The 72,089-nt window shown below is 36.5% G+C and overlaps 2 protein-coding genes across 15 annotated transcripts in view; one reads left to right on the top strand and one right to left on the bottom strand.

Annotated features, from left to right (window-relative positions):
• The first annotated feature begins 19,468 nt into the window (after nucleotides 1-19,468).
• On the top strand, nucleotides 19,469-62,530 carry LOC306859154 (regulator of G-protein signaling 20-like). Of its 13 annotated transcripts, XR_013783269.1 has the most exons (9): nucleotides 19,469-19,633; nucleotides 29,734-29,844; nucleotides 50,714-50,853; nucleotides 54,472-54,543; nucleotides 54,680-54,914; nucleotides 57,563-58,013; nucleotides 58,110-58,300; nucleotides 61,777-61,870; nucleotides 61,998-62,530. XR_013783269.1 is itself a non-coding variant. In XM_079400046.1 (6 exons), the coding sequence occupies exons 2-6, from the start codon at nucleotides 29,830-29,832 to the stop codon at nucleotides 57,749-57,751; spliced, it is 651 nt and encodes a 216-aa protein (XP_079256172.1). In that variant the 5' UTR covers nucleotides 19,503-19,633; nucleotides 29,734-29,829; the 3' UTR covers nucleotides 57,752-58,791. The 13 variants fall into 13 exon arrangements, 9 of the variants coding, with proteins under 9 accessions (XP_079256168.1, XP_079256172.1, XP_079256164.1 ...); XR_013783270.1 differs by having other exon boundaries at nucleotides 19,581-19,633; nucleotides 54,460-54,543; nucleotides 61,777-62,530; XR_013783272.1 differs by lacking the exon at nucleotides 19,469-19,633 and adding an exon at nucleotides 27,775-27,859 and having other exon boundaries at nucleotides 61,777-62,530.
• A 5,177-nt stretch (nucleotides 62,531-67,707) lies between these two features.
• LOC306859153 (transcription elongation factor A protein 2-like) overlaps nucleotides 67,708-72,089 on the bottom strand; it is an 8,542-nt gene continuing 4,160 nt past the window's right edge. The window contains exons 6-11 of one of the 2 annotated variants that reach the window (XR_013783268.1): nucleotides 71,361-71,417; nucleotides 70,054-70,208; nucleotides 69,814-69,960; nucleotides 69,450-69,521; nucleotides 68,332-68,392; nucleotides 67,776-67,984 (exon numbers count right to left, since the gene is read on the bottom strand). Coding sequence is in view for 1 of the 2 variants with exons in the window: in XM_079400037.1 (XP_079256163.1) it covers nucleotides 68,384-68,392; nucleotides 69,450-69,521; nucleotides 69,814-69,960; nucleotides 70,054-70,208; nucleotides 71,361-71,417 (440 nt within the window). In the remaining variant the exon portion in view is untranslated. Of the gene's footprint in view, nucleotides 68,393-69,449; nucleotides 69,522-69,813; nucleotides 69,961-70,053; nucleotides 70,209-71,360; nucleotides 71,418-72,089 lie in introns of both variants that reach the window. The other variant, XM_079400037.1, reaches the window with a different exon arrangement.

Raw genomic sequence — 72,089 nt, 5'->3', positions numbered from 1 at the left:
ATTAGAAATTTGCTTGTTATTTTTTCTCACAAATCTATATGCACATTTTTATATCTTAATGTTAAAAGCCTGTCAATAGAATAAAATAATCATGATTAATTTTCTTGATTTCCAACCATTCTTTAAAAATTATTATTTTTTAATTATTATTTTAAATTTTGGGGGGAAACAAACTTGATAGCAATGTGTTAAAAACCAATCAGAACCATACAGCAACACCCTGGTATCATGCTAACAAAATCAACACAAATTTTCTTCACAAAACAATACAGAAGCGTGAGGAATTGACATTACTTTGAGCGATTGATTGAGTCACTGTCTCCATTAATTAGAGAAAGTGGAGAGGGTGAGAGCAAGAGAGAGGCCCAAGGCTGACAGTTATTGTGTGTGGTGTGTCTGCACTCCGTCGAGTAACTGCAGACCTTGTCTGTCCTTATATTTATCATCACTTGCATTCAGCAGCAAATGAAAAGGGAAAACTGGACACCTTCTAGCTTTTGACTGTCAAGGCCAAAAAGCAGTTGGCTATGGCTTTAATTGTGTCTTGTCCACTCCATTTTTCCACCCTCCTTTTTTTCCATCTTTGGCAGGCTTGTCGTTTGGAGTCTACAGCCTGCGAGAATAAGCAAGAGAACAGAGTTACTGTGGTAAAGCCACTCGTCGCTTCTATCAGCTGAGTTTCCTGTTACAAAATCAACACAATTTCTCTCATCTACAAATGCTCAGAGGTAGGAACTCCTTTTCAGGGTCACATTTCACCTTGAGGGGATCAATTTGCACATTTTACATTTACATTTTACATCAGCTTACTGTCATGCTGCTGCTTGAAAGATAAGTGAAGTAAAAAGAAAATTAAATAAGACCTCATTTTGAGTAAACTCTGCTTCTCTCAAATATGGCAGACAACTGAACAAGTTAAAAATGCTTGTCTTCCTCCTCCACCATTTCATATTTTCTGCACCCTACAGTCTGTAGATCATTACCTATCTCTGTTCTCTTCCTGAAGGTTAATGGTCTACTCTGGAGGCAGCCCATTAAATCCTTGTTCTACTGCCGTCATCTGCTTCTCCTACATACACATCAAATTATCTCTTTATTCCAAGAGGTCGTAAGGACGCAAAAGTGGCAATGTGTAAATGTGAATTCACAGTATCAGGACCTGATAACCCTTACGGCTCTGAATTTCACTGGTGGTGTTAACTGGTTAACTGTCTTGGTCAGGGGTGTAGGCATTGTGTGAGTAATCTCCTGTCTTAAAGACCCATTTCAACAAAATTGGAGTTTGACATTTAGTCCATGTTCAGCTGACACATGCCATTTTTGTTTTTGTGTTTTTTGGTGTATAAGAAACATTTATAACATTAACATATTGTGTATACTGTGATATATAAATTTGGAGCCCTATTACAGTTTTTTTCAGTCGCTTTGGTGCAAATCTCAGATCAGAAATGAAACCTAGTCATCTAGTCACTTGTGCACATCATAAAAGCAGTTTGTCATTCTTTTGAACAAGTTGCAATTGCTTTGGTAAATTCACGCAACTGATTATGTACACTTGTCTGCAGTTTCTTACATTATCAGTTGCTAATGTCATGTTGCTCAAAATGTATTATCGATGTGCAATAGTCTTACCCCTCAAAACCTCAAGCCATTTGTTCATCGTATAAGTCATTAGATGCAAAATCTAGATGTCATAAACTGTCAAGCATATTTTCTAAACATCTCTTTTAGACATTTTGTAAATTTGCCATGAATTGTGCAAGTGAATCTTGACTTTCACTAATGAAGAGAATATAGATTAACCAATTATAAACCAGTTCTCTGAAATAGCTCAAAGGTGCATCTCAGGAAAGCATATATAGACAGAGGACAAAACAAGAGTTACAAATTCTGACGATAGATGAACATCCAGGAAACAATCAGGGTCAACAGCCGAGAGGAAGATGAGGAGTAAGGATGCATGGTGGAAGTGTACAGAGGCAAAACAGAGGAAGAGGCAGATGAGGCCAAGGACAGAGGCGCATATCAGATGAAATTAGGGCCACTGTTGTGGACCATGCTGTCAATCATCTTAACCAAACAGTTCAACTTTACTGCAAAATGAAGCACTGCTATTTTTTCTAGTAATGCATTTATTAAAAGTAAATCTTAACATCAACTCTATAGGTTTGTTCTCTAATGATTATAAAGCATAGTCAGCTGTAGATGCACAAATACACGAATGAAAATACGTTTATTGCAATTCTTCAACAGGGAGTTTTGTTTTATATATACTGTGTATTTCTAAAAACAAAACAAAACAAAAGAATAGGTTTAAAAAAGGTATCTATCTATCTATCTATCTATCTATCTATCTATCTATCTATCTATCTATCTATCTATCTATCTATCTATCTATATCTATCTATCTATCTATCTATCTATCTATCTCCTAAGACAAGAATGGATATTGTTTTGGTTTTAGGACAACTTCGATGAAAGGTTTTGATCCACTTCAAATGTTGACTAATATATATATATATATATATATATATATATACAGTGCTCTCCAAACGTATTGGAACAGTAAAGACAAAATTGCTCTGTTGAGTCAAGACATTTACAAATATGATTAAAAGATGAATATGAGACAAACCTTCAGAATGTCACATTTTATTATTGGGGGATTCAACACAGATGTTTTACCAGCTAAGAAGTTCAGCACTTTTAGAGTTTCATCCCCCTATCTGATGTGAGCATAAGTATTGGAACAGTTGCCTCACAGGTCTTTCTAAGTGATCAGCTGTGTCCTGTTGCATTAATTCTTCAGATATTAAAAGCAGGGAATGTGTCGTATCAGTTATATCCATTACTTCTGCATTCTGAATCTTGCATTCGATGATGACACACACAAACCAGGATGAAGATGAGGGAGCTGACTTTGAGAGAAAAGCAAGCAATTTGGATGCTAAAAGAAAAGAGGAAGTCAATTAGAGCTATAGCAAAAACAAGTTTGGACACCAGCAACACCAGCAACCAACAACGACCTGATCGGCTGAGAAAACAACAGTAGTTGATGACAGACAAATCATAAAAGCTGTGAAAATGAACCCTAAAAGACGTGTCTGTAAAATTACCAACAACTTCCAGAAAGCTGGGGTGATGCTCTGACAATTTACTGTCCTCAGGAGACTTTGATACAGAATTACAGATGCTACACAGCAAGATGCAAACCTCTGACCAGCACCAAAAATAGAAAGACAAGATTAGAGTTTGCAAAAAAGCACAAAGGTGAGCCAGAAGAGTTTTGGAACTGTGTTTATGGACCGATGAGACGAAGATGAACCTTTATCTAAGTGATGGGAAAGCAAAAATGTGGAGAAAAAAAGGGAACTGCAATGATCCCAAACATACAGCCTCATCTGTAAAGCATGGTGGAGGTGGTGTCATGGCATGGGCATGCATGTGCCCCTGGAACAGGCCCTCTCAACTTTACTGATGACTTAATGTATGATGACAGTAGCAGAATGTGGAAGTGCTTCATATTGCATCAGGACAATGAACCAAAACACCCTGCCAGTTCAGTCAAGGAATTTATAAGGGCAAAGAAATGGAAAATCTTAGGCTGCCCAAGTCAATCTCCAGATTTAAATCCGATTGAACATGAATTTCACCAGCTGAAGAGGAGAGTAAAGGCAGAAACTCCCCAAAACAAGCAACAATTGGAATTGGCTGCATTAAAGGCTGGGAAAAGTATTTCAAAGGATGAGACCAAGAGTCTGGTGATGTCTATGGGTCACAGACTCACTGCTGTGATTGTGTGCAAGAGATCTGCAACTAAATAATAGCTTTTAATCTTTTATATCTGCCTTATGTTCAACTGTCCCAATACTTATGATCACTTCAATGAGTGGGATGAACTCTAAAAGTGCTGCTCTTTTTATTTGTAAAATATGTATGTGTTGAAACGGCTAATAATAAAATGTGACATTCTGTAGTTTTATCTATTCATCTTTTAATCATATTTGAAAATGTCTTGACTCCACAGCCAACAGAGCAATTTTGTCTTTACTGTTCCAGTACTTATGGAGGGCACTGTATATATATATATCCCATAGGCGTAATGGTTTTTATACTGTACAAACTGCATGTGCTATTGCCCTACACCTACCCTACACCTAAACTTAGCACTCACAGGAAACTGCATTTTTACTTTCTCAAAAAAAAAAAATAAATAAACTCACTCTGTATGATTTGTACACACACACACACACACACACGTTTGTTTTTGTGAAAAGTGGGGACATCCCATAGGCGTAATGGTTTTTATACTGTACAAACTGTATGTGCTATTGCCCTACACTAACCCTACACCTAAACTTAGCCCTCACAGGAAACTGTGCATTTTCTACTTTCCCCCCAAAAAAACTCACTCTGTATGATTTATAAGCGTTTTGAAAAGTGGGGACATGGGTCAATGTCCTCAATAGTCCCCTTCATCTTGTAATACCGGTCGTACCTGTGTCATTATTCAAATTTATGTCCTCATTTTTCACAAACACACACACACACACACACAAAATTGTGTGTTTGCTGTATACATGAATTATCCTGAATTATTGATCTTCCTTTACATCTGGAAGAGAATTTCATTGCATTTTATCTAGATTTTATCTCTGTAAGAAGGTTGAATCCATGCTTGACAAGCTCTTGTCTCAACATCTCCACATGCCTCTTCCTTTGTGTCTGATGATGTTGTTCTGGACCACCATGTCAACAATGCTGCTGTTCTATTCAAAATCATCCTGATTGTCCACCTGAATTGTCTCAAACTATACAGTAAATTTGAAAAAATGTTTAGACATTTACTGTAAATAACTGAAGTTGTCCCAGGAGGACTAAAAATCTGTACTAACAACAATCCTAGTACAACACTTCAAAGTCTACCCCATGGTCAATTCTGATTTCATTTGAAATTCATCTTCTCCTTCCACCCTGTTGTCCACTTCCTCTCTGTCCATGTCTTCTTACAGTTTCTCATCTTGCTCTTTCCACTCCTCTCTGCACATCTCTTCTCCCTCTCTTTCTCCTCTCCTCTTTTCTCTCATCTTCCTCTCTGCTCACCTCTTTCTACCTGATCCTCTCTTCTTTTCTCTCATTACAGTCCTTTCTCTGCCCACTCCACCACCTTATAGACTTACGCCTCTTTCTTTACCATTACCCCCACACAGTTTTTTTTTTTTTTTTTTTTTTAGTTTTAATTTATCATTATTATTATCATTACTATTATGCAAATTCGTTCTTGCTCTTTGTATACTTTCCCTTTTATTATTGCTCTAAAGCAATTATGATCAATGTGTAAACAATTAGGAAAACTTAATTTCCTGTGTTGAGGGTATGATTAACTGAATATTTATCAGTTTAGGGCCAATCGAAAATACACCATGTTCATTTGATAGAATGAAAAATTACAGTTTTGTTTGTTGTGTTTGGACAAATGGTACATAAATGTTTGTGATTTGTGCAAAACATTTTTTCAGATATGTTAAAGTATTGGTTGGTTAAAGTATTAACTATTGTGAAAACATTTGAGAGTTTTGTGCACATCGTTTTGAGAATTTTTTGTATGATTTGTAATTTGTATGAAATGAATGAAAAATCTGTTTAGGAAAATTACAGAGTATTCCGATCACTGTGTTAACTGATTTAGTACAGTGACCTGAGTTTACAGAAATGTGTCAAATCGATTGAGAAAAACTGTAATTCAAACATTTCGAAACAATCTCTTACAATCAATACCCCATGTACAGTAAAGTGCAGCCTTTCTGCATTTCAGTACAGTAACTTTCATCTAAACTGTTTCCATAGTTTACATCAGGTGATACTAACAGAGTGCACTGTTATATTGATAACATGACTAAGCATTTTGATTGTCTTGTCTGTGAACAATGACACAAGGACTTTTCATTCTGATGCTACTAATATGTTCATTGACATAAATACTTACCTTTGAGAGGTGAACTAAAGATTTTGAGTAAGTTACAGGCTTTTGCAGGAAATCTATTGTGTGCTGCTGTTTCTACAAATTGTTTTGAGAAATGCACATACTTTGCAAATATTATTCGAGATTCGAGAAATGCACCAAATCGGCTGAGAAAAACTCTAACCATTTTGACATCATAAAAAGGAAAGAAAACTTCTTTTGGAAACTTTTTTTCTTGGCTACTTAATGTTCATGTTAATTTAATGTTTACTGGTAGAAAATTACACAATCTTACAAAATCAAAAATGACCTAACAAAATGAATAATAAAAACAAAAATATAGCTGCAAGCAGTGATGCTGGGCCCAAGCCACCCACACCAACTGTGGCATCAGACAATTTGACGATGATAGACAGATAGACAGACAGACAGACAGACAGACAGACCGATCGCTCGGCAGATAGATAGATAGATAGACAGACAGACAGACAGACAGACAGACAGACCGATCGCTCGGCAGATAGATAGATAGATAGATAGATAGATAGATAGATAGATAGATAGATAGATAGATAGATAGATAGATAGATAGATAGATAGATAGATAGATAGATAGATAGATAGATAGATAGATAGATAGATAGATAGATAGATAGATTATTGTACAGAATATATCTGTTGTTTAAGATTGTATAAAAAATTCATTTCATATTCCACAGGAAAAAAGAATTATACTTTTTAAGGAAAAATACTGATGATGTCATCTTTACCACATGGCATAAACAAAGTTTTGTTCAGTAAAATGCTCTGCTCCCTCATGTTTAAACATAGTCCTAATTACCACCAATAACACAGTTACTCACATACATGAAATAAGCAAATAATCCTATCTTCTGTCACATGATCATCCTCCTATATTGTTGACAGTGAAACTCTTCTTCAGAACCGTCACCCTTAGACTCAGGTTCAAATAATGCCAGGTTAATTTTCTTCTTCATCACTCTCTGAATCTGGCATGTCTGCAAGACGAAGGTTGTGGTGAGAAATCCTACACAGCTGAATGTGAAATATCTTCTTTGCTTTTCAGGGTACAAACTTGCCCAGCTGTGATGTTAAGTAAAGGCTAATGGCTACGTTTTTTTCTTCTTCTTCTTCTTTTTAAAGGACAAAAACTTCAATATTTCCCATTCTAAATGTTCAAGACACGCTCGGTGGGGCATAAATAAATGTTCTGCTGCTAAAGAGAAATATATAGTATTTTCACTCTCTCTTATACACACGTTTAATAGATATACTGAAGTGCTAAGCAACCTGAATTACAATCAAAGAGTGAGCGTGTCAGATATTATTGCTGGAAACCTATACACACACACACAAACAACTTAGCATTTCTACAGTTTATACTGAAAGTTAACTTTTTTCCTTTTCCAGCGTGGTGTGGTGGGTTTCCAAAGATTAATAAAAGCACCCTCAGAGGGACGGTGAATCATTCCTTTCAAGAGCTTTCAGTGCCTTTATGGGCTCGGAGCCAAACAGAGAGAGCTCTTATAAACACATTTTCCAAAAATGAAATTCTGGAAGAGATAGACCATTTTTCCTCCATGTACAAACAAAGCATGTGATCGTTTCATAAGGTTGGTAAACAAATACTCTGGTTCTAGTTAAATTCGGTTCGGTTTAAATTGATGAAGCATGCAATAAATAGGGCCATTTTTTTAAATAAAGAAAAAATGATGTAAAACATGAATGATACCATGATAGATTTTTTGACTATTGAAACTATACTATTGCATTATCTGAGCTGTAAAGTTTTTACATAATTTTTACAGTCGTTTCAGGGTTTTGTCCATTGTATTGCTATGGAAACTAAGTTGTAAAATGGTATATAATGTTTCACAGAGTGTTTTTGCTGTTTTTTCCACATCATATAGTTCACAGATCACAGCCGGAGTTAAGTGTGCTACTGTAGGATGCATAGTGATGCAGAACATTGAACTTTGCACAGCACTCAGAGATCAATGTTAGTCGCGTGCTGACATGAGCAGCCAGTCCAATTTCCCTCCATCAGTGCCTGCGGTGCACCAATTATAATCCAACAGAAGGAGATGAGAAAAAAAGAGGTGCAGGTGTGTGTACAGATGTTCGTTTTCAGGAAGTGTGTTTCAATTCCTGTCCTCATTTGTTTACTCATTGCAGAACAGGATGCGAACAGACAGCATGGATCTCTTCTCTCTTCTTCTCTGCACCTGTCATGAGGAGGAGCTGGGACTGGTGCCAGTCGCCTGCTCCTCCCTTTACAGGAACATGTTAACCAGCCAAATATCTAACGCACATGCAATATTCTTTTATTGTAATGCTTTGATGCAGTTATCGCTCACTTTATCTGTTTCATAACTCAAAACATGCCATAAGATCACTTAAAATGTATTACTTTGATAATGTAGAATCAAATTGCAGTAGGCTACTATGATACAAAATAACATTGTATTGAATGATTGCTTGTATATAGGCTATGTACCCCAAGGTGCCTTAAAGAATACCATTATATTACCATTGTAATGGGATAGGAACACTGCAGAACTGGTTCATTGGTTTTGTCTACAGAGACGAAGATCATGTCACCATGACGACTTTAGTAAACAGCTCATGTTTACATCCTTGGTGACAGAAGGGAGGAACTCATTTGGATTTTTTGAGGTAATATTTTGTTAAGTCTTAAATACGTTTCACGTATAGTAAGCTAGCTCATAGTTTTATGTTTGACCTGAGATGTTTATAATGCTAGAGAAATGAGCTGAGATGCATCTGAAAATGTTTGCTTAGATGTTACGATGAGGTTTTTATTGATCTTAGTTACTGAATCATCTGAAAAAGTTCACCAAAACGATTCAGTCAGATTCGTTCACTGACCCTTTGTGCAAGTATTCGTTTCACCAGAAGGTGGCAACAAGAGTATCTTTTGTGCGTTATATGAATGACTGACTCATTGAATCGCTTCCTTGTTCAACCAAATTATTCATTTTTAATAATTAAACATTTAAAACTTAATACATTTTACATTTTAGATATGTATCTACATATCTAGTCTCCAGGAACAGTGTTTAAAGTGTGCAAAAGAGAAGTGAAGGGAAAGTACACCAAAGTATACACTGAAAAAAAAAATATCCGGAGGATTTACCCTACTTTAAAACAGTTTTCACTCAAAAATGTTTCATAAATAATTACAAAGAAACGTCAAGTAACAAACTGAACTAAATGTGACATTTTGAAGAAGAAAGACTAAAATTGTAGGCATATTTCCTTGTAAAATGTACTTCAATAAACTTAAGCCCGAAACATACTGCATGATTTTTGGCTGTCCCAGGTGAAAGATTGGCATTGCGAAACAATTGTGGTGATTTCTGTGGTCGTGGCTCCTAATTGTTGGTCCTACGTCGTACAGTGAGAGAGGTTCAAAGATAGCCATTGTCACAGACTTGCAACCAAAGCATCTGCTGTACAAACATCTGACAGACGTCTGTAAGATGTCAGTTTTACATACATTCTAAATCATAAACATCTTAAAGACATCTAATAAGAAACGTCATATAGATGTATTGCAGATGAGCAAACACAAGCGAACATTCTCAGAATTTTGACTAACATTCTCTCAAAGATATGAACAAACATTCGTTAATGTTAAACGTTAACAGTTTGGTGTGTATGAAAAATCTGTGTATGAAAAATAAAACAAACTTTAGGCTATGTTCTAGTCAATTTGAAAAGCAAATAAAAAAAATAATAATAATTATTAGTATTTGTTGTTGTGCAGGTCATGATTGCACCCAATTGTAGAAGTGAAAGATGGCAGGACGAGAATCTCGGAGCAGTGCTTGTGTGAAGATGTGCCCTCAGCAGAGAGCTCGTCATGAAGCCTACAGCGAGCCGTCTAAAGAAGCTCAGAGCTGGATGGCAGTGGCGAGACAGCGCGCATGCACACACCTGAATAATCAAAAATCCCACCAAGTCTGCAAACTCACCACTGCTGCTGAGCGTCAAAATCAACTCACAGCACAATTAAAAGCCGCCGAGGCGAGGAATCGTGTTATACAGCAGAGACAACACTATCAAAACCTGAAGGCAGGGGATTTCCTTAAAATAATAGTTTATTTTATTATGTGCATAGTCAGCCATGATTGATTGATTGATTTCGCATGCAAGAGTAATATTTAGCTGATAATGTGATTTTAACATTTCTACTCCAATGAGGTCATACGCATGCAAAATAAAACTGCTTTGTTGGATTAGCTACTTGTATGACACTTCAGAGTATTTAAAAAAAAAAGAGCAGGCCTATGTTACATATTACAGAAATAATATAAAAGATTTTTAAGTGCAACTGAATGTAATGTAACTTTTATGTCACGTGTGTAAATATAGGCCTATTTGTAATTACATATGTGACCCTGGACCACAAAACCAGTCTTAAGTCGCTGGGGGATATTTGTAGCAATAGCCAAAAATATATTGTATGGGTCAAAATTATAGATTTTTCTTTTATGGCAAAAATCATTAGGGTATTAAGTAAAGATCATATTCTATGAGGATATTTTGTGCATTTCCTACAGTAAATATATCAAAAATATGCATTGCTAAGAACTTCATTTGGACAACTTATTTAGATGTTTGTTTTTTTGCACCTTTAGATTCCAGACTTTCAAATAGTTGTATCTCTGCCAAATATTGTCCTATCCTTTATTCAGCTTCCAGATGATATATAAATCTCAATTTCGAAAACTTGACACTTAAGGTTTTGTGGTCCAGGGTCACATATTGATTAGGTTAGGACATTTAAAATATAATATTCCAAAGTACACTTTTTAAAAGTGTACTAAAGTGTGTAAAAAAGCATAGTCATGCAAGTGTACTCTAAGTATGTTTAAGTGGCCCCTTATTTAATTAATATTACATTATCTTCAAGTTCAGGTTTTATTCATCAATGCATTTTGACCTCGCTCAAAATGTATATATGACGTCTTCAAAATGATAATGACGTCTCTCAGGCGTCTTCAAAGATGACAGACTTCTCTCAGGAACAATCAATGAACTGAATGAAGTCCCCGTCTAAATCTATTTCTTTAGGATAAAACTTTAACAGTGAATAAAATAAATAATACTAAGTGAACCTTTAATCACAAAAACACAAGACTCCCCAATAGTTACCCCAGTGTGAACATGTTAATGATATAAATCTCACCTAGCTCTTTGGAAGGAAACTCAATACAGTATTTGCCTCTTTGAAGCTTGCCTAAAAGTCTAATCTCTCTCTTCACAAATGTTCAGGAGCAGGAAATTAACTTAATGATTTCATGCCAGTCTAACGCGCAGAGGGCTGTACGCCTGGAGCAGCTACTCCCTGTGAGAGAGAGGAAGATAAACCACATAGATTGCATGGATCTATTACAGGTGGATATATTTGCCTAAAACAATTTTTTTTTTCTTTTATTATAAATATAAAATACTGCAAGGGAAATGTCAAGTCAGGACCTAAAATGTTTTTCGACAATGGCAGGAAGAGCATTGCTGTAATGTCGTAATAACGTTAAGCAGCTCCCAGTTGACAATTTCTCATCGACCATCACAGTCCTGATGGTAACTCCTAAATAAGCATGACCAGAGAATCAGAGAGAGAGGAGAGAAAGTGAAAGAGAGGATCTCCTCCAGATCTCCACATATTGTAACAGGTGGAGGAATGCATTCTCATTATCTCCCTTCAGCAGGCGGATATTTAAGTGACTGCCCCTGTTTTGTCTCAGCCTTTATTTTACCCTAAAGTGTTCTTCAATGAAAAAAAAAAAAAAGCATTTATAAGAATCATGACAACAGGGGTCCTATCTGACTGTCCTTTCAAAGTCATGTTATCTTTAGATGGAAAATGTCAATGCGGTGCCAAATGTCATCTGTGTAACATCGACAGACTTGGTTCAACTGCTGCCATGCGAGACCCTACAGTGATGGGACTAGCATCGTGACATTTAGAGTGTTCAGCGATTCAGATTGATCTGTTATTGTGTGAGGGGCTCAAAAAGTGCACACTTACATCAAACCTTCATGAGATCAGTCCTTTGGGGCTTCATCAGCTGTTGGTTTTATATTAATGACAAGTGACAGGTAAATATAAAATTTGGAACTGCATGTTCAGCTGACCAAGTCTGAGTTTGTGTGTATTTTTTGATGTTAAAGGCCTCTGGAAGAACATACAATTTTTATTTTATCTATCTATCTATCTATCTATCTATCTATCTATCTATCTATCTATCTATCTATCTATCTATCTATCTATCTATCTATCTATTTTATTATTTTATTGTTTCATTTTATTTCAGCTTTGTTGTTAACAAACATGCTTTTAATAATGTTTGTTTTTGTTCATGATAATAGTGCTAAATGCAAGTGTTTTGGACCCCATTGACTTTCATTGTATATACAAAACCATTCTTCAAAATATAATTTATGCTGTTCAGAAGAAAGAAAGTTATAAAGGTTTGGAAAGATATGAGGGAAGTAAATGGTGACAGAATTTTCATTTTGGGGTGAAATGTCCCTTTAATTTGACTGCACATTAAATGTTTATGTTGTTCCTCATTTGTAAGTCACTTTGGATAAAAGCAATAGAAGGGCATTTTTAAGAAAATGAACTTTTCAAATAAAATTTTTAGCACCTTCTGTTCCTTATTTTTTCTTCTGTTTTCTTCTGCTCTGTTTTAGAGACGAAGAGTTGAGGAGATCCTAGAGGATGAGAAGGGCCTGTCCATCAGTCGTAGATGACTGAAGATGAAAAGGAATATATTTTCTGAATGATCTAAGACTGAAAATGCAGAGTATATTGTGGCCTTGCATGCCATATCTTTATGCGTATGTTTGCATTGTACTTTCTTAGTTTACATTTCAAGATATATTATAACCACAGACCAGTGAAGCAATTAGGTTTAGGGATTCTGGCTGATTATGATTTCAATAATTATTATTTTTATATTGTCTGGTAACTGATAGATGGGCAATATTAAAATTGTGTGCTATTTTGTATAGATAAAGAAAGAATAAAATATTAAATGCAAAAATTAAACATTTAATGCTAAATGTGAATCATACATTTAACTGTGTTATTGTTTTTATTAGTAGTATTATTAGTGTTAACTTCAAGTGTGATGTTATTTTTATATTAGTATAAATAGTGTGTGTGTGTGTGTGTGTGTGTGTGTATGTGTGTGTGTGTGTGCGTGTGTGTGTGTGTGTGTGTGTGTGTGCGCGTAGTAATATTTCTATATAGCTTTTTATTTCAGTTTTAATCATTTTAGTCCTTCAATTTATGTCAGTATGCCAAGGCAAGATTTCAAACTTTCATTCAAGTTTTAAGTTCCTTTTTCAATGCATTCAATGTAAACTATATTGAAAGTACATTGACCAGTAACCAATATGGTACTGGTATGCAGTATCATGCATCCTCAATTCTGTTCATTTTTAGAAATATTCATTCATATTTAAGCAATATCAGATTAAGACTAGGACTTCTATATAAAATCCATTGTGCTGAAGTTCCAATAACCAGAGGTCTAAACCTCTGATTTTATTAAATCATATTTCATAGTTTCTCCTATGTCTCCAAACCTGCTTTTCTTTCATGTGGAAACCAAAGGGGGATGACAAAGTGGAGACTGGATGTTCAGTAATCCCATCTCAACAGATTATGATCGAGAGCAAAAACCTATCTAGACTAAATGAAAGTCTTCAGATGAGGCACAGAGGTTTCCAGGGTGGAAAAAAGCCCAGAATGACATTACTGGCAAATAGAAGAGAGAGTAAAGAACAGGGCAGCTTGCCATGTCAGTAGCAGTCAAACACAGATTGCTGGCAGCAAGGTTTTTTTGTGTGTGAAGTGTCTGTGATGCATCAGGGGGTGAATCTGGCAGCGGGAGGTTGGACTGTGAGCGGATTATCAACTTGTAAAGTGTGAGTGTCCAAGTAATAGAACTGCCCTCTAATCACCTTGCAGATTTCTGACGTTATGATAGAAAGTGAGCTCATAGTTATCCCTCTTTGTGTGAATGGGCCTTTATTGCTATAGTTGTGTTGTGGACTCTGCTATTCTTTTAACTTTGGATCGATTTTTTAAAAATATGCCCATTTACATCTTGAACAATAAGTATAACGATAACTATTTTAGCATCCACAACGACACACAAGGGCTCCTGCCTGCCGTTCTGCTGAGAGGTTTGCGATTGTAGCTCCGTGTAGCTTCGCTTTCTTCTGAATTTTACTATCACTTTCTGTTGTTTAAAGTGATAAAATATAACTTAATTGCCTCCATATTTCTGATATTATCTATCAAACTAATCTGACTAATTTGATTGTTCGCTTTTAATCTAAAACCGCGAGTTCAACGCGTGTGCCATGCGTTAGCATTCGTTAGCCTGTTAGCTTGTCATTCTCATTTCTATTCGAGCCTATTATTGTTTTATTTTGTCTTGCGCCGTTTCATCTCTCTCTCGCTCCGTTTGAACTCACGAGTTCATCAAACAGGTAAGTTCCTCTATCACGTGAGTAATGGCTGGATGTGTCCAGATGGTGTCCGCAGAATATCATAGGTTTTATAGACAATTGTACAAGTTTTTGGGGCAGACCTGACCTGTTGAAAATGTGTTCATCCCTCCTGGGTTGGTGCCGCTCTTCTCTCTAGAAATATGGCACATAGTCTTAGAGTTCGTACTTGACTAACTGGGGCCTAGGTCAGGAAGCAGACAGACTGGCAAAACCGACCGTCTGCTAGCCGCCTCACGTCACAGAAGTCAGTTATAGAGACTGTGTCTGTTCCCCTAACTAGAAAATACAGAAAACGTCCAAACCAAATTAAGAGTAACAATTTAATTGATGTTCAACAAATAAAAAATGTTTACAATACAGAGAAACAATCGATAAAGCCTGGCTTACTGAATATCAGGTCCCTTTCTACAAAAGCACTTTTTGTAAATGATTTGATCAATGATAATAATCTAGATTCGCTCTGTTTGACAGAAACATGGCTAAAACCAGATGAATACATTACTTTAAATGAGTCTATCCCCCAAGATCACTGCTATAAAAATGAGCCACGTCCAAAAGGTAAAGGGGGAGGTGTTGCTACAACTTATAGCAATATTCTCAGTGTTTCTCAGAGGGCAGGCTTTAAGTATAACTCATTTGAAGTTATGGTGCTGCGTATAACATTATCTAAAGAAACACGTGTTAGTGATAAATCCCCTGTGATGTTTGTACTGGCTATACTGTATACAGGTCACCAGGGCACCATACAGACTTTATTAAAGAATTTGCTGATTTTCTATCTGAGTTAGTGCGTAGATTATGAGTGGCTGTCATTGTTTTTATCGTTCGTGACGTTATAGTTATTTTGTAGATTCTCCCAGCAAACACTAAATGTTCCCCCAAAGTTCCTGTTTTGTTATTTTTTTGTTATGTTCTCCACTGGTTTTGTTTTTGTAGACAAAAGCTAACGATACATTTTTCTATTAAAGGAACCTAAATAATTGGCTGGGCTGCTATTCTTAGAACGATTATTAAAACTATCTTTAGCTTTATAGTTAAGGGATTGTTCATCTGCTGGAACGCCACTCTCTCGAGAGCACACATATGACTGTAAGCGGAAGCTATGATAGTTTATGAAGTTTTAAATATGGATATTTTTCTTACAAAAACACATTGATTCACTTCAGGGGGTCTTCTATTGGACGATTGAATATCACTGCCATTATAAAGCTTGGAAGAGCCAGGACTTTTTTAATATAACTTAGATTGTCTAAAAGAAGAATAAAGTTATATATGCCTAGGATGGCTTGAGGGTGCGCAAATCATGGTGTAATTAAAATTTTTGGGTGAACTATTCCTTTAAGGCCCATTTATGCCAAGAACAATAATGAAATATAACTATATTAGTATTTATACTGTTATTTATACTGTTATTGTAAGTGCGCACTGCAGTTATTATTGTCTGACACATTAAATGCTCAAACACTTTAAATCAGGATGGATTCTAAATGGCTGTCAATGAAAAAATCGTTCTGAAAGTGATTCCAAAGATATCGTTCTCGTGTGTCATTATCATAACAGTTGTGATTTAGACTCTCCTATCAAACACAGAACATTCCACTAATGTTCTCAGTTGGATACCGTTCGGCAGTTTTTTCCATTATCTATTGGTTCTTTTTTGTAGCCAAAACTAAGCTTCCCAGAGTGGAGTTCGCTAGAATGTTCTCTAATGGTTGTTTTTAGGTTTTGTTTATTTATTTATTTTTAGAACCAAAAAATTTTATAAAATAATAATAAAAATTGTTAGCTGTGCTGCTATTCTCTTAAATTTAGAACAGTGTTTAAAGGGGTCAAATGATGTTGCTAAAAAGAACATTATTTTGTGTATTTGGAGTGATGCAATGTGTTTATGCGGTTTGAGGTTCAAAAACACATTATTTTCCACATACTGTACATTATTGTATGCTCCGCCTTTCTGAAACGCATCGATGTTTACAAAGCTCATCGTTCTGAGAAGCGAGGCGTGCTCTGATTGGCCAGCTATCCAGTGCACTGTGATTGGCCTACTACCTCAAGCGTGTGACAGAAATGTTACGCCCCTTACCATGTCCAGGCGAGACGAGACTAAAACAGCAATAAAACCCACTTCCTGAGACCCCCACAAAAAACGTTTTGTGAATTTTATATTTTTTCATGTCATTACATTGTTTAGAGCATAAGAAAATTTTGGAAAAAAATATTCTTTATTCATATTTTTTCTATGTCCTCTGTAGACTAAATAAAATGGCATGAATAGACATCAAAAAGGCAAAAACAATGGGATTTATTTTAAATCACCAATCAGTTTTTAGGTTTCAGGATTGTTTTATACTAAACTTTGCTTAAGGATGATTCTCAACTATGATATAAAATATATAACAAAATGATTTGATATACCATTTTGTTTTATGCAATATATGTGTAAAAATGTCCATAAACTGGTTTTCCCATTAAACACAGTGTAGCTATACACTGTATCTAATTTGCATATTGATGTGTTGCTGTTGGGACAGCATGTTGAAAAAATAATTGTCATAAGGGGAGTAATAAATGGCCAGATTTTCATAATAATATCTAATATTTCATAAGACAATTGATAAATAATTAATTTTCCAATTCAATTGTTATGTCTCCCAAAATGCACAAAAAAACATGCTTTTAGTCCTGGTATCCTCTACAGTGGACATGAATGAAATGATTCAAATTATTTAAATATCAAAACGTACTTACAGGCTGTGAGTCAGAAGCGCCAGACTGTCCTTGCGACATTGGAATTGCCCCACTTTATAGAAACAAACTTTGTGCAAGCCAGCATTGTAGGCTACTCTCCCAGGTTCAGCAAATAGTCCTCCGTAAAATGCGCTGCACACACTCTAATATTTGGGTTGAACTATTCTGGAACAGTGTTGTAAATATAACTTAACCACTGATTTCTAGTTGTATCCTCTTTTGGAAGTCCAAACAAAGTACTTTCTCTTTCACAATGAAACACAGTGTCTCCACAACATTTCGCCAGCGACAACAACAATACTACAGCGAAAATAAAAGTTACGCCTTCTTTCATTGCGTATACATTTTGGGCAGTGTTATGCAAATCTTCCCACACTGTGATGTAGACATTTGGGGGCGTGTTTGAATGAGCCGTTTTAGGGGGACGTGGCAGAGTCTTAACTTTTATAAAGAATATCTCTTTGGGTTTGAGACTTTAATCTATGCAACTTTACCAATCTTATACATGCACGAACAGCTTGTAAGACTCCAAAGACAAAGGAAAACATGAAACCACATCATATGACCCCTTTAAAACTATAGTTAAAGCCAGTTCACACCAAGAACGATAACTATAAAGGTAGTCAAGTATATTAGCATTAACACCAAAGCACGATAATGTTCTTTTATTATAAGTGCACAGCAGTGTTGTCTCCTGTTGCTTTAAATGCTCAAGCACTTTAAAAGCAAGATAGATTGTTAATGGCTGTCAATGAAACAAACAAAAACAAAAATTGAAAGTGATTCCAACATTATCGTTCCTATGTGGCATTGTCATTATCGTTGTGTTGTGGATTCTTTTAAATGATAGGATGATTAAAAAGAAAATATATATATTTTTATCATTAAGCTGTAGTTATCATCCTTGGTGTAAACAGCCTTTACACTCATATTTTGTTCAACCTGAGGTAACATTATGGTTCTCCTCATCAGAGGCAGGTAAACAAAGTCAGAATTCAACCTAATTATGGCTTGAAGTCATTATGTCAGCATTATAATTAGAAAGGAAGGAGGGTGAAAGATTGGTCAATTTCATGTCTCGTAGATTAAAGATGGGGGTGAAGCCGAAGATGACAGGAAGCAGACGACACAATTAGCTGAGCTGCTACTTAAAGGTGGGGAGAGAAAATTGCCTGTAGCTTTAACAACATAGACTATCGTTAATTATACCTAAAATACCAAATGTTTTTTAAAGACATTGTTATTGCTCCCACTAACTAAATGCTCAGCAAAGTAGGTGCTTTTAGGAGGGATAAGCATTTAATCATATGATAAATCAAACTGCGGGCTTCCTAATAGTGTACATGGGAGGGGTTTCAGCCATACAATGAGGCAGAGAGCTTTACTGACACCAAGTGGTCATCACAAGATGTCCCCTCGTAACCCTCAACCACCTCCTATAGTCAGTCTCACCCTGTAACTGCTGAAGTAACAGTGGAGTTTATCAACAGAGATGCAGCACTTCAGATCAGGTCACAATATCTGGTGTAGCAATGCTGTAGGCTACTCTATCAGTAAAACCATGTGGAATCTTGGAATGAAACTGATCTGGATCATTTAAAGTAATCAAACTTATATATTAACACATTTTTTTATACTGAATATTTTTATCTTCAATAATCTTGCAGAAATGCTGTTGAGGGATTTTTGTGACGCGTTGTTCTCCTTAGTGTTTGGCGCCCCCTGCTGGATATTTACACGATTTGTATAAAGACATGATTATAATCTATTAAATAATTATGGTCAGATTAATTCTGTGTAATTTAAAACATCCTATGTCTGATTTGCCGTCAATAAAGTGTTATGTACCTGTAAAAATATCATACATACATTTAAGTTGAGTAGAAGTTATATGAATGCTAGTGTTATTCACATATATTAGAGAGAATACAAAAGGGAAATAATTGATGGCTGCATAAAAGTCAAGTAATGCAAGGCTTAGTCAGGCTTATTCTACGTTTTTGTGACCCCCAAAGTGCTGTTTATGCAAACAGTTGTATTGTTTTAATCAACACATTGTGTACTATATTTCAGCTGCATGATTATAGGAAGATCAACTTGAAAAGTTCCGCTGGAAACGACAATTACTGAGGAAGTCCTTCGTCAATCGACTGAGCAGAACTGTCTAAATCAGCGCATGCGCAATTCATCCCCAGCCTGCCTCCGTAAGGGTGTCGATTCTCAAGCTGGAACATTGGAGGAAAAAAAGACTGTATTTTACCCACAAAACAGCCAAAAAACAAACGGATGTGCTTCAGAAAACGAAACGGCTACCGCCCACCAGATCATTTTAATGCCAAGATTGTAAGTATTGTTATCCTTAGCGTTTTTTAACAGCATAAACGTTGAGTTTGTCAGAGGATGGTGGGTTCTTTCCCGTTTTTTCCCCGAAGAAAGGGTCGTCCTCCGTGAATCCCTATCTTCTGTTTCTGCATTTGTTTTTTGTGCAGTCTAATGGGCAGGAACTTTCTTCTATGGCTTTCCTAGAAACAGAGCTTGAATGTATTCGAGAGAGACTACAGCGAGGAGGTCTCTGCTCGTTTCGCTTCATCAGGATGGGATAGATATGTGTTTGGAAAGCTAAACTGAGTTGGCATCTGTTGTAAGATGTATTTTGTGAGCCCCATGCAGCAGTCGTGCTCCGTGAGTGATGTGTTTTCAGTGTACAGTTATTACAGGAAGACCGGTGTGTGCGCGCGTGTGTGTGTGTCACGGGCATTACAGGTTTGATTTTTCAAATAAAACATTTGCATTCCGGTTTCACCTCAGTCGGTGTTTTAAACCGCTATGCGTTAAGCAGTATGGGCTGATTCGGTTGGTTTGGGGCATTTCGGTGCAACGGAGAGTGAAAGCTAATGCACGGATTATAGCGTTGTATGGGGGGAATATTTTCAAATCAAACATCTAGGAAGTAGCTCAGGTTATCATCTGTCACTGCCTTTGATTTATGCATTTCTATAAATTAACCGCCTATTTTAGGTAAGCAATGAGAATAAAGCCCGAACGTTTTTTTGTGTGTGTATTCGCGTATCGTTTTCGTCTCGAAAGATGTTGTTCTTTGATTTTAGCTGGCCGTGTAGTAAAGCGCGTTCGCGAGGCGCGCGCGGGACCTTCGGGTGAATGAAGTGCGCGTGCTCGCCGCCGCGGTGTCGCGTGGCGGCGCTTTGAACGCGTTCGCGCGTGTCGCTGCGGTACCGGAGGGGAGACACAGCGCGCGTGCAGCTCTGACGTCAGAGCCAGAATTCCCGAGGTAAAGAGATATTTATGTCCAATCGATGACTTTTCTCTGAAGAAGTCGCGCCTGGGTTATTTATGCATGTCTGTTACTCGACGAAATTAAATTGGTCATAGTGGACGCATGTAGCCTTCTTAGTTTGTGGTGACAACAACTAGGACTATATTTAGCCAAAAGAATGACATGTTTTGAAACACCAAGTAAGCTTCCACGTGGGCATGCCAGTCAAACTTTGATATCTGCAGCATCTCTGCTGTACCAGGAATCAGATTTAGTGAGCTTACTTCATTTGTTCCGCGAAGTCACGCTCTTAAGTTCACAGAGAGGGTTGTGTGTGCATGGTCTTTCTTGTAGTAGTGCGTTCTTCTCTGAAAATGTGAGCAGAGATAGAGTGCCCATGACCAGCACATTTGCTTTTCTGAGAAAAACCTGGCTTGTCAGGGAATAAAACCTTGAAATGTAGCTAAACTAAAGTCAGCAACTGAGACCTATTAGTAATGCTATAGTAAGAACCATGTGACATTTTCTTCTTTCTTGTGTTGATGTGTTTCCGATTAAAAAAGCAAGTTTGAGCAAGATAATTACATGGGCTTTTATTTATTTATGTATTTTTAAACGTGTTATTATTTTTAAAATTGTCAGTAGACCTCACAGTCAGACAGTTGTAGTCTGTTTTGGGGGGTGGGACCATAGATATATATATATATATACGTAGATGCCTCATTAGCTACTGTTTCTATGGGCCGCTATACGTAAGCCGTCCGCCATATTGCAGCGGTGAACTTGATGTCATTCACCATAGTAATCACTGAATATTAGAAAGATGCCACAATCCTGCACAGAACTGCTCAACGAACCTACAGTATGGTGAATAACGTCAAAAATACCGTTCCAAGATGACAGCCGCATCTACGTGCATGGAGCGGTCGAATAGGGCATCTATATATGTCTATGGGTGGGACATTCTCGTTCTATACAGTATTTGATTGGACAAAAATCTGTGTAGTGCAGGATGATTCATCATCACCCCCCTCCCCCACATAATGGTCAAAAGAAAAAAGTTTTAAAGGCACAATACGTAAGATTTTTGTTATAAAATATCCAAAAACGACTTGCACAGTGTGATATATTTCACGCAGTTGTGCACTTACGTACATTATCCCAAAAGTTCCCATAAATCCAGAGAAATTCCAATTTTATGTGGTTCGTTTCTGAAAAAAAACATATATAGTATGATTTAATTCCTCATGGAATTATGATTTAGATTATGAAAGTACAATTCACCTCGTAATGTTTAATCAAAATGTCATATATGGATATAATTTAATTCATTTAAACTACAAACTCACATTAATCTGGTTCCACTTTTGAGTGCAATGGCCACATCGCAACATCCAATCAACAACTGATGTTACCGATAATCTTTTACACGTTGATTTATATCAAAATACAAAATTAAAGATATGTTGCTACTTCCATTTCATTGTGACTTCAAAAGAATATGCTCATAAGAGTCAATTATTTTTATCATGAATCACACAACTCCGGTCGTGTTGTATGTTTGTTTTTGCATGCAACTGACGAACAAATAAAAAGACAGGTTTTCTTGATACTATTTCATGGTTCATTGTATTTTATTTAATCAAATTCAATGTAGACTGTAGGCATAAAATTGCTGGAAACATTGTGCTGGTTAATTATTTTTTATCAACTTTTAAAAGTGCACTTATTGATAGCTTGTGAAAGCCTCTAAACGTAAGTTTTGATTACACGGGATTGTTGCACTTTTCCTGTTCAGTGGGTGTAGTGCTTCCGACTGTATGTTTAGGATGTTTAATGTAGACAGGAAATCATACTCTGAGATGTTTTCTCTTTCTGTTTACTCACAAGTACGTATTAAGTACTTTGATATTGAGTTCATCTCTGGATTAAAAATAGATGTCCAATAATATTTAGACAAGCCAATTTAGTCTAATTTTAAATTTACCGACCTCTAAAGACAGAGTTTTATGATATAAAAATGAGCATTGTTTTTGCATATTTTTGCAAAAAAAAAAAAAAAAGAGTTCCAGTAAGGTTTGCAGAGATAGATATCTTTAACCACATCCTATTGCAAGAAAAAGACCAAACTCATTCTGTCTGCTGTATAGGCATTATTCAACAGCAGTTCCTGAATGAACAAAACCAGAGAAAACAGAAAAGCAATGTGACCAGTCACTGGAGCAGAATCCTGAATAAATGATTCCCTTATTCAGGGCCTTCAGGGTTGTGCAGGGTTCATAAGGGGCCAGTCGTTCTCTCTGAAGCCCTAATTCAATCAGAACACCGCTTAGCAAAAACAGCTCCGTTTAAAACAAAAGTGAGTTGCCACTGCAAGTTGCAACCGTGACATTTTTAAGAAGCTGAAGTTAAACGGCTGACGTTATGTTACGGTAGCGTTGTTACGGTGAGTTGTTGTTGCAATAGCTTATTGCTTGATCAGAGACCTGAAACTGTTATTTATTTATTTATTTATTTAGAATAATTACTTTACTTACTTACTTTTGTCATTTAGCAGACGCTTTTGTCCAAAGCGACTTACAAATAAGAAAAAGTAACTAAAACTAAAAAGTTACAACTCTATAAATACTATCTACCCACATATTTAAGAAAATGAAGAAATTAAATAAAATTAACACATGCATATAACAACAACATTTCAATAATAAACATATCAATGAAAAAATTAAATAAAAAGCTACTACTATCCCTTGCCGGTGTCCCTGCCCGGTCGAGTCGCACGGTAGAGTCGATGGTCTTTACACTCTTTGGTCTTCACACTAGGAGGGCTTCACACGACGACTGCCGCGACCGCTGCCGCGGTATAATAACCTTTATTATACCAAACCAACAAATGATCATTTCAATTCAGCTGGACCCACTTTCCTGTTTATCAACTACAAATGGCCAAGCAAGTGCACACACTGACAAGATACACGATACAGTACGAGACCAAACGCGATTTCAGCAACTCTCATCCTAGTAAACAAAATAAGCGTTTCCTAGCAACGGCAAATGCGCTAAACACTGAGACAAGTAAATACACTTACGAGCTGATTTTAAACTTCCGCTGATAGACTGCTTCTCTTAAAGACCACTTCATTACACTGCCTTCTGCTGGCGCTTGAACCCACTTTCCTGTTTATCAACTACAAATGGCCAAGCAAGTGCACACACTGACAAGATACACGATACAGTACGAGACCAAACGCGATTTTTTAGGGTTGGGACATTCTAATTCTAGAGAACATTTGATTGGATGAAAATTTGTGTAGTTCAGTCATGACCTGAATGTGTTTTTTTTTTTTTTCTTTTTGCGTTGATTTTGAAATCAAATGTGTTGCTCAGAATACTAATATGAAAAAGATAGTGAACACGTGTTTCTATTATCTGGCTGAATGCAAACACAAACATACAGAGTGAGCAGTGTAGTTGATTCGTCAATGAATGACTCTTCTGATGTGTTGAACTTTGTGAATGTCGGGGGTGCCGATGTGTTGTAGTTTCAAATTGCACACGAATCACCATCGGTTTTTTGGCTTCTATAGGGAGACTGTTAGATGTAGGCTATTTGTTTGTTTTTTATAAAAATGTTAACTAGTTATAGCAAACGTATTTTATTGGTATTTTTGACAAACTTTGTGTGTAAAGTTGTGATTATTGACCAATAAAGATAAAAAGGGAAGGACTGAGTTGTTAAATTGTCAGAACATTGTCAAAGGGACAAATGCTGTCCAGGAACAACCAAGATTGTTTTTCATGATGCTGCTTGTTTCATGATGAAATACAATGCCGGTATCATTCCTCTGTAAAACCAAGCCTCGACATGAACGTCTTGCTTGTCAAAATAATTCTGAGAAGCATTGTATTCACATTATATGCTGGAGTACAACTTGTTGTTGATAAAATTACGTCAATTTGCAGAGAAGCCAAAAGAACATCTGTGAAACAAACTTTTACATTTTTTAACAAAATTTAAATCCGGACCCATCCTTGATAAAGACAGGCATCATGCACGGTTTTATTGATGGTTTTCAAGGATGAACCAAGTGAAAAATGAAAATGAGACAAAATACTGTCAGGTTTTATTGAATGCGAAGCTTTTGCAACAAACACATCTAATTATATTCCTGTAATCAAATGTCTGGTGTTACAAAAGGTGTTTATATCCTAGCTGTCCATAACCATGTCAGAACAGAACTCAGTTTTGGGTCATGACCCTTCAGTTTACAACCTAAGAATTCAAGTGTACACATAAACAACTTGTGTGAACAAGAGTTTATTGCGCCATTGTTGTTTTGTGGGTTGATGGGAAAGGTTGGATTGCAAGTCCCCAATAGATTAGCATGGTGTCGCTGTAAAAAAAACGGATTTTAAGGAGGAACCATGAGTCACTTGTGTCATTCTTGAGCCATTTCTCTCTCTCTTTCTTTCATCACTCTACTCTTTCATCCTCTTGTCTTCTCTCTCTTTCACAATCCTCATTTCTTTCACTCTTCTCTGTCTGTCACATACCTCTGTACTTCCTGTTTCTATTTGTTTCTATTTCTCTCTTTAAGGAGTCATCAGATTCCCATTTTCCACAAGTTTATATGATTCTTTAGGGTCTTAATGAAAAGTCTACAACATACTTTGGTTAACATTTCTCAATGGTAGTGTAAAACAACACCCTGTTTACCCTGTCAAAAACAGCTCTTTTCACAGCAAGCCGTTTCAATGCATTTTCCTTTAAATGCTAATGAGCTCTGATCATCCCGCCCTCTCCCTCCGGGGGGTGACGCGCAGTTCTCTGAGAGACTGTAAACTTTAGCTGCATTCATCGTGAAACTTGCTAACTAGCACATTATTAGGAAAGGCGATTTGCAAAATTCATTAAAGACCCTTATACTCACTTGTTCTGTAGGAGAGGATCACAAATGATTCGCGCGAACATAAACGCATTTCAGTAGATTGGGGGATGCATTCCCTTCAAAAACAAACAGATGTCGGGAGTAAATGACGACCACTATGTCCATTATTACATCTAACAACAAAACACCTCAATCGCTTAGGAGCCATTCTTGTCTACAACTGCTTCAAAACAATGGCGGATAGCTCACTCGGGGCAGGTCTAAGACGGCCATGTCAATCAACAATCGTGGGAGGGGCCTGGGTACGTGTGACGGCTTGATTTGAAAAAGGGGGTATTATTTATCTGGATTTAAAATAAACACTGGGTGGATTTTTATCATTATAGGGTGTTTGTGTACACACACTTCCAACACGCATTTCAGTTCAAACAACATGTAAAAGTGAATTTTGCATCCGATGACCCCTTTTACACTAAATGTATTTATTAATTTACATTTGCATTCTACGTTCCAATACATCATGTCTTGCAACATTATTTACTCACCCATCTCATGTCTTTCGAAAGCAGTATGACTTCATGGTCACTATTTTCCATAAACAGGCTTCTTCCAAGCTCCAGAAAAAAAATGCAAACAGTGTCATAAAGTGGTGCATACAAGTTTTTTTTTGTAATATTCCAAGCCTTCTGAAGTCATGATTCCTTTGCGTGAGAAATAGATTGAAATTTAAGTCATTACTAACTGGAAATCCCACTCTGTTCTTCAGTCCAAACAGTTTGAGCCATTTCAATGAATCATTGATTCCGTTTATAAAATCAGTTTGAATTATTAATTTATGATTTGGACATGATTTCTGTTTTAGTATTCAACTTACTGACTTGGTGATTCAGTTACAGTGATTCTCAAATTAACAGCTGACTGGTGGGAAGATTATGATGTTAATTACCTCAAGTAGTGATTCAGTCTGTTCCTTTTACAATTCTGTTGTATGTCTTCATATGATCAATTCATGAGTGGAGTCCTATGAACCACTTTTGATTTTAAGAGATAGTTCACCAAAAAATTACAATTCTGTCATTAATTAGTCACCCTCATGTCGTTCCAAACCTTCGATCATCTTTGGAACACAAATTAAGATATTTTTGATGAAATCCGAATCGTTGAAAAAAAAAAAAGTTGTTGTTTTTGTTTTCTTTGCAAACAAAAAGTATTCTCGTAGCTTCATAAAATTATGGTTGAACCACTAAAGTCATTTTAACAATGCCCTTACTATTAATGACATAATTTTCATTTTTTTGGTGAATTATCCCTTTAGATGTTTATAGCAGTTTTGTTGTTTCTGAAACTTGAAAGCTCTATTCTCCATTCTATAAATGCATGGAAAACAGCAACCAGCACAGTCTTCTGAATATATATTTACTTTACTTACTTTACTTTTGTCATTTAGCAGACGCTTTTGTCCAAAGCGACTTACAAATAAGAAAAAGTAACTAAAACTAAAAAGTTACAACTCTATAAATACTATCTACCCACATATTTAAGAAAATAAAGAAATTAAATAAAATTAACACATGCATATAACAACAACATTTCAATAATAAACATATCAATGAAAAAATTAAATAAAAAGCTACTACTATCCCTTGCCGGTGTCCCTGCCCGGTCGAGTCGCACGGTAGAGTCGATGGTCTTTACACTCTTTGGTCTTCACACTAGGAGGGCTTCACACGACGACTGCCGCGACCGCTGCCGCGGTATAATAACCTTTATTATACCAATCTAACAAATGATCGTTTCAATTCAGCTGGACCCACTTTCCTGTTTATCAACTACAAATGGCCAAACAAGTGCACACACTGACAAGATACACGATACAGTACGAGACCAAACGCGATTATTTGTTATGTTCTATAGAGGAAAGAAAGTCATAGAGGAACAGCATAAATGATGACAAAGTATTCATTTTGGGCCAAAAAAATCTTAACTCTGTGTTATTGAAAACCAGTTTGATTATGCCATTTTTCAAGTTTCCAAATACAATTTCATAATATATACATCAGTGAAACATCTCATAGTGTCGGTGGAGAGGCTGGCTAACAAAGACCACTCCCTCTTACTTTGAGCGCTCGTGTTTTTGCCTTCTGTCTCTGCTTTTTCTTACGCATGTCCTCGCCAATGTCCGCTTTTCTTCCCCAGTCTTCTGTTGACCGTTTCCTCTTTTCAAGTGTAGCTCCCCTTCCTCCTCTCTCCTTCACAGTGTCAAAAGGGAAGTAGGAGATTTTGTCTATAGCAGACTCAGCAGTGCCTTTAGTTCCCTACGTAGTCACAAACCCCTCACCAAACGATCTAGTAGGGTTTAGTTGACCTTCCAGAGATATTTATCAACCCCACAAAACCTGCAACCATGTAAGTATCAGTCGGATCTATAGTATTAATAGTTTAATGAGAGTATTGAGGGAAGTAAGATTATATTTGCACTAGTGGTTGTAGAAGTACTATTGCATGCATTAATATGAATATGAATGTTAATTAAATATGATAAATATGAATAAAAGTACAGTATTTAAGACCATATGCCAGTTGTTCATTGGGTCATGGACTGATTGACCTTTAAGCTCACATCTGTGTGTATCTGAGGATGGCACAGGATCGTGGCAGCTGGCTGAACATCTGGGGCTGATTTTATCATGATTTGTGGGCGATTCTTTGGCAGATCTTTATTTCAAGTTTTAGACAAGTTTAGTCAAGCGATGCATGGGGATTTAGTAATGCTCAATATTGGTTAAGTTCTCAAAATGAATTAGATGTACTAGACTTTGATTAGAAGAGTCGATTTGATTTCATGTCATTTGTAAGATATTTTCTGTACTATATGGATCAGAGGATTAGGTGCCATATTTGATTCGATGTGAATGGAAACGAGGCTAATGTGTACTTTGTTGTAAATAGATCAGCCAACAAAACATTGAAAAAAGTATTTTTTTTACTTTTTAAAAAAAAATATGTTCAGCTCTTCCATCCTTGTGAGTGTAGTCTATAATATGCTTTTAACATTCCTCATCTTGTCATCATAAACATAAAGGTAATTGAAAAATCATGGAAGTTCACTGGCCAGAGAATATAGGAGCATTCCAAGCCCTTATTTTGTGGATGTCAAATTAAGCTATGGAAAGCTGAGATGATGAGATGGGCTTCCAGCAGCAAGTACTTTGTCTTTCCACAATGAATATGAGGAAGCTGCATGATGTGACACGATCACAACAAATCAGAACATTTCTGATGTTAGGTTTAGAGTATGTTTGGGGTCAGTAGAGTGTTTTTTGTTGTTGATGTTTTTTTGGGTTTTTCTGTTATAAATTTACAGTTATATTCTGCCAGGTCACATTAAATTGATCAAAATGGACAGTAAAGGCATTTATAATGTTAAAAAATAACTTGTGACCTTTCTATTCATCAAAGAATCCTGAAAAAGTAGGCCTATCACAGTTCACAAATATTAAGCAGCACAACTGTTTATACATTGATATTAATAAGAAATGTTCATATTATTAGAAATGTTCATATTACTAGACTGGAGTAATGATGCTGAACTTTGCATCACAGAAATAAATTACATTTTAAAAAATACTTTAAAAGAAAACAGTTATTTCAAATTGTAATAATATTTCACAATAGTACTGTTTTACTTTATTTTTATTGAATAATTTCAGCCTTGCTGAGCTCGAGCTTTCAAAAGCATCTAAAAATCTTACCAGCCCTAAACTTTTGAACAGTAGTGTAGCTGTAGAGGAGGGATTTGGACCAATGAGACACAAGTCTAACCTTGTTGCATTATTGCTTAATATTTGATTAGGACACAGTGTGAAATATTTTTGTAAGTATGAGTGTTTTGTAAGGTGATTTTTCCATGATTCCTGTGGTGGACTGGCCATCTGTCCAGGGTCTTTACTTGCCTTGAATTTATTTTGTTGAAAATGTTTTTATTTTAATCTCCCCTCAACAATGATTAAAAAACCTAACGTTTCACATTCTGCTACCATATGCTCATTTTAGTAGATGATTAAACTTAACATGCCTGACTGAATTAGCCTAATTCATAAAACACAAAGTCGTAGATTTAATTGTGGGCATTTGCTTGATGTGACTAATATAAAGTATGTTTCTCTTTTTCTCCCTCACCGTTCTCTCTCCCTATATGTGTGTCTGTGTGTGTCTTACTGTTGCCCTGTTTGTGTGTTCCTGTGCTTTCTGGCCTGTGCTGTATGTGTTTGTGTGTGAAGGAGAGGTCCGCGGCCAGCGGGGGGATGACATGCATGTGTCCAGGCATTTAACATCATTGAGGATTTTAAGACTAGTAGGCTGCCCTCCGCCAAGCCATGATGGACATTCTGGTAAATGGCCTTTTTCTTTCATTGCTGTTTGTGTTTGAGGTGTTTTTGTGGTGGTTTAGTGGATTAAAGAGTGTTTTGATGTGCTTTGTCCATTTTAGTTACTGTGATGTCCTGATAAGGTACTGACGAACACTATTTGATGTATTCAAGTCCACATGGAATTGCACTCTTAAAAAATGGGGTTGCAGTGATGCCATAGAAGAACCGTTTGGGTTCCCCAAAGAGCATTTCAGTGAACAGTTCTTAAAAGAACCATTTTTCTTAGTTTAAAGAAACCTATTTCCACTATAAAGAACATTTTGTGAAATGGAAAGGTTCAATGGAAACATAGATACCAGTAAAAAAAGAAAAAACCTTTACTTTTAGAGTGGAATTGGAAATTCCCATTTCTCTCATGTTGTTTCAAACCTGTATGAATTACTTTCTGTGGAACTTGGAATATATTTTGAGAAAATGCAATGGAAGTCAGTGGTCACCAAAATTTGGTTACCAAAAGTCTTTAATCATCTTTTGTATTTTTTGTTTTGTGCAGAAGAAAGGTAACAACAACCTGAGGGAGACTAAATGATGACAGAATTTTTGTGTGAACTATTCCTTAAAGTGTTTTGGATAATTTGATAAAGCTACCAATAGGATTGAAACACTTCCAGCTCAGTCTACAGCACTTTACCAACTCCGTTCCAGAGGTTTTCCCTCCAAAATCATGGCAGAAAATGTGAAACATGTTTGCAGACGCCATCTGGACTTGGTTAAACCCATATATCAGCAATCCTCCTTATGTTTAGTATTATTTGTTTTCTTTTCTTCACTAACTATGCTTTTTGTGTTTAATACTTGAGAAAAGTATTGTTGTAATTGCTTGAGTTGTTTGTTCTCTTCACTTCACCTCTTGCCTCCTCTTCTCTCCTCTCCTCACATCCCATCTACTCTCCTCTGCTTTGTTATCTTCTCCTTATTAATCTTCTTTCCTTTCTTCTTGCCTGCTTTCCTATTGCACACACAAACACACACCAATTAGAACCTCCCATAAACTTATTTCAAGTGAGCCTAAATTAAACCATTTATAATTACTACATCCCTAAAGACATATTTTTGAATTTTAATTTAAGCTCTAGAAAGTAATCATCACATTTTAAATGTTTTTCTAAATTCCTGTCATTTTGAAAAATGTGTTACTCCTCAAAATCACACACATGCTTTCTTTGTTAGTCTTGTTCTCTCAATGCTCCCTGAACAGCAGAGATGGATGGAGAACAAGAGATCCAGAGATTTTCATCAAGAGACAAAGACTGCTGGAAAGCTGAGACAGCATTAGAGACAGAAAGGAGAAGTCAGCAGAGGGAGAGAGTGATAAGTCACATGATTCATGGCCAGTCTGCCATGGCATCTGGATAAAGTTAGAGGAAAGCAAGATTTAGATCTAAAAGCAGACAAGCAGACAGACATTCATTCTATTTGTGTGCGTGTGTGTGTGCGTGTGTGTGTGTGTAAGGGAGTTTTCCTCTTGTCTTTAACAGCACAGAGCAGCTTACTCATATCTCCAGCAGTTTATTTAGTTGCACATCATTCTGCAGAGCTCCTCCCCGCTCCATACACTAAAGTTTGACTCAAATATTTATATATATATAAAGCCGAACATCAGTGCACATTCTTTCTCTACCTCCCCCTCCGCTGGGTTAAGTTTCTTGCCCTCAGGAGATCCCTGAGTTTCTCACGCTTGATGCCAGGTTGGGGGTGCTCTGTGCTCTCAAGCCTGTTGGTTTTGATACTTCTTTTAGAAAACAAGCGGCTAGGTCTTTTTTTAAAGGAATGGAGGTGGTGTAGCCCAGTGGATCTGGGCTGCTTTCCAAAAAGCTCCAGGTTCCAGTCTTACAAGGATTGATTCTCGGTCACCATGTTGGTGTGCTGTAGTAATCTTGCATGAACATTGTACGCTATGTTTAGAACAGAATGCTAGCGTACTGCAGTATACACTGTATACTGAGACGTTTTCTTAGAAGAATCATGTGGTCAAGGTTTAGATGGTTAGCATGACCCTGTTAGCCCCTGCAGCTAGATGTCATTGTTATGAACAAATGGGTCCACCTAATGATTCCAATATACCTCCTCCGGCATATTTGATTTATGACAAATGATGGCTTATGTAAATATGGCCATTAATGACTTTTAAATTGTTACATATAATGTTAAATAAACAACGCTATCGATTGTGAAATTAATTATTTCCTATTTTAAGGTGAGGGCATATTTACCTTTGTACAGCGAAATTCCACAGGATAAATGCAGTCGTCTCAATAGGAATCAGTGATCTGGAAATTCTTATGAGGGATGCATGAGGCAAAACATTTTCCCAGACGGATTCCCAGACGAATCGGTGTAATATTGGGCAATGGACCTTCTTTTCCTGCAAAAAATCACTAATGTGATCACACCTTTAAGCTTCTTTTCACACAACAATAGTTTACTAATTTAATGCCATGTGAAAATGCGTTAGTGCATGCATATTAGTGAAATTTTGTTGAAATTTAACAGGTAAAAAAGGTCCATTGTCCATTGTCAGTAGTGTAGACATGTATTAAGCACAGCTCACAGAGAGTCTTTCAAGCCACATTTTTGATGGTCAAATTTGCTGTTTGATGGTCAACACAGCAAAATTGTGTGACCATCTTTTTTCTGTTCTTTCTTCTGCTCTGGAAGCTCCTGTCGTCAAGTCAAATTCATTGTGTGTGTAAACAAACTTGGTAAAAAAGCTCTTTCTGACTTCTGACTTCTATGTAGCAAAATCTACATGGGCGTAAGCTCGGGTGAGAAGTGATGAACACAGAAGTGCAGAGGAGAGAGCACCAGTCACAAATTAGAAGTGCAAAATGTGGATTTGTAAAGAAAAACGTTGGAGGATTTCAATAAAAGCCAAGAGGAGACTGGTTTTCCTTTGCTGTAAACTAAATTGGTTCTCGTGAAACTAGCATATTATCATCGGAGCCTATGCTATGCCTATGTCCCACGTCATTTGCTGGAACACCACTCTCTCATTAACGTGTGTACGACAGTTAGCAGAAGCTACACTCTAAAAAATGCTAGGTTAAAAACAACAAAACTTGGGTTATTTGTAGGGCTGGGTATTGTGACCAATTCTGCGATTCGATTCTTATTTTTATGGTTTCGATTCGATTTCGATTCAATATCGATTAGCTATCAATATTTCATTTAAAATGTTAGTTTTGCAGACATGGGATCCATATTTTGATATAAATGCTGGTAACTGAAACTCTCCTACTTAAGTTTATTACTGAAATACACATCTACATTAATAGGGTGCACACAGTTGTTTTTTTCCCGAATCGATATCGTTGCGTTAAACTGAAGATCGATTAAAATCGGAGAATCAATATTTTTTACCCAGCCCTAGTTATTTGACAACCTAGCGCTGGGTAAATATCGGACAGAACACATGCTGGGTTATTTTGACCCAGCTGGTTGGTTTAATGTTTTTACCCAACCTGCTGGGCTGTTTTATTTAAATGAACTATTGTTTAAAAATTATTATATTGCTGCCTTAAAATGGGCTGGAACTTAAAAATCACACACAGAATTAATAGAGGCAACAGCAATAATCAAAAGATAAACATTTATTAAGCAAGAACATGGACAAAATACAAGACAAATTGAATTTATTTAGTAGTATTACATACATTTAAACTCGTTTAACAAGCATTTTAGAGATAAAAACGTAACATTTAAAAGCAGCATTTTAATTTAAGTGTATCCAACTGTTCTCTGTAATTGCTTTTTACCGAAATGGTGCTAATTCGCGTGCTGGTGTGTCGCTGAAATCTGAGCCGGTGAAGGGCTGGTGTTCGTGGGGGGAACTGCGAACTTCAGAACGCGGTCTCGCATTTCACTCGTAGCTGAAAGATGCCGTGACTAGCTCCATAACCTCCCCTTAATCAAACAGTACTGAGATTAGAGAACATGTTTTAACATCAAACTAAATTAAACTCAGTATTATAATGAATAAAATTAATTTATGTTATGCAAAGCAAAAGGCGTTTTAATCATGCGAAGCGACCGCTCCTGACGCGGCTGACTGATTCGTCCTTATGTTGTGTTGTGTAAAGTAATATAATTTACAGCACTGGTAAGACTTTATAAATGAAATGAAATGTATACAAACCATTATTTTGCTGAAGAAGTGCACCAAATCGGCGCCGGCGCCAACAACTCTCTCCTGTAGTGGATGCAAAAAGCCCACGATCTGACTGCAAATCAGCAGCTGGATTGTTTCTTTGGAGACAAACTCAACCTAGCAGTTGTGTAGAAAAATAATCCAGCATTAAAAATCACCCAGCAGCATAGGTACTGAAAATCTACCCAGCACCTGGGTAAAATTTTTTTTAATTAAAATAACCCAACAAGCTGAACCCAGCATTTGGGTTAAAAAAATAAATAACCAAGCACCTGAGTAAAAATTATAAAAAACAACCCAATAAAATGACCCAACAATCTGAACCCAGCATTTTGGGTTAAATAAAAAAATAACCCAGCACGTGGGTAAAAATATAAAAAACAACCCAATACAATTACCCAACAGGCTGAACCCAGCATTTTTAGAGTGTAGAGATTATGGTTTATAAAGTTTTAAATATGGATATTTTTATTACACAAACACATCAGTTCGCTTGAGCAGGCCTTTATTAACCCCCGGGAGCTGTTTGGAGTACTTTTTATGATGGATGGATGCACTTTATTGGACTTCAAAATCTGAACACCCATTCACTTCCATTATAATGCTTGGAAGAGCCAGGACATTTCTAATATAAATCAGATTGTATTCCTCTGAAAAAAGAAAGGCATAGGGTGAGTAATTCATGGGGTTATTTTTATTTTTAGGTGAACTATCCTTTAATGTCAATATTACCAGATTCTGACTTGTAAAAAGTGTTCATGTCCCTAAAGAATTCATCATTAGAACTTGTACAGAAAACATACACAAACACTCCAGACTTGGAAAATGTCTAATGTTTTACTAAAAAAGCTAAATAAACTTATTTAACTTGTTATCAATAACAGCTTTGTCCATTTGATTACTCCAGCTGAGGTTGTCATCTAGTAATTACGGTAATTGCGAAATGGCATGAATGAGTGTTAAAGCTTCTGTTGTATTCTTTTCAATGAAATCTTTATTAGCAGTTGGGCTGGGCGATAATTCGATAACGATAATTATCGCGATATAATTTTCTCGATAAAACGATATGAAGAGTTCGATAAATGTTCGATATAATGTTTATGCACCAAAAGCGGAACGAAACAGCGTGACTCATTTGAATCGCGCCACACGGAGCGTTTATCCGCTAGGAACACAGTTCAAACTGCTGCGTAGCGTGAGCTCACTGGACTCGGGCACGCGAGCACTAAACAGCACTGTGAGATCCAGTGTGAAGCGCTTGAATTCAGCGGTGAACACAAATGACTCGTGATTTAAACTAGTTCAGAGCCAAACAGGAAAAGCACTGTGTGCAACAAGACAGTCAGAAGGCTTTCAAGTCTACACCTCGCCATCATTTACCATGGATTTACTGTAGTAACACTCACTGCACCATGGTATTGTGGCAGAAATGTGGGATATTTACATTGAATTTTATTACATGAGTAATGGTGTATAATTATAGTATGTATTTGTGATTAAGCTATAGCATGTGTGTATTATACTGAATGTTTTTAGACTACTGTTTTTCATACAAATAGGCTACCTAAAAACCATATAGTTATATTTTTTACCATGCTATTGATGTGTTATATGTGGTTTTTACTGTGTTTATCATGATTTAAATGTATGCTACTATGGGAGACCAATGCTTAATAATAAAAAAAAAATGTTGATTTTGATAATGAACAAAAATTTACCTCTGCATCCTAACTCAAGCTACTATCAAATGTGCATTTCTAAGAGACAAAAAAGGTTTATAAAAATAAAAAAGTATTATTATTACTATTATGATATTAATATTATTAATATTATCAGGCAACCCGAACCGGTTTCTTGATTTGAACCAATATCACTCATTAGAACGTGCAGCAACTAAGAAATTATTTTTTCTAGCTAGATATTTATTTTAAGGAAAATTAATGGTCTGGTTTCTTCTACTTTCACTTTGGAGCAAAATTCTGGCTTTAAACTTGAACGAAATAAAGATTTGGCATTTATTGTGATAATTATCGATATCGACTGATATGAAAAAAAATTATTGTGATAATTGTTTTGGCCATATCGCCCAGCCCTAATTAGTAGTAATGTGCATGCTAGCAGCTAACCGTCAAAGAAACTCTTAAACATTTTAAATTTGGTTTCATATTGAAAAGCGAACTGATGTCACCCAGTTTGCCCAATCAATAGTTGGGTGAGTTTGCAACGTGAGCGTTTCTGCTCAGCCTCATGCTGTAACCTCCAAACAAATGTGACAGTTCTGTCATGTGACAGAGTGAAAGAGAAGCTACAAATATAGCTCTGTGTTGCTTTAAATGGCTGTAATGTGTGTTTGCAGTGATTCAAGTCCAAAACGTAGACAGTTCTTTGTGGGCCGCTGCTCTGCTGCGGTTGCTCTTCAGTGAAACCACTTCCTCTTCTCATTGTTTCTCTGAGGCAGCTCCCTCTTTTAAACTCTTACTTTCATAGACCACTAATGCTTTTCTGAATCTTGCACTGTGTTTTGGACATCTTAAGTCCTTGTTTTGCTTTTAACTAACAAATATGGAGTGGTTTACTTATGTCACCGGCAAAATAGAATTTAAATTCTCTTCACATGTTGATTTCATATATAAGCACAGATATAAGACACCCTAAAGATTCAGGACTAGTACAGTTAATGATCGCTAGTATGAAATAATGTATCATGGGATGGCATGTGAGGAGATCATCCACCATTGATGGGGAAAGAGGCTGACAGCACTGTTTCTCTTCCCATTGAGTTTCCAGCAGGAAGTAGAAATACTGTTAGTCTTTTTTCAGAACTGGTGGATCCGTGAAAGGCCCCTTTAGTCTTAAAGAACTTCCTAACTTAATAAAATCAAGCTCTTTATTCAGTCGCCAGCTCAGACTTGCTGTAACTGTAACAGTTATAGTTCACATTTGCCTTGTTTTCTCCAGGGGTCATGACCTTTTGATCCCCTATAACAGGGCTGTCCAAACTCGGTCCTGGAGGGTCGGTATCCTGCAGAGTTTGGCTCCAACTTGCCTCAACACACCTGCATGGAGCTTCTAGTATGCCTAGTAAGAGCTTGATTAGCTGCTTCAGGTGTGTTTAATTAGGGTTGGAGCTAAACTCTGCAGGACACCGGCCCTCCAGGACCGAGTTTGGACAGCCCTGCTCTGTAAGCTACCAGGAGAGGGGCTGTTGTATTGACTCACAGAGGAAGCTGGTACATGTTACGGACTGCAACCATGGGCACAGGACGCTTCTGCTTTTTAATGTCAACTCTTTGAAGTGGCACATGGTAGCTCACAAGTCACTCAAGTGATGTGTGATTGTTATTAGCAAACACTGGTATGACAGAAACCTCAGCTTCTCATCATGTAAACTTGAGTAAATAGCGAAAAGTTGCTCAAACTTTTTTGCTTTTCTAATGTCAAATAAAACTATTCTGACCTGCTATTCTGATATTTCTATTCAGCAAGGATTAAAAAATATGAAGCAGCACAACTGTTTTCAACATTGTTAATAATGCTGTAATAATTGATGATACGAAGAAATGATTATTGTGCAGCACATCAGCATATTAGAATGATTTCTGAAGGATCATGTGACACTGGCGTAATGATGCTGAAAATTCAGCTTTGCATCGCAGGAATAAATTACATTTTACAATAGGTCTATATTAAAACAGAAATCAGTATTTTAAATTGTAATAATATTTCACAATGTTATTGTTTTTTACTCAATTTTTAATTAAATAAATTCTGCCTTGGTGAGAATAACTGACTTATTAAAAAAAAATATAATAATAATAGAGTTTCTCACCAAATGTAGTGTATTATCGCATAGTAGATATATAGTAGATTGATAGTAGATTATCGCAGCGTGTTTTACAAGAAAATAATATTTTAGTCTTTCTATTTGAAAATTGAAATTTAATTTGATATGTTACTTGCTATTTCTTTGTAATTATTTGTCAAATTTACTAGCAATTTCTGAGTGAAAATTGTACATTAATCCTACACCAATTTTTTTTTTTTTTTTTGCTGAAATGTCCAAATCTACATCTTGAGGATACTGTACATTTAAACAGGATGTGTTAGATGAGCAAATAGCTAACTTATTCAGCTGTGTTGAACCGAACCGTGTTATCTGATGAAGGGGGCATGCGAGACTGTGCACGGATGTTAGCATGAGCGTTAGTTGAGGTGTTGTGGACTCATTGCTTGTCAGGACATCTGGTTTGAACTGGTGAGAGGTGAACGTCTAGAAAGAGGAAGAGGTGGCAGCTGACTCATTAGATTTCAAGCGCCGTGTGCCACTTACAACATCTGAAGAGTTACAACACTTCCTCTCCTCTCCTGTCCCTTTATCTCTTTGTCTTTTGGGCTCTTCACACTTGAAACTTGTCATTGTAAACTCTGGTTAAACGGTAATACTGGGTTCTTCTGTGCACTTTCATACTTTATATGTGGAAACCCTGAATTAATGTTTTATTTGAGTCAATCATGATGGGAACTCTGTATGGAAAAGTGACAATAAATCGTTAACTGGAATATTTAAAGAGAACTAACTAAGTTAATATTTATATAATTTTAATTGATATTTAAATAAATATTTAATATTCTAATCAATGGCCAGTGTGCAAGTTCAGTGCAAAGCATTATGGTGCTCTTGATGGTTTTTATAGTTGAGGTCTTAGTTTCCCGTGAGACTGCACAAAATGAGCCGAAATTTACAGTGGGATCTCCATACAAGGACATCAAACTACAGCATAACTCCGGCGAATACTTACTGCAGCTCCTGGTATTAAAAATATCTGTTGACCAAATATACTATTTGTGTGTGATAATACTATGTGGCTGTTATTTCACACAGGGTTTTTGGCTTTTTAATGATAGTTGATGATTTAAGAGAGAATGTACATGTACTTTTAGTTCACAGATATCTATGCTGAAGTAGATTTGTGTGTGTGTGTGTGTGTGTGTACATACATACAGTAAGTGAAGTTATGAAAACTCATTCTCTTTGTTCAACTGGGAGCTTGAGTTTCAGAGCCTGTTAGAACAAGATCAGAGTTAGCTAATTCTTTTTTCTTCTGTGAAATTTTCTGCCGTTTTTCTGTGTATAAGAAGTAACTTTGTCACACATTAAGACCCAGTCTGATTTTCAGGCCTCATTTTTAGAATCTGTGACCAATTCGACTTCGCCTGAGCACTATTACATCTCTCTTTTGGCTGAGAACATCGGCTGAGAGGGAATTCCTCTGAAGTATTGTTAAGGCTTTTTGCACCAGTGGTATAGCTGTCTGACATTTGCCCACGTACCTTTAACCTTTGACCTTCCTTGTACTGGACACCAAATTCCCCCCTGAGGTGCGGCAGGTCTGACTCATACAGAGAGCGCCAGCACTAAGAGTACCATTTTCTTGGCAAAGTGAGATACCCGTCTCAAATATCAGAGAGTGTGTTTTCGCTTGTTTTGTATGTAAACTACATGTCTCTGCCTGTTTGAAGAATCGTGCAGCATTGCATTTTAGTGAAAACTGCTGAATTAATTCAAAACCTCATCAAGCAGTGCAGTAAATACCCACTTTTTTAAGCGGCCTTGGAACTACTGTATATTTCCCATTCATTTTCTTTATAGGCATTTACAGTTTAAAGTTAGGCATTTAAAGTTTAAAAGTTTAAGCCTTAAACCATAAATTAATCGCAACAGTACCAATAGGAATGCTGACAGAATACTTTGTCAAGATGTATTATAATTCCTTGAGTCTCAATTATGCAGACTGAGACAAATATTGCTGCTAATGTGACAAGAAATAAAAATGTGCAACAAAAATTTAAAGAAATCAAAATGGACATTTTGGAAAAAAAAAAAAAATGTGTATATATATATATATATATTTATTTTTTTTATTTTTTCCCTAAATGATTCATCCATGCACATTTTGACAGCTGTGAAAATGTAGCTACATACCCTCTTGTTAGTGTGCAGCACTGTTTCATGCACGTAACAACAAACTGCGTGAGCCAGAATGTCTGATATACAAACAAATGACTCTTACGAACTGGTTCTTCTTAACAAAACATGACAAAAGTTTCACAAAACAGCCTCAAACTCGTTGAATCAGACTCGGTTGTTCATTCAGAGCTGTTGCAAGAGTTCATGACTGACTCCCTGCGAGTCATTTTGCAGTTATGTCTGATTCAAATGGAATCAGTTTAGGTTCCACATCAGGTTCATGATGGGTTTTTCATATTTCAATGTATAAACTTGTAACTATAAATTCATTTGGTCCTTAAATGTTTCATTTAAGGAGTTGGTGGTTTTCTAGCCTGGTTTTTTTTTTGGCACACACGGAGCAGTTATAGGAGGGCGGTCACAGCTTTCTCTTTAACCATTGTGTAATCATGTGTACATACTGTATGTGTGTGTTTTAGAGCCTGTTTTCATTTGTCTACATTCGGCATGAATTTAAACAAGCCTCTCGCTCTCTGACTCGGTCCTCTAGCGCTGATCTGTGTGTGATTATTATGAGGGAATAATCACACAGATTAATTCTCAAATGAGCTCTTAATTGCTTTAAGCCCCCGGGCATGAACAGCAGAGCTTTATTTAGTCCTCCATCACCAGAGCAACGCCACCCAGAGAGACACGTCCCAGCATGCCTCCATTCCGGTTCTCACTCTCAGAGATTCTGCTTCTGCCATGTGCTTTACAAGGGCCCCGATGACACTGGAGCTCCCAGCGGCCTTTATCACTTTTACACCACATCCATGTCTCTCACTCACACTTTTAACCTCCCCTCTATTTCTCATCTGCACAAATACATTTCCTGTGGGTTGTATTTCTGTATAGTGTTACTTCATTCAAGTGTTTTGTTAAACTAGACATTTATGATATATGTCATCTATAAATATAATTATTATTATTTTTTTCATGATAAAAAGTTTTTTTTTTTTATGAATTTTTATTACATATCACAAAAATGTATGTGGAGTTGCACCACATGACATTTTACATGACAGTTTACACATCTTAATGATTATTTTCAAATGTTCTTAAATATATTTTTCAAGCTTTTACAGCTTGAATTAACCTTGTCTTGTCATTAAACAGTCAAGTTATGTAATATTTTAAGATACTTATTTACCTTGACACACAGGCCCTGTTTACATCTGGTATTAAGAAGTGTTTTTGTGAATCCAATCAAAAGGGAACAACGGGGTGTAAATGGGGTATGAAACAGTTTGCACTTGTCTACTTTCAACTACTATTAGAGGTACTGAAAATGCATTTGACTGGATTCGGAGTGTATTCAAATGTATTGAACAGGCACAAAAGACAACCTCCTCTCTGCCCCTAATTCTTAAACTTTTTATGTGCTTCAGCAACACGTCCCCATAACACCAATCGACAGCGTAGTTTTAAAGTGACGTGACATACAGCCAAGTATGGTGACCCATACTTGGAATTCGTGCATTTAACCCATCCAAAGTGCAAACACACAGCAGTGAACACGCACACCGTGAACACACACCCGGAGCAGCCATTTATGCTGCGGTGCCCGGGGAGCAGTTGGGGGTTCGGTGCCTTGCTCAAGGGCACCTCAGTCGTGGTATTGAGGGTGGAGAGAGCGCTGGACATTCACTCCCCCCACCTACAATCCCTGCCGGCCCGAGACTCGAACCCGCAACCTTTGGATTGCGAGTCCGACTCTCTAACCATTAGGCCACGACTTCCCACTTCCCATCTGATAGTTTTGTGACTATCAGAACAGAAATGGAAACTGCTGCTCTCTTTATCATTTTTATTGTCTTCATTCATGTTCATATGTAAATTACGAGAGCTTATTTTGCAATATTTGATCAAATGATCAGAAAAAAAACATACATACACCTGCCCGTAGACCCAAAGAAATCAAGAAAGTTATCAAAAGTTAGACAAAAGAGATGGAAACTGGTATGCGTCTACCTTGTCTACTTGTGACCCGATTGACCAAATTGACCATTTTATGCATATTTTATGCATATTATACATATTTCTCCATTTTGGTTGGAGCACATGGCACAGCCCCTGAAAAGAACTGGCATCGAGTTACCAAAATTTGTTTTGATTCCTGCATTGGGATTTGTGTCTCAAGAGAAACCTGGAAGAAAGCGGCATACGTTCTTGTCTCACATCTACTCACTTTCTCTCTTGCTTTGTGTATTGCACCCTCTCACTGTGGGTCAAATGGGATGGTATTTGGGGTTGCCAAGACTTGACCAAATCCCTCCTAACAGGAGTGGAGGGAGGGTTAACAAGATTAGAAAGGACTGAGCTGCCACTGTGCTTCCAATGCACATGCATTTGTGTCTTCATATTTGGACGAAGCATATATAAAATAAATACATAAAGCATGTTATGGTTTACATGCCGTTCATTCTGCGGTGCTTAACGCAGTTGTGTAGATCTGTGTTATATCCCTGTGTAGTCTGTTGAGGAAACTTTGATTGCATTGAGCAAAAGAAGAAGAAAAGAAAAAGACGCAGACTAAACAAAAACACAAATGTTTTCAAGACCTCATTTGAGACTGTCATTGTGCAACGCTAAAAAAGCAAACAGGAGAGGCGTTTAATACAGACAGAATCTCCGGAGGGAAATACAACACCACGCGCCGTGAGAACGAAGGGACGGGGGAGGATTTATCTCTGGTTTCTTTGACAGTATTTGTGAAGTGTGGAGTGTGTTGTCAAAATTTCTGGCCACCACTGACCCTGGCGCAGAAAATAGCTCTCCAGCAAAGAAAAAGAGAGCTGAAGAGGGGAGGATGAATGGGGGTCTGCCAAAAGCTAAAAATACCTCAGGCTGCTGCAGCCATCTTTACGGTGGAGAGAATTTCACGCACGAGGGGGAATGAGGAGAGAAGTTGTGAAAACTTTCAGAAAAACCAAATGAAAGTCAGGAAAGGAAAACAGCGAGGGAGTAGGTGTTGAGGGGACGTCTCCTCCTGTCTACTTTACAGCCCATTGAAGGCTGAGAGAAAAGAAAACAGAAGATAGTTCATTGTAGCTGCCTGGTAACTTGGTTTGTTTGGTGGACTGATAGAAACAACGCAGACACCTTTGACTAATACATTAGAGGTGCATTACATAATTGTTTTGTTTGTTTCTCTTAGGGATACATGGTATATTGGTATACCATATTGGTCGATATTAGAATTTGCTATTAGATTTATTTAATCTTTTTTTAGGATTAGATGTCCTTAGCCGTATTGTAATGCACACTTAAAGTTAATCTTTAAAAACTACATTTAACAGTGTTATTACATTATTAATCTTTAGCAGGTATGTTTTCATACTGTATATTACACTGTTGTGATGCCTAAATTCACTTCAATTCAAACAATTGCTTCTAGTTTTTGATGCTTTATTTTTATTTAATTAGATAATTAATTATTATAAATGCATGTTATTGATCTTATTGTGAAAGATTTCAGTGTTTCATTATAAAAATGAAAATAAATTGTCGTAATTTTTCTTCCGATAAAATTTTTCTGGTGACGTATGTTGACGTACGTCCAATCGTTTAGTCTGCTTAAACCCCGCCCCTTTCTTACAATCAACTGCAAGCTCACATTCACATCTGCCTCCATTCAATCAACAACCGTTGGATTAAACCAAGTCCCCTACATTTTTTCGTAATTTTGATAATCCATTACACTTTGACGTACATTACAATATGGCAAAAAAAAAGATATGTCACGACTTCCTTTTCATTATAACTTTATCAGTTGTCTCCCAGAACTGAATTATTCAGAATAATATTAAGTTCCTCATAATATTCACTTTTTCGTAACAGTTCTTGTTGACTGCTTTATACTGGCACCTACTTGTGTGGATGAAGCATTACACATTTTTAAAAATAAAGGTTCATTATTTGCATTGAAGAATCTTGAACATTCATGGAACCTTTCCAGTATCCACCTTTTTCTTCAACACGGGAGTAAGCCTATGGGCAAGTCTTCCTGTTCATTAGCCTCTATAGGGAAATAACGAGAGGAAAAACAACGTGCAGTAAATGGTAAAACTGTTTGTACTACAAAACCAGTGTGTTAATAATTAAGATAATACATTTAAATAATAATAATAATAAAATAAATATGGTAAGAAACAATGATTTTCAATATCAAGCTTCAAAAAGAGCTGTTTTGTACAGCTAAAAATAGCTGGACGTGGATGAGACCAGAAGATAGACGCATCGAATTTACAAATGACCGCACCCACTCTTACTGGAAGAAAAAAGTGGGTATAAAAAGTTCTGTATAGTGAGAAAAGGTTCTTAATATTATTAAAATTATTATTTTTTTATTTTAAATTATTATTTTCAGAAATGTTGGCACCGATAGCTTTGTGGTTATTGGACCGACATATAGCGCATCTGTGATTGCGGCGACCCGAGTTATATTCCCGTCTCAAGGTCCTTTGCCAATCCCGCTCCCCTCTAGCCACCCAATTCTTTCCAGTCAGCACCCTGCTGTCCTATCCAATAAAAGCAACAAAAAAAGCCCATAAATATAACTTAAAAAAAAAGAAAGAAAAAAAGGAATGCTTTGTGAAGGGTTCTTTGGGGAATCCAAAATTATTGTTATATGGCATCATTGCAAAAACCCCATTTTGTAACATTTAAGAGAGCATCAAACTAAATGGGTTCATTTAGTTGATGCCATTTTGGAAACATCTTATTTGCAGATGTATCTGTGATTATTTTACATAATGTCTCACATAATGTGACAGTTTCATCCTGTCATGGTGAGCATCCTGATGGGACGACCAGACTTAAAACTCCATAAAAGGCTTTGTCATCCAGTTACTTCCATAAAGGCAGACACACAAGGACAGGGAAACAGTCCGCCACATTGTACTGCCATTTTGGGTGTAAAGCACTACTTCCCTGTCACCCTCACACATGGTTCCTCCCGCTGTTTTAACTTGCGTTTCCTCATTACAGTGAGCAACTTTTCCTCACTTGCAAACAAGCACTCATTCCCATCTTGAGACACTCAGGGGTTTGTTGTTGGATTTGCTAGAGGCTGAGGAAGTTTCTGAGACTGTAGAGTGGTTGTCTGTCTGTGTGTCTGGAAGTTTAGATTTAAAATGCATCTGCATATGACCGTGTACTCTGAAGTTGTCATTAAACAACACAAAAGCCTTTTGTTTCAATGTTGTGTGATTTTCTTTCCCTTTCTCAACACACACATACACACATGTATGTTTGTGTGTCTATTGTGATGGCATTAGAGATGTTCGGTATGCAGTGGGACAGGACCTCTCTATTTAGGACAGCTCACCCAAATGTAATTGGAAAAGAATTATGGCTTAGGCCTTTTAGCGAATTAAAAATAACCTCTGAATTGAGAAGGTCATGTGGGGGAGGAGAGGAGAGTTTAAGCACAACACCCCACTCTCTGTTCCACTTTAAAGGAATATTCCAGGTTCAATACTGGTTCATGCTGTCGATTACCACAGTAAATCATTGACTTGTCACTCAGTTTGTAAAAACACAGAAAACACATTTATCACTGTCACATCATTTTGTCAAGTAGTGATGAAAAGTGTGTGTATATATATGTATATATATATATATATATATATATATATATATATATATATATATATATATATATATATATATATATATATATATATATATAATATTTATTTAGTCATTTAGCAGACGCTTTTATCCAAAGCGACTTACAAATGAGAACATAAGAAGCAATCAAAACCAACAAAAGAGCAACAACGTGCAAGTACTATTACAAGTCTTGGTTAGCCTAATGCAGCACAGATAATTTATTTATTTATTTTTTTAAATAAAAAGACATATAGATAAAATTAAATTAGAATAGAGAGTGCTAGAGTTAGAGGGTCAAGTAAAGATGGAACAGATGAGTTTTTAGCCGTTTCTTGAAGATGGATAAGGATTCGGCTGCTCTGATTGAGTTGGGCAGGTCATTCCACCAGATGGGAACAGTTAATGAAAAAGTCTGTGAAAGTGTTTTTGTCCGTCTTTGGGATGGCACAATAATGCGTCGTTCACTTGAAGAACGCAAGCTTCTAGAGGGCACATAAGTCTGAAGTAATGAATTTAGATAAAGGGGTGCAGAGCCAGTGGTGGTTCTTTAGGCAAACATTAATGCTTTGAATTCAATGCGAGCAGCTATTGGTAGCCAGTGCAAATTGATGAACAGAGGCGTGACGTGCGTTCTTTTCGGCTCATTAAAGATTAATCTTGTAGCGGCATTTTGGATTAATTGTAGAGGTTTAATAGAATTGGCTGGAAGATCTGCCAAGAGAGCATTGCAATAGTCAAGTCTGGACAGAACAAGAGCCTGAACAAGGAGTTGTGTTACATGTTCCAAGAGAAAGGGCCTGATCTTCTTAATATTGTATAATGCAAATCTGCAGGACCAGGCAGTTTTAGCAATGTGGTCTGAGAAATTCAGCTTATCATCAATCACAACTCCAAGGTTTCTGGCTGTTTTTGAAGGAGTTATGGTAGATGAGCCTAACTGGAAGGTGAGACTGTGATGAAGCGATGGGTTAGCTGAAACTACAAGCAGTTCTGTCTTAGCTAGGTTGAGTTGAAGGTGATGGTCCATCATCCAGCAAGAAATGTCTGTTAGACACGCTGAGATGCGAGCAGCTATCGTCGGATCATCAGGATGGAATGAGAGGTAGAGTTGAGTGTCATCAGCATAGCAGTGATATGAAAAGCCATGTTTCTGAATGACAGAACCTAGTGATGCCATGTAGACAGAAAAGAGAAGTGGTCCAAGAACTGAGCCCTGAGGCACCCCAGTAGCTAGATGTTGCGGCTTGGATACCTCACCTCTCCAAGATACTTTGAAGGACCTATCAGAGAGGTAAGACTCAAACCACTGGAGTGCGGTTCCTGAGATGCCCTTTCTCAAGAGGGTTGACAAGAGGATCTGATGGTTGACCGTATCAAAAGAAGCAGACAGATCCAGCAAGATAAGTAATGAAGATTTGGAAGTCGCTCTTGTAAGTCTTAGGGCTTCAACAACAGAGAGCAAGGCAGTTTCGGTCGAATGTCCACTTCTGAAGCCAGATTGGTTACTGTCCAGGAGGTTGTTCTGTGTGAGAAAGACAGAGACTTGGTTGAACACAACTAGTTCAAATGTTTTTGCAATGAAAGGAAGAAGGAAAACCGGTCTATAGTTCCCTAAAAGAGTTGGGTTAAGAGTGTTTTTTTTAAGAAGTGGAGTTATACGAGCCTGTTTAAATGCTGAGGGAAACATTCCAGTGTGAAGGGATCTATTAACGATGTGAGTGAGTGCAGGTACAACTGCAAGAGAAGGAGATGAGATGGAATAGGATCAAGTGGACAGGTAGTAGGATGACTGGAAAAGATGAGTTTAGAGACTTCTGCCTCAGAGAGTGGAGAGAAGGATGTAAACGAGTGTATGTTTGCTTGTAAGATGTGTTTGATAGATTGTGGTGTGGAAAATTGTGCAGTGAGGTTTGTAATTTTATTAATGAAGAATGTGGCAAAGTCGTCAGCTGTTAGAGATGATGAAGGAGGGGGAGGAGGAGGACAAAGTAAGGAGGAAAATGTTTTAAAGAGCTATGTTTTATTGTTTTAAATATATATATATATATATACAGTGCCCTCCAAAAGTACTGGAACAGTAAAGACAAAATTGCTTTGTTGGCTGTGGAGTCATTAAAATGATTAAATGATGATTAAAAGATGAATATGAGACAAAAATACAGAATTTCACATTTTATCATTGGGTGATTCAACACATAGATGTTTTACCAGCTAAGAAGTTCAGCACTTTTAGAGTTTCATCCGCCCTATCTGATGTGAGCACAATTATTGGAATTATTATACACAGGTCTTTCTAAGTGATCAGCTGTGTCCTGTTGCATTAATTCTTCAGATATTAAAAGCAGGGAATGTGTTGTATCAGTTATATCCATTACTTCTGCATTCTGAATATTGCATTCAATGAGGATGCACACAAACCAGGAAGAAGACAAGGCAGCTGATTTTGAGAGAAAAGCAAGCAATTTGGATGCTAAAAGAAAAGAGGAAGTCAATTAGAGTTATAGCAAAAACAAAGGGCATGGAGAAATCAAGAGTTTGGAAACCACAGCGACACCAGCAACCAACAACGACCTGATCGGCTGAGAAAACAACAGTAGTTGATGACAGACAAATCATAAAAGCTGTGAAAATTAACCCTAAAAGATGTGTCTGTAAAATCACCAACAACTTCCAGAAAGCTGGGGTGATGCTCTGACAATCTACTGTCCTCAGGAGACTTTGATACAGAATTACAGATGCTACACAGCAAGATGCAAACCTCTGACCAGCACCAAAAATAGAAAGGCAAGATTAGAGTTTGCAAAAAAGCACAAAGGTGAGCCAGAAGAGTTTTGGAACTGTGTTTTGGACCGATGAGACAAAGATGAACCTTTATCTAAGTGATGGGAAAACAAAAATGTGGAGAAAAAAAGGGAACTGCTAAAGATCCCAAGCATACAGCCTCATCTGTAAAGCATGGTGGAGGTGGTGTCATGGCATGGGCATGCATGGCTGTCTCTGGAACAGGCCCTCTCAGCTTTACTGATGACTTAATGTATGATGACTGTAGCAGAATGAATTTGGAAGTATACAAAACCATCTTGCCTACCAATATTCAAGAAAATGCCACCAGATTCATTGGGAAGTGCTTCATATTGCATTAGGACAATGACCCAAAACACCCTGCCAGTTCAGTCAAGGAATTTATAAGGGCAAAGAAATGGAAAGTCTTAGATTGCTCAAGTCAATCTCCAGATTTAAATCCGATTGAACATGAATTTCACCAGCTGAAGAGGAGAGTAAAGGCAGAAACTCCACAAAACAAGCAACAATTGGAATTGGCTGCATTAAAGGCTGGGAAAAGTATTTCAAAGGATGAGACCAAGAGTCTGGTGATGTCTATGGGTCACAGACTCACTGCTGTGATTGTGCGCAAGGGATCTGTAACTAAATAATAGCTTTTATATCTGCCTTATGTTCAACTGTCCCAATACTTATGCTCACATCAATGAGTGGGATGAACTCTAAAAGTGCTGTTCTTTTTATTTGGTAAAACATGCATGTGTTGAAACGGCTAATAATAAAATGTTACATTCTGTAGTTTTGTGTCATATTTATCTTTTAATCATATTTGCAAATGTCTTGACTCCACAGCCAACAGAGCAATTTTGTATTTTCTGTGTGTATATGTATATGCATACATACATACATACATACATACATACATACATACATACACACACACACAAAGAAAGAGAAGTAACGGGAATTGGGAACCTGGTATTTCTATGTTGTTTTTTCATGTGTCCAATAGACATGAACAAGTTATTTGAAAAAAAATGTCTAGTCTTTATGCTCTGTTGACTATAATTTCACTAATGATAAACATACATTTGCATAAAGCATTCATATTTGTCCATGCCCATGTTGATTAGAGTATTAAAAACTTGAAAAGTATTAATAAATTGTGATTAATCACGAGAACTCGTGACAATCATGTGATATAGCCTTTAGTGTCAGTTCCAAATGTTTAAATTGTTCAAGCGTAAGCTTTTTTCATTCTGTTTCACTTTATGAATATAATAATGTGCAATTAAATAATTAAATCCAATAAAAGTTACCTTTTTCACCATCCAATGAGTAACACCTAAATATCACATCAATTTGTACAAAATTTAGAACAATACTAGCCTCTTGTAGTAAATAAATTTAAATTCTCTTTCAAATAATTACCATGGGAAATGACAAATGGTCTGAAGGATATTACAAAAAACACAGACGTTCCACTTTTTAAAGCACTGAACCACATGTGACTTGACTGGGTAAACTCGATAGAAATTCTTGCATGAAACCTCTAACTTCATTTGTTATGCAATACTTGTGAGGCATCATCCAAATTTTACTCCAATCAAACCGTAAAATGTCATTTATGCCACTGAATGCTGATAAACAATACATCTGTCGAGGTATGGTGGGAATTTTCATGACTTTCAGAAAAAAGACAATTCTTCTCCGATGCGCAGTATGTATAACCAGTGGACAGATTTATCTAGTGGGAGTGAAAAGTGTGTTTTGTGAGCTTCTTTTCTAAAGTGCCCATACAGTAATTGAAGAAGCATTTTTATAGTGGTTGGTTTATACATTTGTTTATTTGAGTCACTCTCAGATTATTCTGGTTAGCTTCTGTTTGCATTTGTGGTGACAGAAATTGAGCTACTCCCATATCCTGCGATCACAATGGTCTAACATTCTGTTCCTTGAATCTCTTTTACCTGCTCCAGTTCATTTTCGCCACTTACCAGCCCTGTGCTCAGACATCTGAAATGTGATTGGTTGGATGAGGTCACATGCTCAATGATATCCCCTATTCTTCATTCATTGGCTGCTATAGGTGACAGGTTGAGTCTTGGCCCGTTTTAAGCATGGATTGATAGTGGAAAGGCTAATATTTGTCAGTTTGTCAGAGGATTTATGACCATGTGCATGTTAATTACCAACCTCAAGTCACCAGATGTAGAGGATTTCCTGTGTGTGTGTGTGTTCGTGAGGGGTTGGGTATTTACTCTAATGTGTATCAGTACACAGGCCCTGTCCCGGCAGACCGCGAGTCTCCGATGACGCAGAGCGAGACGTCCCCCAGCCGTGCCCAGCATCCCTCCCCTACACAGAAACCCAACACCTGCTGCTTCTGCTGGTGCTGCTGCTGTAGCTGCTCATGGTATGACCCACTCACCTGTCTCTGTCTCCACATGGTACATTCCACTCATCACCACTGCCAGTGTTACATTCCACATCCATTCCTTCCATACCGAGATTGTATTCACCTCCATAGAGTGCTGCAGCGCTTATGTATTTTGTAGGCCAACCAGAGTTAACATCACTTCAGTTCTCGCTACAAAAACTTTTGGTTGGCTTCTGGATTATTGGCTTTTGGATTAATGATAAAATGTTTGATTCTACAGGTTTTGTTCATCATGATAATTTTCCCAAATTAACAAAACTTTTATGAATTTTTGAAGCCTAAATACAATCATTAGATGTAAAAAGCTAAATGTTGGCTAAAAACAAACTACACCACGGTCGTGTGACTTCAGCATCACCATTACTATGCTTACGTCAACTCTTCTGTTTTTATTTAAAAAGCATTTTCCCTGAAATTTAGAGTTAGAATAGTTTGAAGGAGTGTAACTGTTAATGAAATTAAGCTGTAAAAGTGTAAAAAGTGAGTGATGAGTAGATCTCTTCTTTACCTCTTCTCCTGGTGACATTTAAATCACTTCACTTCCAGAATAAAAATTCCCTTATAATTTACTCACCTGCATGTCATCCAACATGTTCATATCTTTCTCTCTTCAGACAAAAATAAATTAAGGTGAATCAATCTAGTGAAACAAAAATGACAATTTAAATACTTTTTAACCACAAATGCTTGTCTTGCACTAGCTTGACCTCACGCGTTACTTAGTCACATGCTCACAAGGTCATTTGTGGTTAAAAAGTATATATTAGTGCTGTCAAACGATTATTCACAATTAATCACATCCAAAATAAAGGATTTGCTTACATAATGTACGTGTGTGTACTGTGTATAGTAATTATGTATAGATAAATACACACGCATGTATATATTTAAGAAAAATATGTTATGTTTATATATTAAATATATTTACATGTATTATATGTATATATTTTTTACATTCATATAATTTATATGTAAATATTTTTAAAATATATACTCTATATGTGATATATAAATATACACAGTACACACACATATATTATGTAAACAAAAACTTATTTTGTATGTGATTAATCACGAAGACAGCATTAATATATATATATGTATATATAATTTTTTTTTTTTTTTAAATGTCCAATCGTTATTCTTTGGCTCGGATCGTGTAGAGCCCTTTGAAACAGCAATTTGGATCTTCAGCCCGTTGGCTCCCATTTAAGTCCACTATATGGAGAAAAATCCTAGAATGTTTTCCTCAAAAACCTTAATTTCTTTTTGACTGCAGAAAGAAAGATATGAACATTTTGGATGAAATGGGGATGAGTAAATTAACAGGAAATTTTTATTCTGGAAATGAAATAATCCTGACAACCTCTGTTGTCCCATTTAGCCACTTGTTAGCAATCACCTTTTTTAAGACCCAAAAAATGAAAATCACCACAGCACAGACCTTATTTCAGGCATTTAACCAAAACCCATTTAAAAACCACACTGACTTCATGCAACCATGCACTGGAAGATGCAACCAGAAGTGCTAAAACTCATTTCTGGGGTTTGGCCTACAAAAAAATGTCATCCTTGCAGCCATCTTTTGTTAAGTTATATAGATGGTCTCAGTCCCACCATTCACCCCCTCAGCACTGGTGCATTCCAGCTTCATCCCAGTTTTATTGATTCATAAATGATTATGTATTTATTTATTGAAGGGTAATGTAATGATGAATTAAATGTACAATTCACATGCAAAGCAATTTAAATAGAGGTCTTAAAGGCACAAAAACCAATAAAAACAGTATGTTAATTTTTAAAGAAAATGGTAAAGAAACATTAACATTTTACCAATGAAACGGCATTAACTAAAAAAACACCCTGTTTACTTTCTTAATACATGTTCCTGGCTTTATTGCACACAATTCGTTATTCTATGTTATCCTAAAGAATTAAAATGTTTGTTTTCATCATTTTTCATCAAACTGTAATATATTTGCTTTACTGCTGGTTGGGGGAAAATAATATTAACCTATAATATCATAGCCTGCTTTTTACGATACAATCAAGTCCCTGTGGATAAAATCAATCCTGTGTTATTTCCGGCTGAATATTCGGTTTCACTCGGAAATATTCCACATTAATTTAAATGTGTTATGAAGCTCTCCCTCCTACTGTCATATCAAGATGCCTCAACACAACACTCAGTTATTTTTATATGTGTGTGAATGAGATGTTATATGTTTTTCAGTGTGATATATGATATGTGTTCATGAGTACAGGTGAATACACACTTCTGTGAATGTACACGCACATTAATTGCTGTGTGTGTGTGTGTGTGTGTGTGCGCTTCTCTGAGTGAAATTCAAGTGTACTATGAGTCAGGAGAGTAAATGTGGTTAAGATTGCTCACGTTTCACCATCAGCCCCGGAGGAAATGGGAGCCATATTCACACCCACACATCTTTCACACACTTATCCACTCACACTCATTCTTCAAGCACGCCTGCTGCACATAGCTATTTACAGTGACCATTGAGGTCCAAACTTTGATGACCTCTTAATGACAGAGTTTCATTAATTTAGCCAATTCTGTAGATATTTCAGAAATCAATTATTTTTAGTTATTCAAAGCCTTTCAATCAGTGTGGTCCAACCGATTCCCCAATTAATGACTTAAATGATCCACTTTTTTTTTTTTTGTGATTCAAACGAATACAGTGCGTATAGTGTACTCGAACAGATTTCTGAATGAATGACTCATATGAACTGCTTCTTTTTAGTGATACAACCAACACCAGTGTAGTCCAACTGATTACCAAATGAATGACTCATATGAACCGGATCTTCTTAGTGATTCAAAGCCATACAGCTTGACCAGTGTATTCCAGCTGAATGACTCTTATTCAAAACCATGTGTGGTCCAACAGATTCATGAACAAATGACTTTTATGAACAGGTACTTTAGCGATTTAGAGCCATGCAGTGCAACTAGTGCACTGTCCTAGTCCACTTGGACACTTTTATGAACTGGTTATTTCTTGTGAAACCATACAACATGACCAGCATTGTCTGATTCTGAAATGATTGACTCTCATGAACCAGTTGTTTTTTAGTGATTCAAAGCCATACACAGTGAGACTAGTATTGTCCAACCAATTCCTGAATGAATGAGTCTTATGAACCAGTTCTGTTTAGTCATTTAAAGCCATACAGTGCAATTTGTGTAGCCCAACCGATTGGTAAAATGAAGTATTTGTAGTGATTCAAAATCATACAGTAAGTAGCGTAGTCCATCCAAGTCCCAAACAAATAACTCTTATGAACAAGTTCTTTTTAGTGATTCAGACCATTTTGTGTGACTTGTGTAGTCCAGCAAATTCACCAAAAAATTTACTTTTATGAATTGAATCAAATTTTTATAATTAAAGTTCAAGTTCATAATTAAATTAGAAACTCAGTTGAATTAATATTCATCAATTCACCTGAGCATGAAGTTGAAGGGCCTTGCATGTATGTGAGTGTGTTATGTGTGTCTAGATTTGGTTGATTTGTTTAGGCACTGCTGTTATTTCTCAATGCCGTTTTACCACCTTCTAGTCTCACTGTTAGGAGTGAAGATGACAAGCGTGGGCGGAGGAAAGCCCAGGAGACAAAGCTGGAGCCCTTTCCATGTGAACCTTGGTGAGAACACGCATACAATCCCAGATACTGTTTTCATCTTGAGGATTGAGCTGTTTCTCTCAACCATGTCATCATGGATTATTATGTTTGTTAGAGATGTGAACGTGCCTAATGTCTCTCTCTCTCTCGCTCTCAGCCCCAAACCGACGATGGAGGAGATTAAACAGTGGGCGCAGTCTTTCGATAAGCTGATGAAGAACCCAGCGGGACGAAACAAGTTCCGTGAGTTCCTGCGGACGGAGTACAGCGAGGACAACATGCTCTTCTGGCTGGCCTGCGAGGACCTGAAGAAGGAGATCAACAAGAGTGCCATCGAGGAGAAGACGTGTTTGATCTATGAAGACTACATCTCCATCCTCTCACCCAAAGAGGTACACACATAAACACAAAACTTAATCAACACACACATAATGACAGTTTGAAGTAGCACAACGGTTCAGTGTAAACGTATTTGCTGTCTTTATATTCTAGGTTTTATACTGTAAGCACATCTTTGAGAGTGTGTCATCTGAAATCATTGTGCTCTGTTAAGCCTCTTATGCAGTTTTGATAAAAAAGCAGATTCACATACAATCTGAATCATAGATGTTGCAAAAACAGCCACCGAATGGCAATTTGCATAAGGGGATTGTTAATGCTGTTTTGCAGATGTGTCATTGTCATCACACATGACAAGGAAAATGACAAAACTTACATCAAACAGATATTCTGGTGATGTTACTTGTGCTACTTGTGTTATCAGGCCAGGTTGGAACAGAAAAAAAGAAATAGGAAAAGTCAATGTCTTTTGTGTGGACTGGAGAGGCATCCAGGAATGTACGTATTTAGAGAATACATTCATAAATGAATCAAATTAAGTTTCAGTTTGAGTTAAATTTTTACATTTTTGTAAGTTGTCTGTTGGTTTGCTTTAGAGTTGGTCTAAAGTAACTGACTTGATAACAGATTTGAGAGTTAAAGACTCTGCAGTGATGATGTCTGTGGTAAAGTGCATTTTTGCCCATCTCAATTAAAATGCATGTATAAAACAAGTCATGACAAATGTAAACTGAAATTATATTTCTTCTTTTAATTTTTCCCACTCAACAAATTTTAGAATTTTTTTTATGAAAGAATATATGGTTCAGGAAATTTCTGAAATGAAATTAAAATAACATTTATAGCGGTTATTAAATGTATGTCCCAGTTTGTGTTAAAACGGAGTTTGAAAACAAGCAGCTTTAACCTAATTACAGCATGAATAACATAAGAAATATTTTAGTGTTCTCCAGTGTCTCAGAAAAAAATATACTGTTATGGGTACAACAACTTGCCACTGGAGCAATACCCTTAAAGTGACAATTACCCCTAAAATGTTCATAGTTGTTCCTTAAAAGGTACATATTATACTCTAAGGTACTAAAATGTATTTTTTAGGGGCAGATAAGCTAAAATATGTCCTTTTAATAGCACTGCCCCAGTAATTCTAGCTCTTCAGGCACAGTATTTACACTTTTTTTTTCCCCTTTTTTTTTGATAATATATTAAGTATCTGTATTCTATTCCTGCTGGAACCCAAGAGGTAGCCATTGTAGCTTGCTATAATAAAGTAATTTAAAAAAAAAAAAATTTTCACGCATGTAAATCTATTCTAAGAAAGGCACCGAATATAATAACCATAAAAAGTCCAGTTGTAACTGCAGTGGAAAGATTGGTAGCTGTTCTTTATCACCTCTTGTCTTGTTTCTCCTTTGTGGAATGCAGATTTCAGGCTATGTGCTGATCTGTGATTGGCTGAATTCTGACCAATGAGAAGCGACTGTGGCCTTATCTAAAAACAAAGCTTATTTGGATGCTTGGCTTGAACATCACACCACTAAATGTTGAAAGAGTAAATGTTTAAGAGTTTGTGTGTGACAAAGAAACGAGGCGTGAAGGAATTCTGCCAGATGTATTATTGAAGCTTAATGTTTTATACGGCTTATTTCCTTAGATACAGGCATCTAGCACCATATGTGGCAGTTGATTCTGTTTTCTATTATGATCTGTTTATGTTTTGTCTCCTTTCGATATGAGACAGCAGGGTGTGCATGTATTGTACACACTATCATTGCTTTCTCTGTGAGCATATGTGCTGCTGGTATGCGGTTTAATTCATTGTGTTGACGTGTTGAATGTGCCTCTTGGCTTTTTCATCACTGGAGCCAGAACTCACACCTTCAAACTCCACCACTTTCTAGAGGCAGCTGAGGAAAACATGCTTTCTAGAAGTAAATTAAGGAGCAAAGGTTGAGCAAAGGAAGCTATAAATTGATCCCTGCTGGACTCTCTACTGTAAAGCGGTTATATAAATAGGCTGTAGAGTTAGAGCGGGAGTCAGATGGATGAGATTAGTGTTGACCTGAGCTCCTAGTTCCAGTACTAGTGTCTAGTTTAAGAATGAAAGGAATCCTTATATAAAGTCATGAACCAAAGAAAACTAGAAGTCAGTGTAGTAATAGTCTCGGCCCATGGTGCACAGGTTTCATAAAGTTTTAGAGGTTCATGGGATTGAAACATGAAAATATATCCACTCAAAATTTGGGATTTGTAAGATTTTTTTTTTTAAGAGATTATACTCTAATGCTCACCAATGCAGAATTTATTTGATCAAAAATACATGAAAAATAGTAATATTGTGAAATACATGCAGCAGCAGTATTTCTTACATGCTCACAAAAGCATGTCTGTGGATGTATTGGCAGTAGCAATTCTCGGTATTTGCTCTGCCTTGGCAGCAGCATAGCAGATCTATACTGCCAAGACCAAACACGTTAACATATGACGTATATGACAATGCTAAACTCTCTAGGAGTTGTCATTACAGAACAGCAACTGTTCTGCAACTGTACAGAGTGCTTTAATATTTAATGAGGCAAGCACGGTTTCTAACATCTGGAATTCGAAGCAGACTTTCATAATTTCAAAAGTAAGCATTTTATTTTTATATTTTCCTAACCATGTTGCTCGGAATTCACAATGCTCTCTTTCTGTCTTGAAGGTGAGTCTGGACTCTCGGGTGAGGGAAGTGATCAACAGGAGGATGCAGGATCCCACCCCTCACATATTTGAGGATGCACAGCTGCAGATCTACACCCTCATGCACAGAGACTCCTACCCACGATTCCTCAACTCCTCTGTCTACAGATCACTGGTGCAGGGGGGGTCACGCTCCTCGTCTGAGTCATAGACCCTGACTCCCTTCTCTTTCTCACTCTCGCCACCCAATTTCTCCCCATTTCCCTCCATCTCTCTCCATTGCACAACCACTCGAAGAGAAAGTACTCCTTTTTTGTGTCATCACGGTTGGATTACCTTTTTTTTTTTTGCTTACTCCATTTTCCTCTGTCATTTTTGAGGGAATCCCTAATTTTTTTAGTGTTTCTCCTGAACCTGCACAGACTGGAACTGGAAGAAACAGGGCTGAAAATGCAGTTTTCATCATTCCAAGCGTATGTGGCAGCAGCAGTATCAACTACTGATTTTCACAGCCATCATTTTTTTTCACTCAAACATGCTTTGCTACTTTTATCTCCTGACGTCTCTAGTTGAAGAGAGCTGAGAGGGCCTCTGCAATAACATACACTGGAGTGGCCTGACCAATGTGCTCCTCCCTCCTGACCCTTGACCTGCCCACTGTCTCTGTGCTCTGATTGGTTCTTTGAGGCGAGGGGTCGAGAGCTGATTGTCTGCATCGTAAACAGAGGAATGGCACTTTTTCAAGGTGCAAAACAAATAGGTACAAAAAATATTTACACACTATTTCGAATATAAATCAATTTCCAGGCCCAGACAGAATTTTCCAGATTTTCTGCACTGATTTTGAGGGAAAATCTATGGAATAGATTTAAATAAGATAAAATGAGAGTACTAAACTCATACTGGTAGCTAAAAGCATTATCAAATTAGCCAAAATATTTACTAAACAAAAGCAGGGGGACGTAGAATTTTGTAAAAGAGGGCATAACTGTTTTGTTTGAGATTTCTGTGTGTACAGATTTTGTGTGGGCCTGTTGATTTCAAGCAAAAAAAGAAGACCGCCAATTTTAGAGATATTAAATGAATCAAACATACATGAGATGAGAGAATGCCATGGTCTTAATTAGACTGGTCACTCACATTTTAAAATAAGCATTTTAATGTTATTTATTTTTTATTTTGTTAAACTTTGACCTGATTTGTTTTTCTTGTACATATATTAAAATCTGGAGCATATGCGGCATACCGAGCAAGCTGTTGGTCCTGAGTGCTCAATTGCGCTGTATCTCTCTGGCCTCACTGTGTATGTGTGTGTGTGTGTGTGTGTGTTTCTGAGGTTGTGTGGTGTGAAATCACAAGTCTCTCTGGCGCCTCCTATAGGCAGCTTCAGGTACAGCTGCAGTTTTGCAAGCTGTTTTTCAGTATTCCCGCCTTTTCTTTAGGCAAAAGCAGATGATTTTAGTCATCATGAAATCAAAATTAACTTTATCGGTCAGTGCACATTATTCCACAGCTTTGCAAATGTAAAAACTTGCTCTGCCTCTAAAAATAATCATGGCAAAATTGCAGTAATTTAATCCCGATTTATGTTGTTGTAATAAATGTTACAGCAATAATAGCAGATAACGATACATTTGAATTTAACTCTGTCATGTCATAACAGTGTTTTTTCTGTCGGTTTTTCACACAATATACATGTTTTAAATAGAAAGTCTCAGCATTAACAAATAAGAAAAGCATTGCACAGGTTTTATAGTATTGTACAGGAAACTTAAAAAAAAAATAAGCCATGAGCTGCTGTAAAATCCATTTAAAAGTTTTCACTGGTCTAGTACACTTCATTTGTTCATGTTTAATGCTCAGTGTTACGCCTGCACTTGTGCTAAAACTCATTTTCTTTACAGATCTTCAAAAGACTCTGAACTCGCTCGATATTTAACACATAATAGGAATATTGGAGAACCGGTTGGACTGATGTTAACACTGTGAGCTGCGCTACCACTTGAAACTTATGTATCACAGAATATTTCATACATTTCATAATGTGAATCTGAAACCAACCAGTACTGTGTGAGTGGGTCCACAATAATAGAGAAATTCTGTTATGGAGTTAGACTTTTTATATCAGCGCTGATCTGAAAATCTGGTGTTCATACTTTCCCTAAACGTTCTCCTTCATTAAGCAGTTCATTTAGTTTGAGCAAAGAAACCTTAATTTCAGATCTCTCATTTCACATTGAAATGAGGTAAATCATCCATATCCGCTTGGTACTTCCTGGTACTTTCAGGATTTGGTTCTTTGTAAATATATATATATATATATATATATATATATATATATATATATATATATATATATATATATATATATATATATATATATATATATATATACGTACAGAAAATAAATCTATAATGAATTAAGGACTCTAAAAGTGAGATTTTGAGAGTCATGTGGCAATTTAGAGGAACTGCATGTACTGTAGTACTAAAAAAGAAAAAAAAAGAAATGCCTTTATTTTGCTTTTTTCCATCAGTTGTGCATGAAGATGTACATTTTGGAATATGTGTGTAAAATAGTTGTGTATATGGTTATATATGTACATGAACATATATTTAGTATTGCTCTTATTGTCCGACATGATGTGACCAGTCTAACTTAAGCCAGATGCGTGTGTGTGTGATAAAAGTTAAGTGAACTTTCTTAAGACAATGGGAGAGATATGTCAATGTCATTGCGGCCTTTGACAGTGAACACTTGATTAGACAGGGATACGCACAGTTACACACCGTCCCGCTCTTTAAAGACACACTTAAAGAGGGAAGCTTGCTGGTGGACCTCTCACATTTCACGTGCACTTTGCGTTCACACTGAAAGCGAATAAGAGGACACTGTAATGTACTGTATCATCTAATCACATGAGCTCCGCTGCAGTTCATTTGTGTAATGCTGAACTCGACTCAGCTGTCGCTCACATTGCCTCAAATTGTCAACTCGCATTGAAAGTAACTTCAGTTTGCTTTGAAAACCGCTGTCAGTGTGAACACTTTGCAATCAAAGCGATGCAACAGATTTAAACCTTCCTATTATAATCAACGTCACTGCTGCAAAATGAACATTTGAATTCAATAATGTAACATGGGTTTGCCATTTATTAAATATTAACATTTAATTAAAATGTTAACTTATAATTTTCTAGTTTTAAAAAGGTATTTAAATGTGCAATTATTAAAAGCATTTTAATATGCATGCCTCCAGTTTGGGATGCACTGATATTAAAATTCTGTCCCAAAACTAATAAGCTGATAAATATTATTTGACCAATATTAAAATTCTACACTATTTTGTACAAATATATTTAATTTCAATTAAAACACTAAAATAAGTCATTTTAAATGCTACAAGTGAATTTAGGCGTTATAATGTACAATTTCAAAATGGATATTCATTCATTTTATGCTAAAGATTACATTTTATTGTTTATTTACAAATTATTACAGATTATTAGTATTTTTACAGCTCAAATTTAAGTGAGTGCTAGGTAATGGTAAAGGAAGTCTACTCAAATACTTCAGGCTTAAACTTAAGATGTATTTATTTGAATTGCATATTCAACATCCATGCATTTGGATTACATTAAAACATATGATGCATATTTGTCAGTCATACATAAAACAGGTAAGATTTTTTGCACTAAGGTAAATAAATACACATAAATGGTGCCATTCTTTATTATTAACTATTTGCATCCATTTAATTTTTATAAAATAATCTATTTACAAAATCATTTATTAAAACAGCTTGATGCAAAATATGGCCAGTTGTGGAACAAACAATATTCAGTTAGTTAAAATGTTGAAACAAATGGGATTTACTGAAGATAAATGTATAAACTTTTTACTTTTAATAGTATTTATCTTTTTTTTTTTGTTTACCTGTTTCATTTGTGTGACTGACAAATATGCATCACGTTAAGTTTGTTAGTTTAGATTAAAACTTATCTATATATGCAATTCATATACGTAAATATTAAATTAAGGCCTTGTGTTTTTTGAGTGTATTTGTAAAAATAAGCAGCACAATTAAATAGAAATGCTCTAATATTGACTGATAACCAATATGGAACCGATATATCATGCATCTCAACACATGCAGTGCAGCCAGCTTTGTTAATAATAGGAGTGTTTGACTTCTTGTATCGCTCGCTAACAATTGTCCTCATCCTCTTTCAACAGCTGCACAGAACAGACAGACTTTCACAAACTTGTGTTTGATTGGAGACGGGGACTGTGACATAGAGCTGCTTATGTTTACACAGACTTCTTTAAGGTGCCAAAATTAATCTAGCATTCTAACGGTCTCAAACTAAGGAGCTTTGTGAGTCTCAATACCTGATGTGTTTCCATCATCACCAAATGCTCACACTGCTCTTTGTTACAATATGTTTTGGTTTCAGTGTGTCAAGCGCTCACTTCATATGCTACAGCCTCAAGGTTTTGCCATCTCAGCCGCCTTCCCTCACTCTTTTCTGGCGGCCGCTCTGTGAGATTTTCTCTCTTTGTCGTGTATTCTCACGAGATTTGCAGTGCCGTGACATACAGCAGTGAGATCGGTCCCTGACTCATGGACTTCTATGGACACTTATTTATTGACATTAGCATTATATTTTGTATTAAAATAAATCAAGTTATGTTTTAAAGAGTATGTTTATGGATTTCTGGACCAATTTTTTTGTTTGTTTCCCGAAGTCTGTGACCATTACTGTGTAACCTCTCCTCGCCCTTGGGTGCCATAGCAGGGCACCCTCTTCAGGTTGTGGTCGGGACTTGAGGTCCCTTCTAACCCAGGCCAGCTCATTGCCGGAGATGATTTCATCAAGAACTTGTCTGTAATATTCCATAACCTTTGACTTGGTTGCAGATTTTTTTGAATGTTTTTTAAAGAGAAGATATGACTATAATGATAATAAAGATGTTTGTGTTATTATTCATTTACAGCTTGCCAAGAGATTTACTGTGACTGCTGGCTCCAAAAGTGCTTTTCACATTTTATTCAATGGTTTGATGCGAAAACTTGCAAAATCACACACTGTCTAGTACTGGTTTGAAATTTTCTATATAGTATGATTAAGGGTATTGTCCTTGAACAGAGTACAAAATTTTCATATGCATTTTTTATTTATTTTTTCATATTCGTCATCCTTTCCAATCAAAATGCTTGCTACAGATGCGAAAACGCAGAAAATCAAACCTGATCCAATTTTTTTTTTTTTATGACAAATGAAAGTTTCAGAGGCAGTGGGTAAACGCGATTGACACGTGAGGTCATATTTATTTTTTAAAGTGCGAAAATTTCAGACTCAGTGTGCAATGACCTTACCACACTACATCCATCATGTTGTTACTGTCACATGACCTAATAGTGTCTGTTGCTAGCAGGCTTTATTGAATTGTAACGTATCCATTGAGTGCAGAAGTAATAGATTGCCTATTACAGGGTACTTTCCGCCTGCTGTTTTTCAAATATCATGAATTCGGACATAGGCCTACTACTTTTTTGTGTTTTTCACATTCTGTATAGTATAGAAGCAGACATATTATGGACACAGTGTTCATGCTGAACGCATAGCCTTTGAAAGTCTACTCCATTTCATAGTGTGTAGAAAGATTTATTAAGTTACTTATGAGCGGTAAAGATGTCTTTGTACTTGTATAGAGTTGATTGTATCTCTTAACCCCTAGTTTGTTGTTTCAAAGACTGGACAAACTTATTTTTTTTTAACAATGGAGAACCAATGACTTGTTAAATATCTCATTAAATATTTTAATAATGTTTAATAAATATATTCATATTAATATAATTTAATAAAATGATTACTGATTAATTAGAAAATTACAGATTTTATATAATATATATAGAGGGAGTTTTTTTTTTAATTATATATTAAAATAATTATTCTGTATTGTTAAAATGAACATTTTAATGACAGTATACACTGTAAAAACAAAAGTTGAGCCAACTTAATTTTAAGGCAGTCAGCTTCAGCAGATTTTTGAGTTCTCTCAACTTATTTTTGTAGGAGATTCTCAACTTTTTGTTGTATAAACTTAAAACAACAAGTTGAGAAAACTCAAAAATCTGCTGAAGCTGACTGCCTTAAAATTTTAAGTTGGCTCAACTTTTTTTTTTTTTAACAATGTATTTACTGAACAAAAATAAATGATCAAAATAATACAAAAAAATAGTACAAAACAGTATTCAAAACAGTATTTATGGGTGTCGGGTCTCTTTTACCCTAAGCATGTGGTAGAAACCCCTTCTTGCCACCTAAAATTTCTTAAAACAAAATGTGTTACTCCATCTATGTTCAATTTTTTTCTGCAATCATATATTATGGATGCAGTGCAACACATTTCCTTATGGTCCTGTTGTACGTTAGTATATAATCACTAACCCAGGGTGCACAGTCATACAGGCTTTATTTCAAACGTGAAAAGCCCATAGGATGGTAATATGATATATTGCGCCCCTCTAAATAGCATTTACACTTAACTTGACCCCCCCTCTGCACATCTGGTTTTACTTTAAGGAAGTTGACTGGGATGCAAGCAGCATTTGAGGACTTTTGTTTAGTATTAAGAGATCTAGATGATAGAAATATGAACCATCTTTCCTCACATTGGCTTCTTAATATCAGTTGTTATACTTTTAATATAGGAAAAGTCCTTTTCAGATAGGACTACTGAGATTTCCTGTGATAATTCTCATTATCGTGTTGACTCCTATATCATTTCAACAGCAGGACTAAATGTAACCATACAGTATGTGAGAATCCTAAAATGCTCAGGGATTTTCCTTGGCTTTATCGTTCTTGTTGCCGTTGAACATGGAAATATTGTCATATTGCCAAAACAAACAGGCAGCAGTCAGGCGGTTCTCTGTTGCTGCCGTGTAGGTGACCGCTGACTCAAACAACCAAGAGTGTACAGTACAAAAGCTTTATGCGCTGATCAGCACTGTTCGGACATCTGTGTTGCATAAAGTTTGAATGTATGAAGGAAAAAACAAATGGCTAAAAATGCGAGACGGAAATACCAACACAGAGACATTTTTCCCTCCCCCTTCAAGTTCCACAAACATTCCTGGAGTCAAACTAGAGGCTCAGTTCACGCTGCCATTACAACAAGAATCTGGCAGGAGATGATAAGAGCCGAGAGTGACTCGTCATCTGGACAGAGATGATTAGCTCTTCTCAATAAAACAAAGACCCTTAATAGACCAATACATGAGAAGCCAGCATAACACTCTGTGTACTTATATTCGGCATTTTTGTACATTGTACATCCATGTGTTATTGTGACTTCACTTTTTTTTTTTTTTTTTTTTCAAAAATACATTTGGAGACATTATTGCAGATTATTTATTATTAGAAAAATGCACAAAAAATATTTCCAGGTTTCATATGAAATAGTATATATTTTATATAGCTTATTATAATTATTACAGTAGCTATAATTATTTTTTAATTTTTTAGAAGAATAAAACCATTTTGAGAGAGAGCTGATTTTTTCACCACTTTAACTCAAATCCTTTACAGTATTTGTCATCTGAATAGCAAAAAAACACATTTGTGAGTGGTTTGAAATTCAATTAGAATTAACATTTGCTAATGTGTTTCATTGCAACTATATTAAAACATTGCATGTTATTCTTTGTATGTCTTGAACAAATGTGTTTACATTTAGATATGGAGAGTGAGAACGGTGATATCATTTGACCTGTGGGTATTTTTCTGTGTTTTAGAACAACTAATATTCCTTGTAGCAAAACTTTACAAATAAATTGTAACTAAAATGGTATCTTTGTGTTGAATACAGTATTGATAGCTCTTTAAGGTAACTAATTACAAAATGTACATGTTACAATCCTCCTTTACTTTCTCCTTCACCTGAAGTCTCTGAATTATGGGTTATTTCCTTGAAGTGTCTAGAAACTTCCTCCAAACACTGAGCATTTTCATTAACCCAACCATTCATTTGAGCAGCAGATCAAAAATCTTGTCTACGGACCCTTTAATTCCCCATAACTGGGGGCTATTTAGCCTCTCTGGAGACCGTTGTTTGGAAGATTCCCACCATGTTCCCTCCAACCAATCACAGGTTCAAAACCCTCCGTTTTCTTCATGATCTGGCGGGTCTAAACCCAAATGTGGTGTTATTTAGAAGTGTCCATGAGCGCCTTCATGGAGACTGCATTTATTTTCAGTCGCTGTAATTAAGAAATGTTATGACAGCTTGGAGAAAATTACTGCTCGGGCAAAGGCCAGACATATTTCACCAGCTGTGCCTTATGCAAGTCACAAAGGGTCAGTTCTATTCTCAGATTTGATTAAGATTAGCTTTGCAATACTGGGAAGTTTCCAAAATATAGGACCAGTTTCATGTGCAAGTCCTCAGGATCAAGGAGATCAAACTCTGGATTAAAACATCAGCCTCATCAGATCATGACACAAAGTTCAGTTAATACAAGACAAATGATGGCACTGGAACAGTTGTTCACTCGCAGCTGTGAGTATTGGCAGACTGCTCTCTCTAGTGGAAAACATCTGAAGCACAATGAGAACAAGCAACAAATGCTAGTTTGGATAGTTTACTTCAAAATTAATCTTCATTTGACCATTGGTGGATTTTTTTCTTCTTCTGTGGGAAACAGAAATATCTTTAAGGATGTTCTGAAATGTTTTCCATGATATAGTGAATGCAGATGAAGGCCTTCCAAAATGACAGAAAAGCACCATAAAAAATGGTTTAAATTGCACAATTGCTACCAAAATATAAGTGATTAATTGCTCTAAATGACATCAAACATCCCTGGTTCCAATCGCCACTGACTTCATATCAGTCTTCTTCAGGGATCATATTTGAATACTGTTACAATCCCCACCAAAAGTTTGATTTCTTTAAAAGAAATGAATACTATAATTCAGCAAGGATGCATTAACTATTGTGACGAGTCGACTGCCTCCCCCCTTATTATCATCACCACCCCGTCCCGTATTCGCCGCCCTTCACCAGGCTCCCGACGGGAGTGGGTGTGTGAGAGAGGAGGGGCGCTGAACAGCCAGGGCTGGCGGCGTGTGATGAGGCGCACCTGGTGTGAATAGAGCCTCATCATCACCGCCGTTGTTTAGATGTCGAGCGCGCCTCTCCTCGGGAGACCGGTCTCTTCCCCGTGCATGCACGCTGGTGTCCTCGTGGGTCCAGGAAGGGAGCGTTGAGGGATTCCCGCACCACCGGAGACGTGAGCTGAGCTGCCGGACCCGTAGAATATGGATGGAATTCCGCACCCGTTTGATGGCTGACGGGCTATGCCGGGCCGTTCTATCCCCCGGAAGCGCCGCGGTCCCGAGAGGGGAGCGCGTGCGACCACCAGACTCCGCCCCTTACCTGGATCCTTCCTTCCCGAACACTGCCCTCCTTCCACAAGCCCGTAGCACGACGAGGACACCAGATCCCCCGTTTATTTTGGACACTTTTTCCCCTTGGACACTTTATTTTGATTATTGTTTAATAAAAACCTTTTCGAGGCCTGACGCCACGCCCACTGTGTCTGTCGTTTGCTCCTCCCGCCACAATATCAAATGTGACAGTAAAAACATTTATAATGTTACAAAAGATTGCCATTTCAAATAAATGTTATTTTGAACAGTCTATTCATTAAAGAATCCTGAAAATAAACTGTATGATGGTTTCCACAAAAATATTATGCAGCACAACATCGATGATAATAAGAAATGTTAGAATGATCATAATATTAGAATGATTTCTTAAGGATCGTGTGACACTGAAGAATGGAGTAATGATTTTTGCATCACAGGGATAAATTACATTTTAAAATATACTAAAATAGAAAAACCATTCTTTTAAATTGTAATAATATTTTACAATGTTACTGTATAAGGAGACATCAAACACACAAAAAAAGAAAACTTACCGACCCCAGACTTTTAAGCGGAGGTGTACATGAGTAAATGAGCAGATTTTAAGACGGTAATGACTAAATTTAGTTCTGTTCCTCGCCTAAAGCTATCGTATATCTTCAGAATGACTCCAAATATGGCGTACAAACCACTTTTATAAAACTGTTTAGCTTTTTTTTTTTTTATTCGACTGACTGTTCGTGTTCCCAACTCAAATGCACACAATAACACACACTCAAACCACAATATATTCTTAGCCAAATTTACTGAGGCAGAACAGTGCTATTATTCATACAATACATTTGAACCTTTATGTACCACATTCTGTTTTTCCTCCTAGTCTGGTTCTCTGCAAGAAGCAAACTACCGCCTACACTAAGGCTCAAATATTAACTATAATCCTTCAAGTCTTTCTAAACTCTGGAAAAGCAATCAATCATTCAAGATTTGGTTAAATAAATCATCTGCAAAAAAAAACAAAAAAACAATACATGTATGAATGTGTACAAATTCTTTCAGCAATTGCTTGGCACTCATAGAGCAGAAAGGCACAAGCGCTAGCTATATCAAAAGGCAAAGCAAGACTGAACAAGCCAGCTGACTTACTAGGTCTAAGTTATCGGCAGTGCGTGAAAGGCAATAATATTACACCAGTAAAAAAAAAAGAAAAAGAAAAAAAAAAAAATACAGAAATAGCTTTTTGAAGTAGCAACACTCATATATTACAAAGCTATGAAAATGCATGTATATATTTAAAAAAAAGACATCAGGTTTGTTTTTTTCTCAAAAGAAAAAAAAAACATTTCCTTACACTATGAATTCAGGTCATCTCTTCATATGAAGAATCCTGCACACTTTAGTCTTTAACAAAACTATGAAAAGGGAAAACAGAAAACAAATTAATGTACAGTATTTAAAAGATATGTTTTTTTTCTATAAATAAAGAATAACAACTAGTGGAACAAACTGAATTGCTTGTTTCCTAATAAAAATAAACATCTTTAAAACATTGACCTGAAAAAAAAAGCAATATTCTCAATACGTTTTTTTTCCAGATATTCTGCATTTGTATTGTTTTGTTGTATTGCATTATTTGTATTGTTATTGTATTATTATTTTTTTTTTTACTTTTGTGACGAAATGCCAAGATGAGAGTCTGCCATTTTGCTCTATCAAAAAATGTAAACATTATTTTAAAGATATAACTAAAATTATGAATCAGAAATATAAAAGGTAAAATACAAAATAAAAAAAATAAACACAGAATATTGTATTTTTTCTTATTTTAAATACCCCTTTTCAACAAAATCAACATTTCCTTTAATGTAAGCCAGTGTTATTTTATATATATATAAATAAAAATACATAAATACATATTTTATACATCTATAAAAAAAATACATACACACACACACACACACATATATATACATATATACATACATATATAATTATTTAAATATTAATTATAGATTTAAATATTAATTATAGAAAATATTTCATTTTTAAAATATTTTTTTATAAAATCTTGAAAATAATAAACATTTAAAATAAAATATATAAGTACTGTATTAAGTATTTGAGACTACTGCCAGAGAACACCAGCATTTATTACTTCTTATCTTACAGCTACTGCTATATAAATCTTGTGACAACTAACTCTGGTCTCCCCTATATTTTGTCTTGTTCTGTTGCCTTCTATTGCATTCAGCTTGTTTTAAATAAACTTCATTAAATGGATTATTTCCTTATACCCAATTTATGGAGTCAGTTATGCTGGTTTGCCTACAGTGAGTAAATACTGCCACCGTGTGGCTACACTCTACAAACATGCATTACGGTGAGACAGTTTTATGGTCTTCAGCTAGCCAGATTAAATCATGTCAACCTATGGCTTTTGCACTGCCAGATATATAGAAAGATTCTTACCTTCCACCGATTTCCACACTCGTTGCACAGCACGAAGGTGGTCATGGGTTCATCTGCGCTGCGTGTCTGGACCTGCGGAGCGAGAGTGTGCATTCCTGCTCATTTCATGCTTCAATGCAGTTTAAGCCCACTCGCAAACTTCGTTTCAGACATGCGAGGGAATCAAAGACTTGCGCGAATTTGCTCCGAGCACAGAAATGCGGGGCTGTTTGTGTTACAGAAACTTGATCCACCCGGTTTTCTTTTTTAAAATATGGCTTAAGTGTACAGATACTTTCAGAAGGACTGTATTTGTAGCCTACTGCTGCATCAAGCTTCAGATTGAGAGCTGTTTTTATAATGACTGCAAGTTTGAACAGCATACCTGAGTGTAAGTGCAGTTCTTGCCCTTGCATTTTCCACAGATGAACATGTCAGTCTCGGTGCCGCCCACTTTGGAGAGCTGATGCTCTCGAATGGACTCCTTGGTCAGCGCTTTCCTGATCTCTTTAAGCTCTGCGCTTGCCATCTCCTGCCAAACACGTAATTAACACAAACACACTTCACATCCTGAAGAGAAGCTGTGATTTAACACTTCGCAGGCCAAAGTCAAACCCAAACCTACCTCTGCGGTCATGCTGGCGATGCAGTCTGGAGAGATGTTGCCGCACAGGACGTTCCGGCGTAAGTCTGGGTTTTTCTGGTCCTTAAGGTTGGAGATGCGACTTCTCAGTCTGGTCTTGTACTTAATGTCAGTGGACTTGAACTCCTGGTAGATACGTGTCATGAAGTACAGTCAAGAAAACACAAACCCGGCTGCATTATTTTACAATTTCCTATAAAGATGAAGCTGATTTTAAAAAAATGTTAAAATATTTTCTCCTTTCACAGCAAGACGACGAACTAAAACATTATTCATTGGAGAATGGAAACGTGACAAAGTTTTAACAATCAAAAGTTTGTTTGAGGTCAAAGGTCAAGGTTTGGCTGGTTATCCTGGCCTCTACTGGTAGATGTTGTAACTACACGATGTACAGGCCAAATACATCTTTCTCTATTCCAAGTTTTGTATTCTGAAAAATTATGAATCACCAACATTTAATATATTAACATGGTACTTGTATTCGAAAGGATACAAAAGTTACAGTAAATACATTTATATTGTTGCAAAAGATTTCTATTTCAAATAAATGCTGTTCTTTTGAACTTTCTATTACCAATTCAGTGCCATATTGCACATTTCTATTTACAAACAATATTAAGCAAACATTTTCATATTGATAATAATTAGAAATGTTTCTTGAGCAGCAAATCAGCATATTAGAATGATTTCTGAAGCATCATGTGGCACTGAAGACTAAAAATTCAGCATTACCGTCACAGAAATAAATTACATGTTAAAATATATTAAAACAGAAAACAGTTATTTTAAATTGTAATAATATTTGACGACTATTACTGTTTTACTGTATTTCAGCCTTGGTGAGCTTAAGAGACTTAATAAAAAAAAAAACACTTACAGATCCTAAACTTTGAAACAGTATGTTATCGTAGATGTTTTATAAGTGCCATATTCTGAAGGGCTTTTAAAAGCATTATATTTTTCTCTATCTGCTGCCTTTTACAGCTCGGGATAGTCATTAGTGAAAGGTCTGGGATAGTGTGTTCTTAGGGTGCTATGTGATGTATTTTTCCTATAGCTCCAGATTAATTTGGCTCATTTATGGCTCAAGTGATTGGCTCAGAAACAACTGGCAATGAGCAGAGATGGCAGATTTCAAATCACATACTTGATCCTGCACCTTCAAATAACCACTTTCAAGCTTACTAGAAACGCTACTGTATAGCTTTCTCCAGGTTTTCTATCAAGACCAGTGTTGAGCATCCCGACATAACATTAGCTAATGTAGCTTTTGGTAAGGAGAAGGATATAATCTTCAATCTGTGCTGCCAGGTGTTCACAGTCTACACCGATCGTCTGGTAATCACCTGAGAAAAAAACACAAAGCATAACTTAACTCCAGTATTTTAACTCAACTCAAATTTTAAAACCCAACACTAGCAAATCTCCCCCATAGTCATCTGTTGCAAAAATACATTTAAAGGGTTAGTTCACCCAAAAATGAAAATTCTGTCATTAATTACTCACCCTCATGTCGTTTCAAACCCGTAAGACCCTCGTTCGTCTCCGGAACACAAATGAAGATATTTTTGATGGAATCTGAGAGCTCTCAGACCCTCCATAGACAGCAATACAACTGAAATGTTCCTAAGTCCAGAAATGTAGCAAGGAGATCGGTAGGGCTGTGCGATTAATTGAGATCATAATAAAATCATGATTTGAGTGTGCACGATTTCTAAATCGCTTTGTAGCGCGATTCTATTTGCGCCCCGACCTCCAACAGTATGCTATCCGATCCAATCAGAATGCAGCGCGCCTAAATGGAGCGTTAGAACAGAACAAACCGGGCATACTGGGCATAACACCAGGTTCACACACACTCCGTCTGTGGTGCGTATGCGGTGCGTATTTTTTCCATGCCCATATTAACGGATCAGAGCATTCACATTGCACGCAGTTGCAGCCAGTGCTCTCCAGTGGTGCGTGTGCAGCAATCATGCAGCGATCGTTTCCACACCGAGTCTATTTTTGCTGTGCTG

This window comes from Barbus barbus (genome assembly GCF_936440315.1).
Source record: "Barbus barbus genome assembly, chromosome: 40".
Lineage (NCBI taxonomy): Eukaryota > Metazoa > Chordata > Actinopteri > Cypriniformes > Cyprinidae > Barbus > Barbus barbus.
The sequence above is the reverse complement of the archived record's forward strand: the minus strand, read 5'-3'. Positions and strand labels throughout refer to the sequence as shown.

Coding starts and splice junctions, on each gene's coding strand:
- LOC306859154 (XM_079400038.1), top strand. CDS start 19,577: ATGTGCTTCAGAAAACGAAACGGCTACCGCCCACCAGATCATTTTAAT. Junction 19,634..50,713: donor ATCATTTTAATGCCAAGATT/GTAAGTATTGTT, acceptor AATGTGTATCAG/TACACAGGCCCTGTCCCGGC. Junction 54,915..57,562: donor CCATCCTCTCACCCAAAGAG/GTACACACATAA, acceptor TCTGTCTTGAAG/GTGAGTCTGGACTCTCGGGT.